The sequence below is a fragment of the Oreochromis niloticus genome, linkage group LG23 (genome assembly GCF_001858045.2).
Source record: "Oreochromis niloticus isolate F11D_XX linkage group LG23, O_niloticus_UMD_NMBU, whole genome shotgun sequence".
Lineage (NCBI taxonomy): Eukaryota > Metazoa > Chordata > Actinopteri > Cichliformes > Cichlidae > Oreochromis > Oreochromis niloticus.
The window spans coordinates 4,629,150-4,701,238 of record NC_031986.2 but is presented as its reverse complement, the minus strand read 5'-3'; the positions used below and the strand labels follow the sequence as shown (position 1 = coordinate 4,701,238).

The following is a 72,089-nucleotide window of genomic DNA, read 5'->3' as shown; positions in this document are numbered from 1 at the left end:
TCTGCTGTCACTCAAAAACACAATGTCCAATCTCTCCCAAAATTCACAGGTACGATGAGATTCGAGCTCGGAAATGTTTGTTATGCCATTTGTCATAATGGTTAGAGCGCCACCTAGTGGGACATATAATAGATGAATGAGATGAATGTTAGCTGGTGGTTATGCATGAATTCCATCAATGTGACATCAGATCGGACGTGCTGGTTGTAGGTGTGGGCGTGGCCGACCGCCGGGGTGCGAGGGCCCTCATAACGCTGCTTGCAGCTTTAATTAGGGCCCGAGCACAAAAGTGCGAAGGCCCTATTGTATCTGCTCTGTTTCTTTTCTTTTATTATTATTATTATTATTAGGGCCCGAGCACAAAAGTGCGAAGGCCCTATTGTATCTGCTCTGTTTCTTATTATTATTATTATTATTATCATTATAATTATTATTATTATTATTATTATTATTATTATTATTTCGGCAAATGAATCGGCCTTTGAGGCCTAAACATGCTCGAAAACTCATGAAATTTTGCAGACGCGTCAGGTCTGGTGAAAATTTACGTATTTTAATGTCCGTAGACATGTCCAGGGAAAATTGGCTCAGTAGCGCCACCTAGAAAAATGAGAAACGCGAGCCCCCGAGATGGGTATGACCTACATGTATAAAACTCGGAACACATATCTAACTTCGGAGACGCACATAAAAGTCTATTATGGCCATGTCCTAAACCCAACAGGAAGTCCGCCATTTGGAAGTGAAGGTGACATTTTGGCTCTAATTTTGCCATTTCCATGCCTCGAACTTTTGCGAACTCCTCATTGGAATTTCATCGTACAAGCTTCATATTTGGTCAGTGTCAACTACACACCTGGGCCATGTTAAATTGCGGAGCTTTTGAGTTTTCGGGTTACTGTGAGGCCGTGGCGCCACGGCGAATTTCGATGACTCGCCATGAAAATCTTATTGCCTCTCGTTCTGTCATACATTGTCCGACCTTGACCAAAGTGGACACATATGATAAGGCTCCACCCCTGAACATATTTCAACTGCCATATTTGACACCAGGGACAGCGCCACCTAGTGGGAACAGGAAATGTCATGTTTTACACTTTGGGGTACAGTATTGTAATGGGAGACATCTGCAGCCTCAAATTTCTCCAGGAAAGCCTTAAGGAGTTGGTCTTGGGTTACAGAGAAAACTGTGAGTTTTCGCTGAAGGGTGTGACCCCAGCAGCATGGCGAACATTGAGGTCTCGCCATGAAGAAACAAATTAGTGTAACTCAATGAAATCCAATGTGATCAGTACCAGATTTTACAGGGATGATGTCAGACCCGCCCTGAACAGATTGATATGCCCATTGTCAGGAATACGTAGAGCGCCACCTAGTGGCACCAGGAAATGTCATGTCTTTCATTTTGTTGTACTGATTTTCACAGGTTCATCGTGGCCACCTCAAAAGCGGTGAATATCACCATCAGTCCCTCTTGATGCTTCAGTGAGAAAATTGTGACTATAAACTGAACGGCGCACCCTGGTGGCAGCGCAGTTCACCATGAAAGATGAAGTGGCTTTTGAGGGGCTTGAAAAGTTTAAAAAGTCTTGAAATTTGGCGCACACCTCTAATGTGATGAGGGATTTCTTTTTATATGTTCATTTTCCTTGAAGAGCGCAAAATGGCTCCACAGCGCCCCCTACAAAATTTCAAAACAACAGCCCCTGCTCTGTGTTTTATGTATGAGTTTGAAACCTGGCAAGCTTATTGGCGATATCAAGATGTACAAAAAAGTCTCTTGGAGCAATATCCCAAATCCAACAGGAAGTCAGCCATTTTAAAATTAATGTGTAAATTTGGCGACATTTTCCCCTCTTTTCAGGCCTCATACTTTGACGAACTCCTCCAAGGGATTTCATTAGATTTACGCGATCTCCTGTGTGTGGAATCTAAAGACCTTTGTGATGTTAAATTGCGAAGCTTTTTACGTTCAGGGAAACGGGGTGGTCATGGCGGCACGTGGAGTTTCAATCCCTCGCCAAAAAGCAGTAACCTGCTGTCGCTCAAAAACACAATGTCCAATCTCTCCCAAAGGTCGCAGGCGTGATGAGACTCGAGCTCGGAAATGTTTGTTATGCCATTTGTCAGTAATGGTTAGAGCGCCACCTAGTGGGACGACTATAATAATGGTTGAATGAGATGAAATGTTAGCTGGTGGTTAAATGCATGAATTCCATCAATGTGACATCAGATCGGAAGCGCTGGTTTTAGGTGTTGGGCTTGGCTCGACGCGCCGGGGGTGCGAGGGCCCTCATATCGCTGCTTGCAGCTTTAATTATTATTATTATTATTATTTCGGCAAATGAATCGGCCTTTTGAGGGCCTAAACATGCTCGAAAACTCATGAAATTTTGCACACGCGTCAGGTCTGGTGAAAATTTACGTATTTTAATGTCCGTAGACATGTCCAGGGAAAATTGGCTCAGTAGCGCCACCTAGAAAAATGAGAAACGCGAGCCCCCGAGATGGGTATGACCTACATGTATAAAACTCGGAACACATATCTAACGTTCGGAGACGCACATAAAAGTCTATTATGGCCATGTCCTAAACCCAACAGGAAGTCCGCCATTTGGAAGTGAAGGTGACATTTTGGCTCTAATTTTGCCATTTCCATGCCTCGAACTTTTTCGAACTCCTCATTGGAATTTCATCGTACAAGCTTCATATTTGGTCAGTGTCAACTACACACCTGGGCCATGTTAAATTGCGGAGCTTTTGAGTTTTCGGGTTACTGTGAGGCCGTGGCGCCACGGCGAATTTCGATGACTCGCCATGAAAATCTTATTGCCTCTCGTTCTGTCATACATTGTCCGACCTTGACCAAAGTGGACACATATGATAAGGCTCCAACCCTGAACATATTTCAACTGCCATATTTGACACCAGGGACAGCGCCACCTAGTGGGAACAGGAAATGTCATGTTTTACACTTTGGGGTACAGTATTGTAATGGGTGACATCTGCAGCCTCAAATTTCTCCAGGAAAGCCTTAAGGAGTTGGTCTTGGGTTACAGAGAAAACTGTGAGTTTTCGCTGAAGGGTGTGACCCCAGCAGCATGGCGAACATTGAGGTCTCGCCATGAAGAAACAAATTAGTGTAACTCAATGAAATCCAATCTGATCAGTACCAGATTTTACAGGGATGATGTCAGACCCGCCCTGAACAGATTGATATGCCCATTGTCAGGAATACGTAGAGCGCCACCTAGTGGCACCAGGAAATGTCATGTCTTTCATTTTGTTGTACTGATTTTCACAGGTTCATCGTGGCCACCTCAAAAGCGGTGAATATCACCATCAGTCCCTCTTGATGCTTCAGTGAGAAAATTGTGACTATAAACTGAACGGCGCACCCTGGTGGCAGCGCAGTTCACCATGAAAGATGAAGTGGCTTTTGAGGGGCTTGAAAAGTTTAAAAAGTCTTGAAATTTGGCGCACACCTCTAATGTGATGAGGGATTTCTTTTTATATGTTCATTTTCCTTGAACAGCGCAAAATGGCTCCACAGCGCCCCCTACAAAATTTCAAAACAACAGCCCCTGCTCTGTGTTTTATGTATGAGTTTGAAACCTGGCAAGCTTATTGGAGATATCAAGATGTACAAAAAAGTCTCTTGGAGCAATATCCCAAATCCAACAGGAAGTCAGCCATTTTAAAATTAATGTGTAAATTTGGCGACATTTTCCCCTCTTTTCAGGCCTCATACTTTGACGAACTCCTCCAAGGGATTTCATTAGATTTACGCGATCTCCTGTGTGTGGAATCTAAAGACCTTTGTGATGTTAAATTGCGAAGCTTTTTACGTTCAGGGAAACGGGGTGGTCATGGCGGCACGTGGAGTTTCACTCACTCGCCAAAAAGCAGTAACCTGCTGTCGCTCAAAAACACAATGTCCAATCTCTCCCAAAGTTCGCAGGCGTGATGAGACTCGAGCTCGGAAATGTTTGTTATGCCATTTGTCAGCAATGGTTAGAGCGCCACCTAGTGGGACGACTATAATAATGGTTGAATGAGATGAAATTTTAGCTGGTGGTTAAATGCATGAATTCCATCAATGTGACATCAGATCGGAAGCGCTGGTTTTAGGTGTTGGGCTTGGCTCGACGCGCCGGGGGTGCTCGGGCCCTCATATCGCTGCTTGCAGCTTTAATTATTATTATTATTATTATTCAGGCAAAAGAAGGGCCTTTTTGAGGGCTTTAACATGCTCGAAAACTCTTGGAATTTTGCACACATGCCAGGTCTGGTGAAAAATTTTGTATTTTAATGGTTTTACATATGAACACTGGGAAATGGCTCTGTAGCACCACCTATGCCTTGTTAAATGCAGCCCTACGAACACATCGTTTTAGCTACATGTATGAAATTTGGCACACATGTGTATCATGCCAAGACGAACAAAAAAGTCAATTGGACCATTGACCCAAACCCAACAGGAAGTCCGCCATTTGGAAGTGAAAGTGACATTTTGGCTCTAATTTTGCCATTTCCATGCCTCGAACTTTTGCGAACTCCTCATTGGAATTTCATCGTACAAGCTTCATATTTGGTCAGTGTCAACTACACACCTGGGCCATGTTAAATTGCGGAGCTTTTGAGTTTTCGGGATACGGTGAGGCCGTGGCGCCACGGCGAATTTCGATGACTCGCCATGAAAATCTTATTGCCTCTCGTTCTGTCATACATTGTCCGACCTTGACCAAAGTGGACACATATGATAAGGCTCCACTCCTGAACATATTTCAACTGCCATATTTGACATCAGGGACAGCGCCACCTAGTGGGAACAGGAAATGTCATGTTTTACACTTTGGGGTACAGTATTGTAATGGGTGACATCTGCAGCCTCAAATTTCTCCAGGAAAGCCTTAAGGAGTTGGTCTTGGGTTACAGAGAAAACTGTGAGTTTTCGCTGAAGGGTGTGACCCCAGCAGCATGGCGAACATTGAGGTCTCGCCATGAAGAAACAAATTAGTGTAACTCAATGAAATCCAATGTGATCAGTACCAGATTTTACAGGGATGATGTCAGACCCGCCCTGAACAGATTGATATGCCCATTGTCAGGAATACGTAGAGCGCCACCTAGTGGCACCAGGAAATGTCATGTCTTTCATTTTGTTGTACTGATTTTCACAGGTTCATCGTGGCCACCTCAAAAGCGGTGAGTATCACCATCAGTCCTTCATGATGCTTCAGTGAGAAAATTGTGAGTTTAAACTGAACGGCGCACCCTGGTGGCAACGCAGTTCACCATGAAAGATGAAGTGGCTTTTGAGGGGCTTGAAAAGTTTAAAAAGTGTTGAAATTTGGCGCACACCTCCAATGTGATGAAGGCTTTGTTGTTATGTGATCATTTTCGTTGAATAGCGCAAAATGGCTCCACAGCGCCCCCTACAAAATTTCAAAACAACAGCCCCTGCTCTGTGTTTTATGTATGAGTTTGAAACTTGGCAAGCTTATTGGAGATATCAAGATGTACAAAAAAGTCTCTTGGAGCAATATCCCAAATCCAACAGGAAGTCAGCCATTTTGAAATTAATGTGTAAATTTGGCGACATTTTCCCGTCTTTTCAGGCCTCATACTTTGACGAACTCCTCCAAGGGATTTCATTAGATTTACGCGATCTCCTGTGTGTGGAATCTAAAGACCTTTGTGATGTTAAATTGCGTAGCTTTTTACGTTCAGGGAAACAGGGTGGTCATGGCGGCACGTGGAGTTTCAATCACTCGCCAAAAAGCAGTAATCTGCTGTCGCTCAAAAACACAATGTCCAGTCTCTCCCAAATGTCGCAGGCGTGATGAGACTCGAGCTCGGAACTGTTTGTTATGCCATTTGTCAGTAATGGTTAGAGCGCCACCTAGTGGGACGACTATAATAATGGTTGAATGAGATGAAATTTTAGCTGGTGGTTAAATGCATGAATTCCATCAATGTGACATCAGATCGGAAGCGCTGGTTTTAGGTGTTGGGCTTGGCTCGACGCGCCGGGGGTGCTCGGGCCCTCATATCGCTGCTTGCAGCTTTAATTATTATTATTATTATTATTCAGGCAAAACAAGGGCCTTTTTGAGGGCCTGAACATGCTCAAAAACTCTTGAAATTTTGCACACATGCCAGGTCTGGTGAAAAATTTTGTATTTTAATGGTTTTAAATATGAGCACTGGGAAATGGCTCTAGAGCGCCACCTATGCCTTGTTAAATGCAGCCCTACGAACACATCGTTTGAGCTACATGTATGAAATCTGGCACACATGTGTATCATGCCAAGACGAACAAAAAAGTCTGTGGGCCCATTGTCGCAAACCCAACAGGAAGTCCGCCATTAGCAAGTGAAGGTGACATTTTGTCTCTAATTTTGCCATTTCCATGCCTCGAACTTTTTCGAACTCCTCTTTGGGATTTGGTCGTATAAGCTTCATCTTTGGTCAGTGTCAACTACACACCTGGGCCATGTTAAATTGCGGAGCTTTTGAGTTTTCGCGATACGGTGAGCCCATGGCGCCACGGCGAATTTCGATGACTCCGCATGAAAATCGTATTGCCTCTCGTTCTGTCATTCATGGTCCGACGTGGACCAAAGAGCACACATATGATAAGGCTCCAGCCCTGAACATATTTCAACTGCCATATTTGACATGAGGGACAGCGCCACCTAGTGGCAACAGGAAATGTCATGTTTTACACTTTGGTGTACAGTATTGTGATCGATGACATCTGCAGCCTCAAATTTCTCCAGGAAAGCCTTAAGGAGTTGGTCTTGGGTTACAGTGAAAACTGTGAGTTTTCGCAAAAGGGTGTGAGCCCTGCAGCATGGCGAACTTTGAGGTCTCGCCATAAACAAACAAATTAGTATAACTCAATGAAATCCAGTCTGATCAGTACCAGACTTTACAGGCATGATGTCAGACCCGCCCTGAACAGATTGATGTGCCCATTGTCAGGAATAGGTAGAGCGCCACCTAGTAGCAACAGGAAATGCCATGGCTTTCATTTTCTTCTACTGATTTTCACAGGTTCATCGTGGCCACCTCAAAAGCGGTGAATATCACCATCAGTCCCTCATGATGCTTCAGTGAGAAAATTGTGACTTTAAACTGAACGGCGCACCCTAGTGGCAATGCTGTTCACCATGAACAATGAAGTGGCTTTTGAGGGGCTTGGAAAGTTTAAAAAGTCTTGAAATTTGGCGCACACCTCCAATGTGATGAGGGCTTTCTTGTTATGTGATCATTTTCATTAAATGGCGCAAAATGGCTCCACAGCGCCCCCTACAAAATTTCAAAACAACAGCCCCTGCTCTGTGTTTTATCTATGAGTCTGAAACCTGGCAAGCTTATGTAAGATATCAAGATGTACAAAAAAGTCTCTTGGAGCAATATCCCAAATCCAACAGGAAGTCAGCCATTTTAAAATGAATGTGTAATTTTGGCGACATTTTCCCCTCTTTTCAGGCACGGTTCTGTGACGAACTCCTCCGAGGGATTTCATCAGATTGACACGATCTCCTGTGTGTGGAATCTAAAGACCTTTGTGGTGTTAAATTGCGAAGCTTTTTACGTTCAGGGAATCGGGGTGGTCATGGCGGCACGTGGAGTTTCAATCACTCGCCAAAAAGCAGTAACCTGCTGTCGCTCAAAAACACAATGTCCAATCTCTCCCAAAGGTCGCAGGCGTGATGAGACTCGAGCTCGGAAATGTTTGTTATGCCATTTGTCAGTAATGGTTAGAGCGCCACCTAGTGGGACGACTATAATAATGGTTGAATGAGATGAAATTTTAGCTGGTGGTTAAATGCATGAATTCCATCAATGTGACATCAGATCGGAAGCGCTGGTTTTAGGTGTTGGGCTTGGCTCGACGCGCCGGGGGTGCGAGGGCCCTCATATCGCTGCTTGCAGCTTTAATTATTATTATTATTATTATTCAGGCAAAAGAAGGGCCTTTTTGAGGGCATTAACATGCTCGAAAACTCTTGGAATTTTGCACACATGCCAGGTCTGGTGAAAAATTTTGTATTTTAATGGTTTTACGTATGAGCACTGGGAAATGGCTCTAGAGCGCCACCTATGCCTTGTTAAATGCAGCCCTACGAACACATCGTTTTAGCTACATGTATGAAATTTGGCACACATGTGTATCATGCCAAGACGAACAAAAAAGTCAATGAGACCATTGATGCAAACCCAACAGGAAGTCCGCCATTTGGAAGTGAAGGTGACATTTTGGCTCTAATTTTGCCATTTCCATGCCTCGAACTTTTTCGAACTCCTCCTTGGAATTTCATCGTACAAGCTTCATATTTGGTCAGTGTCAACTACACACCTGGGCCATGTTAAATTGCGGAGCTTTTGAGTTTTCGGGATACGGTGACGCCGTGGCGCCGTGGCGAATTTCGATGACTCGCCATGAAAATCTTATTGCCTCTCGTTCTGTCATACATTGTCCGACCTTGACCAAAGTGGACACATATGATAAGGCTCCACCCCTGAACATATTTCAACTGCCATATTTGACATCAGGGACAGCGCCACCTAGTGGGAACAGGAAATGTCATGTTTTACACTTTGGGGTACAGTATTGTAATGGGTGACATCTGCAGCCTCAAATTTCTCCAGGAAAGCCTTAAGGAGTTGGTCTTGGGTTACAGAGAAAACTGTGAGTTTTCGCTGAAGGGTGTGACCCCAGCAGCATGGCGAACATTGAGGTCTCGCCATGAAGAAACAAATTAGTGTAACTCAATGAAATCCAATGTGATCAGAACCAGATTTTACAGGGATGATGTCAGACCCGCCCTGAACAGATTGATATGCCCATTGTCAGGAATACGTAGAGCGCCACCTAGTGGCACCAGGAAATGTCATGTCTTTCATTTTGTTGTACTGATTTTCACAGGTTCATCGTGGCCACCTCAAAAGCGGTGAATATCACCATCAGTCGCTCTTGATGCTTCAGTGAGAAAATTGTGACTATAAACTGAACGGCGCACCCTGGTGGCAACGCAGTTCACCATGAAAGATGAAGTGGCTTTTGAGGGGCTTGAAAAGTTTAAAAAGTCTTGAAATTTGGCGCACACCTCTAATGTGATGAGGGATTTCTTTTTATATGTTCATTTTCCTTGAACAGCGCAAAATGGCTCCACAGCGCCCCCTACAAAATTTCAAAACAACAGCCCCTGCTCTGTGTTTTATGTATGAGTTTGAAACCTGGCAAGCTTATTGGAGATATCAAGATGTACAAAAAAGTCTCTTGGAGCAATATCCCAAATCCAACAGGAAGTCAGCCATTTTAAAATTAATGTGTAAATTTGGCGACATTTTCCCCTCTTTTCAGGCCTCATACTTTGACGAACTCCTCCAAGGGATTTCATTAGATTTACGCGATCTCCTGTGTGTGGAATCTAAAGACCTTTGTGATGTTAAATTGCGAAGCTTTTTAAGTTCAGGGAAACGGGGTGGTCATGGCGCCACGTGGAGTTTCAATCACTCGCCAAAAAGCAGTAACCTGCTGTCGCTCAAAAACACAATGTCCAATCTCTCCCAAAGGTCGCAGGCGTGATGAGACTCGAGCTCGGAAATGTTTGTTATGCCATTTGTCAGTAATGGTTAGAGCGCCACCTAGTGGGACGACTATAATAATGGTTGAATGAGATGAAATTTTAGCTGGTGGTTAAATGCATGAATTCCATCAATGTGACATCAGATCGGAAGCGCTGGTTTTAGGTGTTGGGCTTGGCTCGACGCGCCGGGGGTGCGAGGGCCCTCATATCGCTGCTTGCAGCTTTAATTATTATTATTATTATTATTATTATTATTATTTCGGCAAATGAATCGGCCTTTTGAGGGCCTAAACATGCTCGAAAACTCATGAAATTTTGCAGACGCGTCAGGTCTGGTGAAAATTTACGTATTTTAATGTCCGTAGACATGTCCAGGGAAAATTGGCTCAGTAGCGCCACCTAGAAAAATGAGAAACGCGAGCCCCCGAGATGGGTATGACCTACATGTATAAAACTCGGAACACACATCTAACATTCGGAGACACACAAAAAAGTCTATTATGGCCATGTCCTAAACCCAACAGGAAGTCCGCCATTTGGAAGTGAACGTGACATTTTGGCTCTAATTTTGCCATTTCCATGCCTCGAACTTTTGCGAACTCCTCATTGGAATTTCATCGTACAAGCTTCATATTTGGTCAGTGTCAACTACACACCTGGGCCATGTTAAATTGTGGAGCTTTTGAGTTTTCGGGTTACTGTGAGGCCGTGGCGCCACAGCGAATTTCGATGACTCGCCATGAAAATCTTATTGCCTCTCGTTCTGTCATACATTGTCCGACCTTGACCAAAGTGGACACATATGATAAGGCTCCACCCCTGAACATATTTCAACTGCCATATTTGACACCAGGGACAGCGCCACCTAGTGGGAACAGGAAATGTCATGTTTTACACTTTGGGGTACAGTATTGTAATGGGTGACATCTGCAGCCTCAAATTTCTCCAGGAAAGCCTTAAGGAGTTGGTCTTGGGTTACAGAGAAAACTGTGAGTTTTCGCTGAAGGGTGTGACCCCAGCAGCATGGCGAACATTGAGGTCTCGCCATGAAGAAACAAATTAGTGTAACTCAATGAAATCCAATCTGATCAGTACCAGATTTTACAGGGATGATGTCAGACCCGCCCTGAACAGATTGATATGCCCATTGTCAGGAATACGTAGAGCGCCACCTAGTGGCACCAGGAAATGTCATGTCTTTCATTTTGTTGTACTGATTTTCACAGGTTCATCGTGGCCACCTCAAAAGCGGTGAATATCACCATCAGTCCCTCTTGATGCTTCAGTGAGAAAATTGTGACTATAAACTGAACGGCGCACCCTGGTGGCAGCGCAGTTCACCATGAAAGATGAAGTGGCTTTTGAGGGGCTTGAAAATTTTAAAAAGTCTTGAAATTTGGCGCACACCTCTAATGTGATGAGGGATTTCTTTTTATATGTTCATTTTCCTTGAAGAGCGCAAAATGGCTCCACAGCGCCCCCTACAAAATTTCAAAACAACAGACCCTGCTCTGTGTTTTATGTATGAGTTTGAAACCTGGCAAGCTTATTGGAGATATCAAGATGTACAAAAAAGTCTCTTGGAGCAATATCCCAAATCCAACAGGAAGTCAGCCATTTTTAAATTAATGTGTAAATTTGGCGACATTTTCCCCTCTTTTCAGGCCTCATACTTTGACGAACTCCTCCAAGGGATTTCATTAGATTTACGCGATCTCCTGTGTGTGGAATCTAAAGACCTTTGTGATGTTAAATTGCGAAGCTTTTTACGTTCAGGGAAACGGGGTGGTCATGGCGGCACGTGGAGTTTCAATCACTCGCCAAAAAGCAGTAACCTGCTGTCGCTCAAAAACACAATGTCCAATCTCTCCCAAAGGTCGCAGGCGTGATGAGACTCGAGCTCGGAAATGTTTGTTATGCCATTTGTCAGTAATGGTTAGAGCGCCACCTAGTGGGACGATTATAATAATGATTGAATGAGATGAATCGTTAGCTGGTGGTTCTAGGCATGAATTCCATCAATGTGACATCAGATCGGACGTGCTGGTTGTAGGTGTTGGGCGTGGCCCGACGTGCCGGGGTGCGAGGGCCCTCATAACGCTGCTTGCAGCTTTAATTATTATTATTATTCAGGCAAAACAAGGGCCTTTTTGAGGGCCTAAACATGCTCAAAAACTCATGAAATTTTGCACACATCCCAGGTCTGGTGAAAAATTTTGTGTTTTAATGGTTTTACACATGAGCATTTGGAAATGGCTCTGTAGCGCCACCTATGCGTTGTTAAATGCAGCCCTACGAACACATCGTAGGAGCTACATGTGTGAAATTTGGCACACATGTGTATCATGCCAAGACGAACAAAAAAGTCTGTGGGCCCATTGACCCAAACCCAACAGGAAGTCCGCCATTTGCAAGTGAAGGTGACATTTTGGCTCTAATTTTGCCATTTCCATGCCTCGAACTTTTTCGAACTCCTCCTTGGGATTTGGTCGTATAAGCTTCATCTTTGGTCAGTTTCAACTACACACCTGGGCCATGTTAAATTGTGGAGCTTTTGAGTTTTTGCGATACTGTGAGGCCGTGGCGCCACGGCGAATTTCGATGACTCGCCATGAAAATCTTATTGTCTCTCTTTCTGTCATACATGGTCCGACGTGGACCAAAGAGCACACATATGATAGGGCTCCACCCCTGAACATATTTCAACTGCCATATTTGACACCAGGGACAGCGCCACCTAGTGGGAACAGGAAATGTCATGTTTTACACTTTGGTGTACAGTATTGTGATGGGTGACATCTGCAGCCTCAAATTTTTCCAGAAAAGCCTTAAGGAGTTGGTCTTGGGTTACAGTGAAAACTGTGAGTTTTCGCGAAAGGGTGTGACCCCAGCAGCATGGCGAACATTGATGTCTCGCCATGAAGAAACAAATTAGTGTAACTCAATGAAATCCAGTCTGATCAGAACCAGACTTTACAGGCATGATGTCAAACCGGCCCTGAACAGATTGATGTGCCCATTGTCAGGAATACGAGGAGCGCCACCTAGTGACAGCAGGAAATGTCATGTCTTTCATTTTGTTGTACTGATTTTCACAGGTCCATCGTGGCCACCTGAAAATCGGTGAATATCACCATCAGTCCCTCATGATGCTTCAGTGCGAAAATTGTGACTTTAAACTGAACGGCGCACCCTGGTGGGAAGGCGGTTCACCATGAGCAATGAAGTGGATTTTGAGGGGCTTGGAAAGTTTAAAAAGTGTTGAAATTTGGCGCACACCTCCAATGTCATGAGGGCTTTCTTGTTATGTGATCACTTTCCTTGAATAGTGCAAACTGGCTCCACAGCGCCCCCTACAAAATTTCAAAACATCAGCCCCTGCTCTGTTTTATCTATGAGTCTGAAATCTGGCAAGCTTATGTAAGATATCAAGATGTGCAAAAAAGTCTCTTGGAGCAATATCCCAAATCCAACATCAAGTCAGCCATTTTAAAATGAATGTGTAATTTTGGCACCATTTTCCCCTCTTTTCAGGCACCGTTCTTTGACGAACTCCTCCAACGGATTTCATCAGATTAACACGATCTCCAGTGCATGGAATCTAAACACCTTTGTGATGTTAAATTGCGAAGCATTTTACGTTCAGGGAAACGGGGGGGTCATGGCGCCACGTAGAGTTTCAATCGCTCGCCAAAAAGCAGTAATCTGCTGTCACTCAAAAACACAATGTCCAATCTCTCCGGAAAATTCACAGGTACGATGAGATTCGAGCTCGGAAATGTTTGTTATGCCATTTGTCAATAATGGTTAGAGCGCCACCTAGTGGGACGACTATAATCATGATTGAATGAGATGAAATGTTTGCTGGTGGTTAAATGCATGAATTCCATCAATGTGATATCAGATCGGATGCGCTGGTTTTAGGTGTTGAGCGTGGCTCGACGCGCCGGGGTGCGAGGGCCCTCATAACGCTGCTTGCAGCTTTAATTATTATTATTATTATTATTATTAATATTATATTATTATTATATTATTCATAGTGGTACTTGGGAGAGCTCGACATTTTTCTCAGGTGGTACACACTGTAAAACGTTTGAGAAACACTAATAACTGTTTCTCTGCCGCATAAGTCTGTATGCGGCAGTCATACAGACAACTGGACAGTCCAAAAGTTGGCCTACCTATTACTGGCTGAGGTTTTAGTAGAGTTGTGGCTGAACCACATAAAATTATATCATTAATTTTAATCTCCTCAATCAATGATAATGTTATGTTGGAATGTTGTTAAAGAGGGTCAAAAATGTTTCAACCCAGTTTGTTTTGCAGATTCTGTATAGCAGCTTTAATATAGGGAGAGAACAACTTCCAGACTGTATGAGTAAAATCAGGTTTTTTCTCTTCGTCAGTTTAACAGTTTCTGTTTTGCCTGTCACTGTTCCCTGTCTGTTTTCTTACCTGGTTCTTCCTGACCTTGTACTTTCTCCTCACGTTCCCCTCTTTCCTCTCTCCCTCTTTGGACTGACAATCATACACAAATAGATTGTATTCAATTAGATGAAAAAATTACATTAATATGAAAAAAAAATATTAAGATCACTAACGAAAAGTCCTCTCTCAGTGTACTTTCAACAAAAGGCAAATAACCAAACCACATGAACATCTAATAAAAGATATAAATATTGAAACACTGATCCAACATTATCCTTTATTGATGGATCATTTGTTCTTACACTTTTACCTGAATGTGGCTCCTGTTTTTGAAAAAACTTCCTTATATCCATTATGAACCTGGCTGTCTCTCTCTCTACACACACACACACACACACACACACACACACAACAAGAGTTATAAGGTTAATGGGCATTCAGTCAGTTAGCTAGTTAGTATCCATTTCAAACAGGACAGTGGTAACAACAGCAGGCTACGGACAATTTTAAGTTTAAGATTTTAAATAGGCTGTATACATTTCAGTGGGAGCAACAGGACGGTCAAATGTCGCTGAATTTACTACAGAGCAGGACGGATTGTAGGGTAGCAAACATCGCCGGAAAACACGTTTTCAACACTGCAGGTTACCTGGTGTAAGGTTTTTCAGCTAAAAAGAAACATGACTCCTATCTAACTGCATAAAGAGTAACTGAAGGTTAAATGCTGCTAATATGTCCTGTTTTAATCCAGGCACTCCACCTCCGCTCCGCTGCATCTCAGCTACCATCGCACTGGCAGCAACGACTCTAGAGCCAGCGACCCCACTCTGCCTCTAGTATCCTCGCTGCCGGAGCGATGATGTCTGAGATGCAGCGGAGTGGAGGTGGAAGTGCCTGCCTTAAAACAGGACATATTAGCTGCATTTAACCTTCAGTTACTCTTTATATAGTTGGTAGGAGTCAGGCCATGTTTCTTTTTAGCTGAAAATCATTACACCAGGTAACCTGCAGTGTGGAAAACTTGTTTTCCGGCGATGTTTGCTGCCCTACAATCCGTCCTGCTCTGTTGTAAAATCAGTGACATTTGACCGTCCTGTTGCTCCCATTGAAATGTATACAGCCTATTTAAAATCTAAAACTTAAAATTGTCCGTAGCCTGCTGTTGTTACCACTGTCCTGTTTGAACTAACTAGCTAGCTGACTGAATGCCCATTAACCTTATAACTCCTGTTGTGTGTGTGTGTGTGTGTGTGTGTGTGTGTGTGTGTGTGTGTGTGTGTGTGTATTTGTGTACAGAGAGACAGCCAGGTCCATAATGGATATTAGGAAGTTGGGGTTTTTTTTCTTTAAAAAAAAGGAGCCACATTCAGGTAAAAGTATAAAATCAAATGATCCGTCAATCAAGAATAATGTTGGATCAGTGTTTCAATATTTATATCTTTTATTAGATGTACATGTGGTTTAGTTGTTTGCCTTTTGGTTGAAAGTACACTGAGAGAGGACTTTTCGTTAGTGATCTTAATAATATTTTTTCGTCTAATTGAATACAGTCTATTTGTGTATGATTGTCAGTCCAAAGAGGGAGAGAGGAAAGAGGGGAGAAAGAACAAGGTCAGGAAGAACCAGGTAAGAAAACAGACGGAACAGTGACAGGCAAAACAGAAACTGTTAAACTGACAAAGAAAAAAAACCTGATTTTACTCATACAGTCTGGAAGTTGTGTCCTCCCTATATTAAAGCTGCTATACAGAATCTGCAAAACAAACTGGGTTGAAACATTTTTGACCTCTTTAACAACATTCCAACATAACATTATCATTGATTGGGGAGATTAAAATTAATGATATATTTTTATGTGGTTCAGCCACAACTCTACTAAAACCTCAGCCAGTAATAGGTAGGCCAACTTTTGGATCGTCCAGTTGTCTGTATGACTGCCGCAGTACATGCACAACATTTGCGCACTGAACCAGAAAGAGCCAAACTGTGCCCTGGTGGAGTGAGGAGCTGTAAAGAGAAGCAGATGCTCTGTTTATGTTCTAAAAATGTTTTAAGCTGGTTTCAAAGATTCTGTACTGCAGCTTTTAATGTTTTCTAAAAGCAGACATACACTTACCTTATCAATGTTTCTCAAACTTTTTACAGTGTGAGAAAATGTCAAGCTCTCAAGTACCACGATGAAAGCATGAAACTCATAAATCTTACAACACAAAATTAGTCTTATTGAATTAGTAAAATTAGTGTCTGCAGTAAAGATGCATTCTACCACAGGCAGAGTTGCCTCAATTTTTATAGCTTTTTTATTAATATTTTGTAATAATTTATTCTGTTTTGGGGTCATTTTTTTATGTATCTGTATTATATTATACATTCACATTAAAAGTGAATCTCTGTCCATAAATTGCACTCAGTTTACTTTTTACTCACTGTGAGCAACATTCATTATCCTAGCCCAGTAATCAAGGTTAGGATATGTATTTTTTAAAATTCCAATCCATTCTTCTTTTGCAGCGTTTAAATAACCTTTATCAGATTTGATGGTTTTGTTACAGACTTTTCAAAAAAGTGTTTTGTTTTTCTTTCACAAATGTGGGGATTAAATGTACAAAATGTACAAAAATACTGATGTCATGTTTTGCAACGAGGACCCAGGCACAGAGAGACCTGATGAATTTAAGAATCTTATGATTTTATAAAGAAATTTGCAGACTTGCACAGAGATGGTAAAATTTTGATGACTGATAACAGAGACGAGGACAGGGAGGAACAGGGGTTTAAATGCACCAAGGAGACAGACAGAGAGAACTCAGGACAACTGGAGACATTTAAGGATGCAGGGACTGACAGAGACGGGAAAGAAGTCTCATCTTGACGAATAAAGTGTATCTTGCCTGACTGGGCAGCTCTCTGGGTGCTCAGCACCCCCAAAGCTCTTATCCTAGAATCGCCCCTGATACATACAATTTTTCATAACGGATGAGTTTTTGTTTGTTTGTTTGTTTGTTTGGGTGTGTTTGTTTTTTTTATTCCCACCTATGCTTCTAATTTCTATGTTTAAAAAAAAACAACAGGAGTTATGCAGGTTTACTATGATGAAAACTCCAGACTCACAGTGAAACATCATGCTGTGTAACACTATTGTCAAGTGTTCTCTGTCTGTGAGGTGCCCACACTTGAAAAAGACCAGACTTTGAATTTCACTCAATTTATTTTTTGACCAGTTTCTTAGGTAGCTGTTTTGCTGGATAGATAGGTAGGTAGGTAGGTAGGTGAAAAACCGATAGCCCGTCTAGCTCAAAGTCTTCCTCACAGTGGAAAGTGGATTGTGCTTTGTTTGCTGTCCTCTCAGTATGTCGCACCCAGGTCAAATGGCTGCTGCATGCATTTTAAGGTCTACTAGGCACGCCTGCCCTTGATTGCTCTAATTCAGCTCACCTGGCGGAGCGGTGCACACCAGGCCGCGCTTAGTTATAGATTACACACAAGGTCTAATCAGCAGCAGCACAGAGCAGATAGTGGGCAGGAGGAGGAAGAGAAGAGTAACAGCACCAGTGTAAAGTTCAGGAAAGTTTCTTCATGGTTCAGAGGCTGCTCGGCAGAGGATGATTTAAAGATGTGTGTGAAATGGGCTGTTATGATTGGTCAGAAAATGTGATGGCGGTTGCCTTTTTATAAAGAGTAGCCTTTCCTTTTCACCAGCGGTCATGGCCGCTAAAGAGCGTTTCCCTGAGCCTTAAAACTGCCAAGACGGCACGGCGCTGTCACGCTGATGGTAAAAACACAGCCCAGATGCAGGGGCAGAGCTAGAAGGGTGGCATGGGTTGGCAAGTGCCACCCTAAAATGATCCCTTGCCACCCTAGTTTTGCATATAAGACAGCATTAACACTTTGAGCGTAGTTACCATCAACAGTGAATACAAATACTAAAACTGAATATATTGCATAGTGTTAACCCCCCCCCCCCACGATTAACAAATGGTTCAGCCCATAGCTCAGACCAGCTTTTTTCTTGTTTTCAGTAGCAGGAGATGCTTATGATTGTGCCAGAGCACATTTTGAAAAACACCGTTATGCTTAGTAGCGGTCAGCAGCTATATGCTCCATAAAACAACAAAGTACCTATCCACAGGACAAACTTTGTTTCAAACCTTGTTCCCTCATCAACCAGGTGCTAAGGAACTGCTTTTATCTCAGGATTACAGCTTAATAGCCGTTCTTTTACCCATTCCCGTTCATTAACCATAGAGCACACCTTCTCTCTGTGCATTAAAACTCGCGCTTCTGCTATATAGTTTACGCCACTTGATTTACGGCACCTTGTCGCTCTGTGACTTTCAAAATTAAAGCATCCGCTGGGTCCAAGCTCCAACAATATAATAGCCACTCATAAGTTTACAAAACACTTTACAAAAGAGGTGTATTGGCTTCATTTTTAGATAACTAGTTGTATATGTCATGGCCTGGGTCTAGGGACCCAGGGCTCATATATTTTAGTGTATGTTTATGTTTATATTTTCCGTGTGGTGTTTTGGTTTTCTCTCCTTTTTCTCCATGTCTCTCCGTGTGAGCTTCCAGAGGTTTTGGTTCGCTGAGGAGACTGCAAACCCAGAAGTGTTTCTGCTCTAGAGACAGCCACACCTGCCACTCGTTGTCCTCTGCCAGCTGCAGCAGATTACGCTCGTCAAGGGAGCGGCATTTAAGACTGTAGCTGACCTGATGCTGACGCTGGATCCTTGAGTAAGAACTCGTCAGTACAGCCGTAGACTTGATATAAACCTTCAAGAACGTAGATTCCCTGCTAACCTGAATGTGTTTGTGTTACCAGGAATCTGGAGCGGAGTGTGTTTTTGGAAGTCACGGTGTGGGAGTTTTTGGAGTCGCCACTTTTCACCGTTCACAAACATCTGCACTGTGTGGGATTCAGGGAGAATCGCCACGGGACCACAGTGCCGGGATTTTGTGTATAGTTGTGTGTTTTCCACCCCCTGTAAATAAATCCACTGTCCTTCACTAAGAGTCTCGCGTTTGGGCCTTACTTTCACTGCCACTCCACGGTCTGCCATCGCAGCCCGTGACAGAAGGATCCAGCCATTATGGACCCAGCGGACTCAATGGAGAAGCTCAAGAGGGAGGTAACTGGCAAAGTTAATAAGCTGTGTGACCTATGGATAAATACACCCAGAGAGGAGTTTCATCGCGCTGTGGAGAAGCGATTGCAGGAGATGCTTCTTTGCTTCCCCTGGGTTATAGACTCTCTCTACCCGATCGTGGCGGATTTTTTGCTTAACACTCTCCACCTCTATTCTCCTAAACAGGCTGCTTTTCAGCCCGACCAGCTGGTGGAACCTCAGCCTGACACGCCGGCCCTGGCATCGTCAAAGAAGCGACGCTCGCGCCGCGGGCGCTCCTCACCGCAAGCTGGATTCCCGGACTTTTCATCAGTCGGCTGCGGTGAGTCATATGGACAGTTCATCATCACTCCCCTTGGGTATACATCATCTGTATACCCAACCATGGGCTGTGTGAGTGCTAACCTTGTAGCACAGCCGGTAGCCGTAGCACAGCCTGCTGCCCAGCTAGTAGCACAGCCTGCTGCCCAGCTAGTAAGTCACTCTTTAGTCCAGTCAGCCTCTCATCTTCATCCTCAGTTGGAGGTCGATACACCTGCTGGACCTACTCTGCCGTCAGTTCACCCGCCTGTTGTTCCTGCATCACGGTCCAGTCTACCGCAAGTAGCTGCCACAGCATCATCACCTCCGCTCTCTGCAGCTGCTTCTCCACCAGCGTCCCATCACACTGCAGCGACCGCAGCACTCTCAGCTTCACCATCCACATCACCTACTCTACCATCATCTCCACCACCTGCAGCTGCCGTATCACCATCTTCACCTTCGGATCAACCATCTGTAGCTGCAGCGCAGCCGGAGGAGCCCGCGCCACAGCCCGCGCCGCCTGCAGAGGAGCTCGGTGAGCGGGAGGAGCCCGTGCTGCAGCCCGCGCCACCTGCGGAGGAGCTTGGCGAGCGGGAGGAGCCCGCGCCGCAGCCCGCGCCGCCAACGGAGGAGCTCAAAGAGCCGGAGGGACCGGTGCCGCCAGCGGAGGAGCTCAAAGAGCCGGAGGGACCGGCGCCACCAGCGGAGGAGCTCAGCGAGCGGGAGAAGCGCGCATTGTCACCGGAAGACCTCGGCGTGCCATCGCAGCCCGTGACAGTATAGGTTTACAAAATGTACATTTTATATTTGCATTTCAAGTTATAAAAATTGACTCAACATGTCTGTGGCTTTTTTACAGTAAAAAAATATTACTAGGATTTAAAGTTCTTTTTGTGATTTCAGATCAGTAATACTAATGCAGTATGTCAGCGCAAAAAAAAAAAAAAAAAAAAAACTAAATTCAGTTGCGCTGAAAATGGTAAATGACCTGTATTTGTATAGCGCTTTACTAGTCACTAAGGACCCCAAAGTGCTTTACACAACCAGTCATTCACCCATTCACACACACGTTCACACACTGGTGATGGCAAGCTACATTGTAGCCACAGCCACCCTGGGGCGCACTGACAGAGGCGCCCCAGGGTGATACCAAACAAGGCAAGGGGAAAATAATGAAATGAAACAATCTGAGGGTGAAATACAAACATAAACTCAAAAGGAGTCAAAAATGGCCGGTTGTATTTCGGACCTCAGAAGGTTAATCCAACAAATCATGAAAAATTAGGTTTAAATTTTCATTTATGACCGTGCAGATTTCTGACATTTTGTGTAATTTAAGCATGTAACAATGTGATTGTTTTCTAACAAAAAACAGTGTGAAACTTAAGTTTGACTTGTGTTTGTAAATAAACCGCACGTTGTTGTGTAATTTTCTGGATTCTATACTGATTGGGCTACATATTTATTATACAGGCTATACAGTACATAAAATAGAAACGTGTTTTATGTAACTAAAGTGTTTAATTATGTGGGCTACAGACAATAATTAAGTTAGAGACTATATTTATATGAAAAACGTGTGTACTTACTGCATTTGAATCATTATAACCATATGTAACCACCTGCATATGTGTTTGGAAAAAAAAGGCTTTGATTTTGCCACCCCATTTGATTTCTTTGCCACCCTCATGCCACCCCAAGAAAATTTCTCTAGATCCGCCCCTGGTTATTAGTGATTTCTCTGAGGCATCTGGTTTATGTCTAAATCTAAAAAATGTCAATTACTAGCAATTAAAGGCTGCACTGCAAATACTATGTGTAACATTTCTGTTAAACAAGAAGTCACATACCCAGGACTGTTAATATCCAAAGACCAAAAGTCAAGATGCTCGTCAAACTTAAAAAAAAAAAGAAAAAAAAAAAAGTACGTTCTAAATGAAACTTCAGACGTCACTAATCACGTGACTCTGGCCAAACGAATCAAGCCTCGACACAGTGCTTCTGAAGCAGCGTGTTGATCTTTCTGACACACGCACCGGAGCGTCAGCTTCAAGCGGACCATCACTACCTCTCACATCTAAAGGTAAGTGCCAAGGTAACTTTGAACTGAGTTCAGTCAACCTCGAGTTTTTCGAAGTTTTCTGAATGAAGTTTTCTGTTGCTCTCTGTGAGAGAAGACCGTTAAAGGCGAGGCTCTCCAGAGTGTAGCAAAACAGGAAACAGCAGCTGTGTGTGTGTAAGTGTGCAAACGAATAGATTAGAAGTGCAAGTGAGCCACGAGTAAAGAAAGGTCAAGTTTCGTGAGTTGTTTTTCTCACCACTGATCACGCGCTCAACACTCTACACATACTTGTATCACACGCGCGCTCTCAAGCAGTAGCGGTTTTAGGTTGCCCGGGGCGGCATCGTGGTGGGGAGCGGCACCACGGGCATCGGCAAAAAAAAACAAAAAAACAATGCTCGTACTCATGCTGCCCCAACGTCAGCTAGCGCATATTGGGAATGTCGTAGGCACCGATCGGTTTTCTATCGCCCATTTGCTGGGAGTAAGGGCGCCCTCGTTTGCGAGGTGCGCCTGCTGCTTGCTGCACTGGGAGGAGAGGGCGGGGCGGCGGGGGATTCTCTGGCTGGCTGGAGCAGCGTCTAATAACCAACTCGCAAAATAAAACAAAATAAAAACAAACCAACAAACACGAAAACACCAGACATCATGATACAGACTTATAATCTGCACCGATGTTTTTTAGAAATTCTAAAAAACACTTTCCAAAAAACCGCCCTCGGTGCGCCTGCTCACTGCTGAAGTCAAAGTAAACTTTATTGTCATCTCCGCTACATACAGTCCAGTATATAGAGAGACGAGACGACGAGGCTCCAGTTACAGCAGTGCAAGTAAACAAACAATATATATAAGAAGAGAAAGAAAATAAATATACACTTTAGGACTCGGGGTAAAGGGATCAATAACAATTTAAAATTTAAAATTTACAGTTTGATTTAAAGTCTCACACACAACCCGTCGAAAGGGGAGGGGGGGCTGCTGCTTCCAAATAGAGCACATTTCATTCATAATGTTGTAAATCTAAGCTCATTATGTATTCATGATTTGAATCCTGGGTTGTGTGAAATCTCAGAAATGCACCCTAGACAAAGTGAATCTGTGAACTAAGGTGTAGGTCTATTAGGTTATGTTGTGGTGATCCTCGGGTTGAGGGATGGGTGTTCACACTGGAGTGCAAAATTAAACCAATGGAAGATGGACAAGAAAAGTTGAAAGCCATCAGGTGCTCAGTTTAGAAAACTAGAGAAAATAAGAGGAGGAGAAATGAGCAAAAGATACAGGAAGCAGATGTGTCATTGGGAGTGTTCGCCCAGGGCGCCAAACAGGCTAGGACCGCCACTGAGGGGATCTCTCAAGCATCAGTATTGTACAATTCTGGGCGTCACGTGAGTTGCAGGTGTTACCATATAACGGAAATCTCCATTGTTCTGCAGCAGTGGTTCTCAAACGTTTCACAATGAGTTTCACCCTTACGAGCGACATCACAGCACAGTAGTGTAGGCCTATTTAACACCACATACACATACTTGCCAACATTTAAAAGGGCTCTCTCTCTCTTTCTATCTATCTATCTATCGATCGATATATATACTGCACTGCCAATACTCATGGACAATACACCTTATTTATAAATCGTATTTCTGTTCCGGATGCATGTATGTATATATACATATATGTATGTGCATGTATGTTTGCATGTTTGCAGGTGTATGTATAACTTGTACATATCTTTCTTGTGTAAATGTAAATTTGTCTGCTATTGTGTACTCCACACACATGGAGAGATGCCAAACTGCCTTTCACTGTTCTTGTAACAGTGACAATAAAAAGCTATTCTAATATATGTATATCTATATATATATATATATATATATATATATATATATATATATATATATATATATATATGTAATGTATATATGTGTGTGTGTGTGTGTGTGTATATATATCTATATATATAGATATATAGAGATATATATATATATATATATGTATATATGTGTGTGTATATATATATATGTATATATGTGTGTGTGTGTGTGTGTGTGTGTGTGTATAAATTGTAGAATTACAGGGATTATTTCGCATAACCATCATCTTTATTATTGCATTAATTATCATTTCATCCAAGCATTTATTGAAGTTCCTGGCATTATGTTATAATTTGTATTACAGGGGTTATCATAATCAAATATTAACATGTTTATTACAGGTGCAGTTATAACCACTTTAAATCGTTGAGTTAAATCTATAATCTTAAAAGCTTATACGCTGAGTATATTGTTACAGTAAAATAGTAGCTGAGCAAAGGCCTGAATGTATTCAGCTTCTTGTTGCATTTGAGTTTGCCTAGTAACAGGTGACAGAAGGAGGACAAGTCTATGGGGACCTCAAAGGCCTGACCTCATCACCATATTTGGAAGAGGATGCCAGAAAGGGGAACTTCTGTGTCTGCATTTATCTCTTAGAATAGATCATTATCTGTAGAAGAGGCAAACAATGTTCTTAAGATGCAAATTATGTGCTTGTAAACGCAAGAGGGGGCGTTATAATACCCTGATGGTATAAAAGCAATCTGAAGTGTATTTTTGAACGGGGATTTACAACTGATGTGTTGCAGTTTACATCTCCCCACGCTGCGCGTATTCATTAAAATCAATTGTTTGACCAACCTCTTCTGGACCATCGTTGTTCTACTCTCGTCCTCAATTTCGGACCCATAACAATACATATATATATAAATATATAAATATATATATATATATATATATATATATATATATATATATATATATATATATATATGTGTATATATATATATGTATATGTGTGTATATATATATATATATATATATATATATATATATATATATATATACACACTACGGCAGCAGTGATCAGTGAGATGCTTGGCTACAAGTTGAACAGCCACAAGGGGCAGTACCCTCCCTGGAGAAGGAGGCTAGAGGGCAAGATCAAAGTAGCACGGAGCGAGGTTAGCCAACTAACGGAGTTGCAGAAAGGCGCGACAAAGAAGGTGCATAAGAAATACAGCAAGCTGTCCATACCTGAGGCCTTGGAAACTGCCAAGCAAAGACTCACAGCCTTGGCCAGCCGCTTGAGGAGGTACACCAGAGAGATAGAAGGCAGGAGAATAAACCAGCTGTTCTCCACAGAACCAGCAAAGGTGTACTCTCAGTGGCAAGGGAACAATAACAGAACATGGTTCACGCCTACTGGCTGAAGAAGCTGACTGCACTCCACGAGCGTCTGGCAGCACAAATGAACCAGCTGCTAGCTAACGAGAGACACCCGGAATGGCTAACCGAAGGTCGGACGGTCCTGATCCCCAAGGACCCCCAGAAGGGACCGGTCCCATCCAACTACCGACCAATAACCTGCCTCAGTACTACATGGAAGCTCCTGTCAGGCATCATATCGGCTAAGATGAACGGGCACATGGGTCAATACATGAGCGGGGCACAGAAAGGGATTGGCAAGAATACCAGAGGCGCAAAACACCAGCTACTGGTAGACAGAACAGTCAGCCGAGACTGCAAGACCAGACTGACCAACCTGTGCACAGCCTGGATTGATTACAAGAAGGCCTATGACTCAATGCCCCACAGCTGGATACTGGAATGCCTAGAATTGTACAAGATCAACAGGACCCTAAGAGCCTTCATCAGGAACTCAATGGGGATGTGGCACACAACACTAGAGGCCAACTCCAAGCCCATAGCACAAGTCACCATCAAGTGCGGGATCTACCAAGGAGATGCTCTGTCCCCACTGCTGTTCTGCATAGGCCTGAACCCCCTCAGTGAGATCATTAACAAGACTGGCTACGGATACCGACTACGAAACGGAGCGGTTGTCAGCCACCTCCTGTACATGGATGACATCAAGCTGTATGCCAAGAGTGAACGAGACATCGATTCACTGATACACACTACCAGGATATACAGCAATGACATTGGAATGTCATTCGGACTGGAGAAGTGTAGTCGGATGGTAACAAAGAGAGGGAAGGTAGTCAGAACTGAGGGGATTGAACTACCAAAGGCAACATTGCAGACATAGAGGACAGTTACAAGTACCTGGGGATCCCACAGGCGAATGGGAACCATGAAGAGGCCGCTAGGAAAGCTGCAACCACCAAGTACCTGCAGAGGGTCAGGCAAGTCCTGAGGAGTCAGCTGAACGGTAAGAACAAGATCCGGGCCATCAACACCTACGCCCTGCCCGTGATCAGGTACCCTGCTGGGGTAATAGGCTGGCCAAAGGAGGAGATAGAAGCCACTGACATAAAGACAAGAAAGCTCCTTACCATGCATGGAGGGTTTCACCCCAAGTCCAGCACCCTGAGGTTGTACGCTAAGCGGAAGGAAGGGGGCCGGGGACTGGTGAGTGTCAGCACCGCAGTCCAGGATGAGACAAGAAACATCCACGAATACATCACGAAGATGGCCCCAACTGACAGCGTGCTCAGTGAATACCTCAGGCAGCAGAAACCCAAGAAAGAGGAGGAAGGCGAGGAACCATCATGGAAGGACAGGCCCCTGCACGGTATGTACCACCGGCAGATAGAGGAGGTGGCTACCAGTGGCTGGACAAAGCTGGACTGAAAGACAGCACAGAGGCACTAATCATGGCAGCACAAGAACAAGCTCTGAGTACAAGATCCATAGAGGCTGGGGTCTATCACACCAGGCAAGACCCCAGGTGCAGGCTGTGTAAAGATGCCCCAGAGACAATCCAGCACATAACAGCAGGGTGCAAGATGCTAGCAGGCAAGGCATACATGGAACGCCATAACCAAGTGGCCGGCATAGTGTACAGGAACATCTGTGCCGAGTATAACCTGGAAGTCCCGAGGTCAAAATGGGAGATGCCCCCAAGGGTGATGGAGAATGACCGAGCTAAGATCCTGTGGGACTTCCAGATGCAGATGGACAAAATGGTGGTGGCTAACCAACCGGACATAGTGGTGGTAGACAAACAGGAGAAGACGGCCGTAGTGATCGATGTAGCGGTTCCGAATGACAGCAATATCAGGAAGAAGGAACACGAGAAGCTGGAGAAATACCAAGGGCTCAGAGAAGAGCTCGAGAGGATGTGGAGGGTGAAGGTAACGGTGGTCCCCGTGGTAATCGGAGCACTAGGTGCGGTGACTCCCAAGCTAGGCGAGTGGCTCCAGCAGATCCCGGGAACAACATCGGAGATCTCTGTCCAGAAGAGCGCAGTCCTGGGAACAGCTAAGATACTGCGCAGGACCCTCAAGCTCCCAGGCCTCTGGTAGAGGACCCGAGCTTGAAGGATAAACCGTGCTGGGTGTTTTTTTTTATGTATGTATATATATATGTATGTGTGTGTGTGTGTGTGTGTGTGTGTATAAATATATATATATATATATATATATATATATATATATATATATATATATATATATACATATATTTATATATATATATATATGTGTGTGTGTGTGTGTGTGTGTGTGTGTATATTGGTGTGTCGGCCCACTGGGCATTTGATTCTAATAACAGGCCTCAGTCTCTCCTGCTGCACTGCTAAATTTTGTATCGGTGCTCAAACCTTTTGTGTTTGTTTCCAATAAGTTGCCCACCTCGGGAAGCAAAAATGTGTTCTTTTACTTGTCAGATGAACATATGAGACACTTTGACTCTTCAGTGCAGTGTGGAGCCTAACAAAGATCTGCTTTGTGTCCCAGCTGATCAGCAGGAGGAGAAGAGTCTGACGGAGCAGCAGAGGAACATTTTCAGCTACTTGGACTCAGCTCAGCCACTACAGAGAAAACAATGAGCTCAACACAGAAGGTGACAGACAGAGCAGGGCGATATGACCAGAAATATTTATCACGATATACATTTGAAAATTTGCGATAATGATGTAACTGATGATATAATTGACACGAGACAAAATACTTTACAACTCCACAACTTTATTAAAAATCCCATCAATGTATTTTCACTTAAACAAACAGCTGTTTTTTATGTGTATTGAAGTTATATAAAATTTAACCGTGCAAATGCAAATTCCTTGCTGACAGTTTAACCAAAAGGCATTTCCAGTGGAAATTGGCCGACATTTGCTCCGAGGAATTTGCATTTGCTCTGTTAATATTTTTGGTCATATCGCCCTGCTCTACTTTCATGTGTTACTGTTTAGGCTTAAATTGGTTTGATGTTTGGTGCCTTTTTCTTAATGTAAAAAACCCCTCAGGTTACAATCAGACATTTTTCTTTACTGAACCTGTTGGGTCTAAACTCAGACCCTGCTGTCTCCAGGACTTATTCCCATGAAAGAAAAACAAGGCAACAGCGATCGATCGAGTTACTTGCCCCCCCCCCCCCCCCAGAACCTCGAGAGTCTGGGAAGGGGGACAAATAAATTCCTTTCACCACAGAGTTAAAACAATGTAGAGATGGTAGCATAAAAATGACAACATTTAACAATTCACTTTAACAGAACCAAGCAGGTCATTTTACCAGCTCAGATCTAATTCATATGACAGATAATATATGGTATAAACATCTAGATGATGGGAAAGTGGTATTCTTGGACTTTAGTGCTGCATTTGATTTGATAAATTTTGATCTTTTGATTGATAAACTAAAATGTTGTTGATTTTCACCAGCTGCTATGTGCTCGATAAAAAGCTGCCTCACTTCTCTATTCAGTTTTCACTAATGATCAGCAATATGTCTTGGCTTAATCTTGGGTATGCCAATGATTCCACCATGTTTTATTCAGCCAGTGACAACTCTGAATTGACCAGCATGTCACAACAAAATTTGCTGAATGTCTTTGACTGGATAAGTAAAAACAACATGATTTTAAATGTATCTAAATCCAAATCTATGTTAATTAGAAACAGATTAGTCAACAACCCACAACTGAGTCTTTCCATAGCCAGTGTTAGAACACGTCACCCAGATTAAACTACTTGGCGTTACCATAAATCACCACCTTTCATGGTCTCAGCACATCGACTGTTTTTAAGAAAATGGGACAAGGCATAGCTATGGCTATGAAATGCTCTTTCTGTATCACTTCTTCAATTATGAAAGATGTCATTAATGCACTAGTAATGTCTCATCTGGAGTATTGTTCAATCATTTGGTCAGCAGCTAATAAGACAGATCTTAACAGACTTCAGTTAGTCCAGAATAAGGCGTCCAGATTAGATGTTCATACTATACTAATTAAAAATGGACCGATCCTCGCCTCACAAAACGCGCTACTTGGCGTAACCCAGCTTTGCTTATCAGAGAAGTATGTGTCACTCGATAGAGCGGCTGTTGTCTGCGAGACCTGTCGGCGAACTGGTGGAGCATTTGGAGCCTCACTACATGCTTCCAAACCGCAGCATTTTTAATCTTAATCTCTTCCATACTGAGGCGAAAAGGAATCGATTTGTCCCGTACTTCAGCTAGAATGGAGGAAAAAAGACTGGAGTTAGTCTGTGTCCTTAAGCTGCAGCTGCCTCTTCTTCTCTCATGTTTTCTAAGTAGCTGACAGCTGGTAACTGTGCAGGGGCGGCTCTAGCAAAGCTTTGCCAGGGGGCAGGTAGGGCATTAACAAGAAAAGGGAGGCACAAAAAATACTTTTCTTTGTTATTTCAGTTGTCCATTGTGTGTGTGTGTGTAGGTGGTTGTGGGTGTGTGTATGTTCAGTCCATGAGTTTAACGTGGATCAGATGTCAGGAGGCAGAGTTCAGGAGTCTGACAGCTGTGGGGAAGAAGCTGTTCCGGTACCTGGTGGTCTTAGTCCGGAGGCTCCTGTAGCGCCTCCCAGAGGGCAGGAGGGTGAAGAGTCCATGTGATGGGTGACTGGGGTCTTTGATGATTTTCCCAGCCCTTTTCAGACACCGCTTCCTGTAGATGTCCTTTATGGCAGGAAGTGGTGCTCCGGCGATGCGCTGGGCAGTTTTCACAACCCTCTGCAACGCCTTCCGGTCCGAGGCGGAGCAGTTCCTGTACCAGACTGTTATACAGTTGGTCAGGATGCTCTTGATGGTGCAGCGATAGAAGTTCACCAGGATGTCTGAGGACAGGTGGTTCTTCCTCAGAGTCCTCAGGAAGAAGAGGCGCTGGTGAGGCTTCTTGACCAGCTTGGAGCAGTTGGTCGTCCAGATGAGATCCTCGGAGATGTGGACTCCAAGGAACTTGAAGCTGCTCACACGCTCCACAGCCGTCCCCTTAATGTAGACGGGTGGATGTGGGTCAAATTTAATGATGGTGTTAGAACCATCGGCAGGTCTGCAGTCGTGGGTGAAGAGGGAGTAGAGGAAAGGGCTCATTTGGTATAACGGAATAGCTTTAGTGTCTTGTTTTTAAAACTTGAGTATGAACTTATACAAAATGCAGCAAGATATTTATTTAAAAAACTGTTTTATTGATTACAAAAAACGCTATATCGGATTCATATCGGTATCAGCAGATATCCATATGATATCGGAATCGGTATTGGACATTAAAAAGTGGCATCGTGCCATCTCTAATACTAATATCGATAAAATGCATTATCAACTTTCTTGGCTTCCTGTACAGGCTCAAATATTCTATGGCTTACTTGTAGTTATAAAGAACGCAATTCTGTTAAACACACCACATTTATTTCTGCTCAGCTGCAGTATCCAGATGAAATACATAATGATATTACACGATTTTCAACAAACTGCAATTTAGTAAATCCTCGAGTTAAAAGTAACTTTTTGTAAAACTGTTATATTTAGAGCAACTTTCAAGTGGAATAAATTGCCTTATAAAATTAGAGAATTAGTAACTATTCAAAACTTCAGTGAACATTTAAAAGTCGATTTACAGAACTTTTAGTTGTTGTAATATTGTAAGAGATGATTTGTTTTTGATATTTGTGTAATGTGCCTCAATGTTATTGATATTATTATTATTGTTATTATTGTTTTTTTTGATTGTTTATATTTTAATTGTGAAACCTCACTGTGGATGTAAGAGCCAAATTATGTGGATATCTTGAATCCACTTTATTGTATAATATTTTATGTGATTGTATTTGACGGAAGACGAGCAAAATCTGTTGTGGAAGCTAATGGGGTTCCTTTTGAATAAACAAATAAACAAATATAGGATTTATTATCACTGAATAATTATGTATAAATCTATAAAAAATTATAGAAATATGTAATAAAAACAACAACTACACACACACACACACACACACACACACACACACACACACACACACACACACACACACACAATCAGGAGGGATGGGCATGATTTTAGTGTTTAAACAGTCATGAGTTATTTTTAACACCAGGTTGGATGTAATGTGTTAGAACTACCAGCAGGTGGGGATAAGAGACCTTTAAGGTGTTTGGTGCCACACTCCACCTTCAGGTTTAAAACTAGTGTTAATGGAGGGAGTTTGAAGGTTCAGTTTGTTCCACGACTGCATTTCACTCACTGCCTCTGTTTGTATCTCTGTCACTGCAGGACCAACATGGAGCGAGAAGTCAGCGCTCTCAGGAGGCCGACAAACCTCACAGAAGAAAGAGAGAGAAAACATACAGCTGTGACGAGTGTGGGAAGGATTTTACTGGGAAGGCTGAACTAAAACATCATCAGGTCATCCACACTGGAGAGAGACCGTTCAGCTGTGACTTGTGTGGAAAGTCTTTTTCCAGGAAGGATTACCTAAAAACACACCAACTCATCCACAGTGGAGTTAAAGCGTACAGCTGTGATCAGTGTGGCAGAGCTTTTACTCAAAGTAGCTACTTACAGAGTCATCTAGTTACCCACTCTGGAATTAAGGCATACAGCTGTGACATCTGTGGAAAGACTTTCAGCCGGACAGGGCACCGAAATAGACACCTACGCATTCACACCAGACATGATGTGTACTGCTGTGAACAGTGTGGCAAAGAGTTTATAACAGACGCACAGTTACAAGAACACATGTTTACCCACACTGAGGGACGACCTTATAAATGTGGCCTGTGTGAGAAGACTTTTAAAGCTCCACGTCACCTGAGACGACACCAACAGATCCACACCAGAAAGAGACTCTACAAGTGCAGTTACTGTGAGGTTTGTATTTATATTGTTATCTTGTCATTTTAGCCTGACTGTTTGGAACAACTCTGCTCATTAAACTGTGTTAGCATGTTAGCAATTCTACTGCATGGAAAAGCAGCTCTGAGTGATTATTCAGATTTTCATGTCAGTTATGATTTTAGTATTACTGTAGTTTTATGGTGGTAGTATTGTAGTTATTGCAGCCCAGTAAACTGAGTGTGTTAACTGAAACAGTAAAATGTAATTGGACGTCTGCAGAGATGCTCTTTATTTCAGGCGACGTTCAGGATAAAAGTGTTGAAGGACTGACTTACACTGTCTTTGTGTCTTTGTTTAGAAGCAGAGCGACACAGATGGATCCAGTTCTCAACCCTGTCATCACTGTGGTGGTGGGAAAGACTTTCGTTGTGACCTCTGTGGAAAAACTTTCAGTCGGCAAGACAGCCTAAAAACACATCAACGTAGACACACTGGAGACAAACTGAAAAACTGCAAAGAATGTGGGAGAAGCTTCACCACATCACGTAACTTAAAACGCCATGAACTGATTCACAGTGGGGTTAAAAAGCACCTCTGTGATCAGTGTGGGTCATCCTTCACCACTGCAGGTGAGCTTAAAACACACAAACGAGTCCACACAGGAGAGAAACCATACAAGTGCAGACACTGTGACAAAAGTTTCTCATGTTCAGGTCATCGTAACAAGCATGAACATACACACATGGAAGGAAACTACAGCTGTGACCAGTGTGACAAGAGCTTCAGGAATCTCAGTTCATACTCCAAACACAAACGATCCCACGTTACTAATAAACTGTTTCACTGTTACCAATGTGCCCAAACATTCACCTCATTGTCTGCTCTGTGCAAACATCAGCGTGATCACTAAGGGCTGAAATCACTCCCATCACTGGATCACAGTGAATCTGAAGAGACAGAAAGATCCTCTGGTTTCAGTGTCAGACTCAAAAAGCTTGAGATCAGGCTCCACAGAGTTCAGATAGAATCATTTAAACTTGTGTTGAACTGAACTGGTTGCTGGGCTGAACTTCTACATAATACAGATTTACATGGGATCTTATTTTCTGTCGTTTTACTGAGTCAGTTTTGTCCTTTTTTCTCTGTCCTGGTTTTGCTCGTCTGTAAATAATTGAAATTCAGTCAAATAGTTCATTGTTCTCCAGCAAAACGTTTTGGAAACTCATGTTTAACCTTTAAAACTCTGACATGTTTTAGCACACAAGGCTTCATCGGGGAGTTCACTCATGATTGGACCATGAGAATAAAGGTTTTTAGTTCTTTCAAAGAGAGTCTTGGAGATGTTTGATGTTTTTGTTTTTTCTGAAACCACCTGAAAGAAAAACTATTTTTCTTGCTTTATGTAGTGTGGAAGTTTTTAATGTTTCTTTCATCTGTGATGTTCTTGAATGTGTTGACATGAAGATGGTACAAATAAACTGTCCTTTTAGCTTTAGCTCCTAATTTATTCATTATTTATGGATGTAGCACAGCAGCAGTTTCTTGATTAACACATGGAGGGCTCGGGATCTGATGGTAAATAATGTTTGTGTCCTTGTACACATCATACAGCTCAGCTGTTCCACAGATGTCAGGTTTACACAGTGGGATGGTTTGTAAGAACGCAGCTCTCCTGTGGATAAATCCTTACTCTTAGCCTCAGGACCTCACACAGTCCCAGCAGGTTCGGTCAGAAGATTTATCCCTTTTTCATTTCTATATGATTCTTCTTGCATCTAAACAAAGGTGATTATGATGATGATGAGTCATTTATTAAAAAAGAAGCAAAAAACAATATTGTTGTATGAGGATGTTTATGGCAGATTTTGTGCATCAACATTTTTGTACATGAAAATGTTGAAAGGATGCAAAGGAGGAGGAGGGCACAAGAGCTCAGCACGTGATACTGACTGGAAGCAACACAGCTGCTGTTGACAAAGCAGCAGAGTCAGATATGAATGTGTATTGAATTCATCGTGTAAATATACCAGATTTATCCACATACGCTAGTTTTCACCGTTTTTTTAAACTTTCAGTAAGTTTACTTTTAGTTTATTTTTACTTTCTTAAGACGCAGGAGAATCTGATTCATCATGATTGAGCATTTCATTAAAGTAATGTTTAAAAGACATTTCTCGTTTGTTCTTTCAGCTGCAGCCTCGCTGGTGTTTAACTGTCTGACAGTAAAGAAGATAAAAGATACATGCAAACACAAACACATGAACAGTATTTGCAGAAAAGCTTAAAGCTCTTGTTTGTCTGTTTTTCTGTTCCAGTCATCGCCAACATGGCGAAGATGTGAAGCTGCCTTTCTGCTACAGTATCTCCTTACATACATTTGCTCATATCGTGGGACTTCTTATAGAGAGTCTTTCTTTGACCATGTCTCACTGTGTTTTATTCTTGATGTTGCATTTGAATCTTGCATGACTTTATTTTAATAATGTTAAAATGGATGGATGGCTAGACAGACCCCCTGAATTAATCATCTGAAATCTTTTTATTCCTTTATTCCACTGCTTTCAGGCATTTCTGTGCATCCAAATTTATATATAGATATCAAAACACTCATGTCTTTACAGTTTGTTAATATCTTCATAATCTCCAATAATGTTACACCCCAGTGCTTTCATTTGAACCCCAAGTGTCATTGTCTTTGAAAAAGCACAGAGTATAATGCATCTATTTTGCAAAAATAAATAATACAATAAATGTTTAAAGACTTTCAAAAGGGTGCCCTGTTTTTCCCTTCGTCGTATCGTACAAATAGAGATAATATAATTATCTGAGGAACAATTGTCAATAAGCAGAGAAGTTATTTAAATATTAATGCAAGACATGGAAGCAGCTGGTGTTGTTCCTAAATTAGGAAGAATATTTTAAAATTACTTCACAATTCTTCTTGCACTTCAGATTGTTACAAACTATCAGAATATAAAGAAAGTCAGAAAATGGAAAACCTCAGCTTATAAAACTGCTATTTTTTTAACCACAAACCACTGGATCAATTTCAAGGGTTTTGCGCTTGATTTTTATTTAATCATAAAACACTGCAGAGACGCAAAGAAATAATCATTATAACAGTGTGCAAATACTATGTGTCCAAGCTATAGACGTCTCTGAAGCGACACTTTAAGAAACTCCTGCATAGCTGCGGGGTGCACAGTCCACATTTCACAGTGACAGCACAAAGACCCACACAGCTGGATTTGGATATTTAACATTCTTTCAGTAAAAATTAAACCCTGCATGAGTCCATGAATATCTGGCATTAATCATATGAAAGCCTCTGCTGTAGCACCCTGTCATCCATTCATCCAAGAGATGTAACCAAGATACTGCCTCTATTAGATAATTATTAGATAATCATTTTTGAAAATAATCTTTAACATCTGAGTAATTTCAGATTTTACACGGTCAGGTGTATCAGAGTTTAACTCAGAAAATTAAATTTTAACTCAAAACGTATTTTAAATAAATTTCAAACGAGCCATCATGATAAAGGGAATGTGTGCAGTTTTGGTGCTCCGTAAGTTCTGTGCTGAACAGCGTGGCTGACTCTTTGTATCTACTATTGCCTCCACAGTCTGAGTCCACACAGGTAATGAGCCATTATGACCAATTATGGAGTCCACTGCCAGCTCATGCTTTTTTGAGGTTATGTCAAAAGGTTTCTTGGAAATAAACACGGACTATTTGTTTAGGCAGTCTGTGTCAGTGGGCTCAGTCAGTGGTCACGTTGTCTTACTACAATGAACACATGCAGTGTAGTTTATTTTTGAGTTAATCCAGCCTTCTACCTGCAAGAAATCTTTAGTGCAGTATGTAATCTGCTTCTGAAAATAGCTCCCAGCAAGAAGAATTTCTTCTTTCAGCTCTAATCCGTGAAAAACAGACAAAAAAAACCACTTGGTTGGTCTGTTCATTGTCACCGCTCTGATGTCAGGTGTACATGATTGGAGGATTTGGGGTTGGGTTCTCTGCTCATTCATCACTGCAGATTTTAGTTAGATTTGTTTGTCCGTGGGAACTGTGGGAACCTTAAATTAAATTTTGGATGTAAACAAAAAGAAGAGCGTGAAGGGGTGTGAAGAAAAACAGATTTTAAACTTTGTTTTTTTACCTGGACTCTGGTGCCATCCTGTGGCTGCTATGAAACAAAAGTGAAGTAATGGAAATAAAAATGTTCTCAGTTTTCCTTGTTTGCCAAACTTCTCTCTAAAAACCAAGTCTGGTCCCTGTGTTTTTATTACAGTCTCTACAGTGTGAGATAATAAAAGGAGGATGTTGAAGGCAGCACCGCTCCACCTGCACTATACACACTATACAATTTTTTCATAACAGATGAGTTTTGTTTTTTTGGCTTTTTTTTGGGGGGGGGTCTTTTTTTTATTCCCACCTATGCTTCTATTTTCTATATTAAAAAACACAACAGGAGTTATGCAGGTTTACTATGATGAAAACTCCAGACTCACAGTGAAACATCGTGCTGTGTAACACTATACACCAGTGTAAAGTTCAGGAAAGTTTCTTCATGGTTCAGAGGCTGCTCGGCAGAGGATGATTTAAAGATGCGTGTGAAATGGGCTGTTATGATTGGTCAGAAAATGTGATGACGGTTGCCTTTTTATAAAGAGTAGCCTTTCCTTTTTGCCAGCGGTCGTGGCCGCTAAAGAGCGTTTCCCTGAGCCTTAAAACTGCAAAGACGGCACGGCGCTGTCACGCTGATGGCCCGGGAGATACCGTTGGTGAGTTGGAAACTATTGCCTGGATGCCGAAACTCCCAGTAGCCAGGAGAATGCCAGGAGGGGTTTGTTCATATGAAATAGGAAAAAAAATACAAAGCATTAAACCATGTTAAAAACACAACAGCCTTTATAAATGTAGTTTGGACCACTTTGCAGTTATTTATTTGTAAAAAACAAATGTTTGGAATCATGTATGATTTTCGTTCCACTTCTCACGTGTACACCACTTTGTATCAGTCTTTCACGTGGAATTCCAATAAAATTGATTCATGTTTGTGGCTGTAATGTGACAAAATGTGAGAAAGGTCAAGGGGGCCGAATACTTTTGCAAACCACTGTAAAATAGAACAAAATACAAAGCATTAAAAAATGTTAAAAACACAACAGCCTTTATAAATGTAGTTTGGACCCAGAAGCAAGTTTCATCAGGTCATCACTTAAAGTCTGGATATCCCACCTGCTGTGGAGTTTTAATGCAGTACAGGTGTTATTATTAAACTCCTGTCACATTCTGACCATTAAAATGAATAACATTCATGTAAGAAATAAAATTCTTTCAAGTAAACTGTATATGGTGTTAAATAGGCCTAAACTACTGTACTTTAATGTCGGCAATAAGGGCAGTACTTCAAGAGCCATATATTTTATGAGGTGGTACTCATTGTGATATATAGAGGACAGCAGGAGCAGAACAGACACACAGCAACAACCAACAACAACCCTGCAAGTGGACCTATTTTGGGGGGACTTGTGTATCATGTAAAGCACTGTGCAATGCTCTATGTGACAAATATTAAAAAATAAATTTCATTCAATCATTCAACAAATATTTTGTTCTCTATGAATGCCCAGCAGCCCTGAAACCCTCTGAACTCTAATGTTCACAATCCAATAAATCGATAGACTTTGAGGAGCATGAATTAGACTGGATAAGAATTTTTATGGAACTTCTTTTATCCTGGACCTGGAAGAACCCTTGACCCCAAGCAAGCTCATGCCATCCCCCTGTACCCAGCTCCACTTGTTTGTGAAACAAAGCTGTGTCCCTTTGGTTCTCCTGTTTGGTCTACCTTAGTAATTTGGACATCCTCAACAAAACGAACAGTAAGTATGGAAAATTCAAGTCCATGTCAAGTTCTTGTCAACGGGAAGAGAAAAAGTGTCTCATCAGTTTGATACCTGCTACGTGAAGGTGTTAGAAAAGATTTGCATCAATAAGATTTCTTTTTCTGGTCTATTATGGTTACTTGTGAGTTTAGGCTATTCAGACATCTATGAGGGCTGTGATAAGAGAAGGAGAAGGTTTTAGAGATGTTAAAAGTTTGCCTATACTTTCACATTTTAAAACACTCTAAACACAGTTACTCCTGCTACAGAACCTGCTGCCTTCTGGTGGTGTCTAATAATCTTAGGCCCCCTCCTCGATTCAGAGATGGTCTTTCCCTTTTCACTTAAATGGCCTCCTTGACTCCGCCCTCAAGCCAGCGTTCCTCCCTGTCCAGGATGTGAACATCCTCATCATTGAAAGAGTGTCCACTGGCCTGTAGGTGTGAATAGACTGCAGAGTCCTGGCCTGACGAGGCAGCTCTTCTGTGTTGTGCCATCCACTTCGCCAGAGGTTGTTTGGTTTCCCCGATGTATAAATCCTGGCAATCCTCCTGGCACAACAGCGTACACTATGTTACTCTGTTTGTGTCGGGGGACCCCATCCTTAGGGTGGACCACTTTTTGGTGCAGCATGTTTTGGGGTTTAAAAGCCACAGAGACCCGGTGTTTAGAAAAAGTGCGTCTCAACTGCTCCGATACTCCTGACACATATGGGATCACTACAGGTTTTCGCTTGGGCAGCGGTTGTCCTTCTCTCCTGGATCGGCTGGAGCTTTCTTTAGGTGCCTTTCCCGCTTTGACAAAAGTCCAGCTGGGATAACCACATTTACTCAGGGCCTTCTTTATGTGCTGTTCTTCTGCCTCCCTGGCAGCTGTGTCAGTGGGGATGGTGTTCGCTCTGTGTTGTAGCGTCCTGATGACACCCAGTTTGTGCTCCAGTGGATGATGAGAGTCAAACCTTAGATACTGATCCGTATGTGTAGGTTTACGGTACATGTCAGCCTTTAGATGTCCCCCATTACTGATGGAAATCTCACAGTCTAAGAAGGCTAACCTGCCACTTTTCATATCCTCCCTGGTGAATTTGATGTGTCGGTCCACCGAGTTAATGTGATCCGTGAAGTGTAGTACATCCTCAGATTTGATTTTCACCCAGGTGTCATCCACATATCTGGCGGTGTTCCAGGGTAGGATAGCAAAGCCCTCTTTTCCTCTTCTTCCATGTACAAATTGGCCACGATGGGTGAAACTGGGGAGCCCATGGCACACCCATGTTTCTGCCTGTAGAACTGATCCTTGTATGTGAAGTAGGTGGAATGAAGACACAGTTCCAAAAGCAAACACACTTGGTGGATGCTGAGAGTGGTCCTGCTGCTGAGGTTGGTGTCATCCTGTAATCTCTTATGGACTACCTCCAACGCTTCCTTGACTGGGATGCAAGTGAAGAGAGATGTAACGTCGTACGAGACCATGGTTTCATCTGCCTCCGCAATGACATCTCTCACCTTCTCAACAAAATCCAGGGTGTTCTGGATGTGGTGTTCAGAGCTGCCCACCAGCGGGTTGAGGATCGAAGCCAGAAACTTGGAGATGTTATAGGTGACAGAGTTGATCATGCAGACAATCGGTCTTAAAGGTGCCCCCTGTTTATGTATTTTCGGTAAACCATACAGACTTGGTGTAGACCCCCCTGGGTACAGCCTGTGGTATGAGGTCTGGTCGATATCGATAATAAAAAAATGGGGAACTGACTGACTGGTTAAAGCTGACAAAAGCTGTCAAGACTGACTGACTTAACACCATTGTGTGAAGTTAACCCCCACCTGACAAAGGTGTGGATGTATCTCTGTGTGTGTCTCTTGTTGCAGGAACAGAAGGAGACCACAGGAGGAATCTTGGGTCACATGACTATATGAACTCTGCAAATTTAACCTTTTTAGTTTAAAATTTTGTGTGTCTGTGAATTTACCACGGGTGTGTTATTCACTACCTTGTGTTGCTCACAGAGATCACTGTGAGAAAGAGTGTATACACCTGTGCAGCGCTAACATTTACATTTCTTTTCTACAACAGATGGTTAATCATGTGATTTGATCATGTGATTTACAGCAGGACACAACTTAATGTTTTTCTACCACAGGATTACTGAGATTTTGTGTGAAGAAAACTGTGGTTACAGGCTATATGTTGGTGATGAAATTACACTGTGTTGTTGAGAAAATGTTGGACAAAATGTGAATGTTACAGGGGAGAAGTGAATACAGTGTGATACTGTGTTTAAAACCATTGTTGCTTCTTTTACTTAACTTTATGACCTTTCACAGCACCACTGGAATCGGGATGGCCGATGCCTGACCACCAGGATGATCCGTGTGTTTGGCTGATGTTTGTTTTTCTTTAAGAGTGTTTGTAAAGGATTCAGCACAGACAGACAAGTGACAATCGAACAGATGTGCAGTGGTTGCAAAATAGTTACATGGGGTTCATTATCTGACCACTATTGGGCTCATGGTGAGTGACAAACTTAAGGAAAGTCACTGATTACAATGTGGAATGACGTTGAGATGTTCAATGATTTGGAGCAAATTATGGAAAAAGTAGGAGTTTAATGAGTTTAGAATAAACCTGCAATGATCCTTGTGGTTCTGTGAACAGCACAAATGCCAGGTGACTGTTAAATAACTAACAGCACTTTTTCCACAACTGAAGCCAGTAACTTACTATCCTAAAAAGATTAGCTCTAGTTTCTTGTGCTTTACCTCCATGCATGAGATCAGTATGTGCAGCAGCTTAAGCTGTGCAATGTTTCAGGAAATAGTTTATTTCACCTTTTGACACTGTTAGTTCCACACGAGGTAGATGTCTACTACTGCAGACTAAAATTACATTTCTGTCAGCTGCAAGACATTTGTCTTTAATGTTACTGTTACTCTTACAACCACACATAACCATAAAATGGTGCACAATTCTGAATCCATCAACTCTTTTGCCAACGAAAGAAGAGGGCACTTCTCATGAGTGTAGAGAGCACGTGGAGAAGGAGTGTAAGCCAAGGGATGACTTAACAGATGTGCCACTTGATGAGGGAATGGTTTGGTTTGTTGATAGTTCGAGTTTTACAACAGCAGAGGGACAGGCTAAAACAGGTTTTACTGTAGTAGATAGTGAGAAAATTATCTGTGCAAGACAACTAGCATGTTTCATATTTGCTTAAGCAGCAGAGATGCTAGCTCTAAGGGTGTAAAGCTGCAGAGAGACAATATACACTGATAGCCAATATGCATTTGCTACATTACATTTCTTTTTAGTGCAGTGGGTGAGACGAGGTGTGACAGCCTCTACAGGGAAGCCTGTACAACACATCAAACTCCTGCAAAATCTGCTGGAAGCAATAATATTGCCCAGTAGAATTGCCATTTGTAATTGTGCAACACATGTGAGGGAAAGATCCAGTTGCATTAGGGAATGCTTTTGCAGATCGCAAAAGAGGCAGCTTTAGGAGCACATGGTGTTCACATTTTAGCAGTGCAACATCAACAGACATCGCCTATTATACAAGATGCACTGGCAGACATGCACACAGACATATACACACATGCAGATATACACTCATCCCCCCTCCAAACGCCTTCAACGCTTATTCCCTTCCGATGCTGACGGTGAATCAAGGAGACCAGCGCATAGGCTGCAGGCCCGGATGTACTGTCTACACTGACTGTCTCTCACCCTTTACCCACCCCTGTTGCTTCTCATGTGTTTCTTTTGTGTATTAAGAGTTTTTTCATGTGCTATGTGCTGAGGTGTTTTTGTCTGTTCTCAAACTGATCTCCCTGTTGGAGTTCAGTCTGGGGGGAATTATTTTTTTCTCCTTATCCTTCCTCATGTGGTGCTTTTTCCATTGTTATACCTCTCTGACCTGTCTTCACCATGTGATGTTTTTGTGTAATGTATGTATGGTTGGAGGGTAAGACGGCGCCGCCATTGCGTGCAATAGGTCGGCAGCCTTAACATGAAATTTCCCCTTGTGGGACTAATAAAGGTATATCAATCAATCAATCAATCAAGTAGGGAAGCAGATGCCATTTCGGTTGCCAAAGCAATATGTAAGAATATCATCCCGGAACACGGGATTCTGGAGACTATTTATAGTGATGATGGTCCACACTTTGTAAATGAAGTGATTGGATTAATGGCACAGCATCTAGGGATAACACTAAAACATCATTGTTCATATCACCCACAAAGTGCAGGGTTGGTAGAGAGAACTAACGGCACAGTAAAGCTAAGACTTAGGAAGTCAATGGAAGAGACAGGCAGGACATGGTTAGACTGTATAGAACTAGTTAAGATGTACATGAGGATTACTCCAACAGAGAACGGTCTGACTCTTTGAGATTATATATGGTAGAGTATTTAGAGTTTTAGTCTTCTGTAGTGATGATAGAAACGCAGAAGAGAGAGCACATTAGCAGATTGGATGCTCAAAATGTTTAAAAGTACACAAGTCATGAGAACAAATGATCTGCCAGATGATTCTGTTTCTCCTCAGGAGCAGAGTCTGAAGTCTGGAGATTGGATGTTGATAAGGCCATGGAGAGGAAGTGCTCCGTTCTTACTGCAGGTTTTCATAGAAAGTATAGAGAATAACACCCTCCCTCCTACTCTTACTCAGGGTCTCATAACACTTATTCCAAAGCCAAACAAAGACTTATTTCTTATGGCTAATTGGAGACCCATCTGTCTGCTCAATAATGACTATGAGATTATGGCTTTAGTACTTGCTAACAGAATTAAAGAGTTCTTGGACACAATTATCGATGAGACACAATCAGGCTTAATGAGAAATAGACACATTTCTAATAACATTAGACTGGTTTTAGATCTACTTAATTACTCTGATTTGGTATCTGACAATAGCTTCATTCTCTTCCTGGATTTTTAAAAGGCCTTTGATACAATTGAACATCAATTTATTTTCCACTCTTTGGAAAAATTTGGCTTTGGATCATTTTTCTGTAAAGCTTCAAAACCTTGTACACGAATGGCAATAGCTCAATTAAAATGATTAAGACTCCACCCCAAGATTTGACCTGTTTTACAAGGAATCACCATAGCTGATAAAGAGCTCATCATCAGCCAGCTAGCTGATGACACCACTCTTCTCGAAGAATGCAAACCAAATCCCTCCAGTCCTTTGTGTCATTAGTGATTTCTCTGAGACATCTGGTTTATGTCTAAATCTAAAAAATATGAATTACTAGCAATTAAAGGCTGCTCTGCAAATGCTATCTGTATCATTTCTGTTAAACAAGAAGTCACATACCCAGGACTGTTAATATCCAAAGACCAGTCAAGATGCTCGTCAAACCTAAAAAAAACAAACAAAAAACAGTACGTTCTAAATGAAGCTTCAGACGTCACTAATCACGTGACTCTGGCCAAACGAATCAAGCCTCGACACAGTGCTTCTGAAGCAGTTGATCTTTCTGACACACGCACCGGAGCGTCAGCTTCAAGCGGACCATCACTACCTCTCACATCTAAAGGTAAGTGCCAAGGTAACTTTGAACTGAGTTCAGTCAATCTTGAGTTTTTCGAAGTTTTCTGTTGCTGTCTGTGAGAGAAGACTGTTAAAGGCGAGGCTCTCCAGAGTGTAGCAAAACAGGAAACCACAGTTGTGTGTTTGTAAGTGTGCAAACGAATAGATTAGAAGTGCAAGGGAGCCACGAGTACAGAAAGGTCAATTTTCGTGAGTTGTTTTTCTCACCACTGATCACGCGCTCAACACTCTACACATACTTGCATCACACGCGCGCTCTCAAGCATCAGTATGCGGTTGTTAAAGTCTGACGTCACTAGCCGTGTCTGGGCCTAAACTCCGCTGGAGGTCCATATATCAAACGATCACTATGGCATTACTGAGAGTTGGAAAAACTGTCTAAAGTCATTCATCTTTAATAAAATGATCAGCGTTCTGCTCTACCAGCAGGGTTCGTACGGGTCCTTGAATATCCTTGAATATGCTTGAATTCTAATGTCGTCTTTTCAAGGTTTGAAAAGTGCTTGAATTTCAGATGTGGTGCTTAAAAGTGCTTGAAAATGTAACTGTATTTCATTCACAATAAATAGCTATCTGATTGAATTGTTTTCTTATCAGACAGAGAAATAAAATGAGACGCAAAAGCAAAATTTCCCCGCCTGGGCTGCCTTGCGTCTGTTTCAATATGTGACCCCGCCCCTCCCTCGGACAGTCGGGGATGAGTGCGCTAACATATCTGTAGGTTGCTGTTTTAATGAGTGTTTGGTGGAAAACAACAATGGCAGAGTTTGTGTTCTCCAGTCGCATGATAGGTGAGTCCTAGTAAATAATTTTCCAGTACGCGTACGTTACACATGCTATTTTTTTAAAATTATGGTTATTATTTTGCTAGCTATCAAACTCGCTGGAGAAATGATTGAAATGCACTGAGTGTGATGCAGTATGGCAGCGCTATTACGGAATATGCTGTGAACTTAGCTAACATTACTTAGCAGTAATATGAGTTAATTTACTCAAGTCAAAGCTTTAAACATTAGCCCGATACATAACTAGCCAACTTAAGGCTTTCTGATTAACCCTCTGGGGTCGACGGACCCAGAGTCTCCATTTCAACTTGGGTCGAACGTGCGGACTTCAAGCTATATACCAGTTTTTAAATTGTGTTGATAGGTCATGTGGGGGGGTGGTTTCTGAATAAAACAGTGGCGTTTACTCCGGGAAGAAACGGTAAAAACTGCGTTTTTTTATGGAGAGCCCTAGCAAACACGCTTTGCTTGTGGGTGAAAAAAGAAAAAAACACTCCTTCCCTATTGGTGGAAAAATGTACCATGTCGACCAATCAAAAAATGATACGGCAACATGTGGTATTTGGTTGTTGGGAAGAGAGAGAGCGAGTGAGCGAAAAAGAGAGAGAGAGTTTTACGTGAGAGATTTGTGACGTTTATCATGTTTGGAGTCTCAAGTTAGTGTGTTTTCTTGTGTACAGTGGCGTGCCTAGAAAATTTTTGTTGGGGGGGCCAGGTAGGGGCACAGATTTGGTGAAGGGCAGATGTAATTGGCAGATAATGTTAAAAAAAATTCTACCAACAGTTAACCATCATTCAATAACCCTATAAACCTAATAACTGAATTTGCTTTTGACTCTTATTAGAATGACGTTTTAACCACTACGGTGCAAAGTTTTTAGATACTGCGTTGATGAAGTACAAGAGATACAATCAGTGCTTTGTCAGTGTTTACTCAGCATTCAAGGACAGCAATATTTGCATAGTATTTTTACTGACATATAGTGCACATATGTTTTGGGCACAAACATTTTTGAATATTAAAATACAAACATTTTTAACATACAACTGGCAAATTAGCCAATGCCAATGCAAAACTTTATCTTTTTTTTTTAATAGGCAGATAATCTTCTCACAAACTGGTGTTTGATTTTGAAACAGGAAAAAAGTGGGGAAACAAATGAAAAGACTAACATTTGAATGAAACCTGAAAGCAAGTAAATACTTTTTATGCTGCCTTATGGTAAACTTTGGTAATATTGATGTATAAAGAACAACACTGGCTGATGATGAAATACAGTCAGCTGGCATGGTGACACTGCCAGTATTAACCTGCAGGGTTGGACTGGGACAAAAAATTGGGCAATTTGACCAGAGACCGGCCCACCAGGTATTAAAGCCATAAAGCCTTTGAATGAAAACAAACGCTGTTGTGACAGTGATGTACACGGTCTTGTTGGTATATGTATGATTTCCATCAATTTTACGTCAGATAAAAACTTTGTTCGCAAGATTCAGATAATTATTTAATAAAAGCTAGATATTTTAAATGAGAATAAGCAAGAAAAGTATTTCTTTGTGCCCCCCTTTCCCTGTTAATGCCCTACCTGGCCCCCTGGCATAACTTTGCTAGATCCGCCCCTGCACAGTTACCAGCTGTCAGCTGCTCAGAAAAGGATCCTGGTGTTATTTGTCTCTCAGAAACAGTTCATAACTTCCCTTCAACTCATTCATGTCACCTAAAAGGTAAACCTGTGCAGCAAAGACACAGAATAACTCCAGCTTTGTGTCTTTTTCATTCTAGCTTAAGTCCGGGACAAACTGTGTTCCTTCTCAGCTCAATACGAAATGTGTAATATTTTCTCTGAATGAGGGACCATTCCATTTTTTAAGGAGCCGTTGGCAACTCTACTAACTAACCTTATGAATAAAATAAAGTTCACCATCAGTAACATCATAGCACCCACCCAGCTGTATAGAAACTCCGTCATGCTAGCTAGTACGCAGTAAGAGTTATTGTAACTGACGGTAAAAAGTCAGCACAACGAAAATAAACTCCACCTAAACTTGGTTTATATCTGACCCAGATAGACTGCAGGTCATAACTTCTTACCTGAAGTTCAGTTCACCTGACACTCGGACCAGCAGCCGCCTCGGGTCTCTCCTCCTCCTGCCTACCCTTCCCTCATCCACCTGCTAGCCGCCGTGGAAGCTCCGCCATGCTCGATGGCCAGTCCAGCTATGTTAAACTGTTAATCTTTCGCCGAAAAACTGTTTTCTGTGATGCTGTCTTTCGTGCTTGGCTCTCCTACCTTTGCTAACATGATACTCATAGCGCAGAAGCCGATGCTGCATTCACTTACACTCGGATATCTGAGCTTCACTGTGAAAACATAATCGTACATTTGATATTTCATTGGATTTTATTGTTTTGGCTTCGGGGTGGCACCTGGGGTGGCCAGTCTGGTTAGGGGGGTGGCCTGTGCCCCCCAGGCCACCCCGCTGGACACGCCACAGCTTGTGTAGTTAGTGTGTGGTGTAGTCGTTTTGTTTTGTGTGTCAGTTCTACTAGTGAACGTCACAGTTGCTGCAACTGTGTGCTGGAAAAGCTTAAAAAGGGACCTTGAAAGTGCTTAAAAAGTGCTTGAATTTGACCCTGAAAAAAGCGTACGAACCCTGTACCAGGTGTAACAATTGAGTTTAACATCCAGGCATCCATGAAAACGGAATTTATGACATTTAACGGAGTTAGAAGTTAGCAGGAAGTTAGCTCGCTAGCTTCCATCTAAATACAATACAGCATGTCCTGACTGCGAGGTTTTGGAAACAAATTAAAACGTACAGCTCTGTTATCACTTCCAACATAAATGAAGACAGAAAACTAAACAGCCGTGACGTTTGTAGGGTTACTGAAGTTTGGCTAGCTGGTATATAATGATGTGCTACGTGACCGCTAGCGACACAGCTATGTTAGCATAATATAAACAAGCTAACTTTTTTTTCTCCAAAAGTTGAATCTGTTCATCTGGACGTAGCGTTTTGTGGGAGAAACGTTTCGTCACTCATCCAAGTGACTTCTTCAGTCTCAGCTGACTGCAGGTTTCCCCAAACCTTATAAACAGTACATTTGCATAATGACTGAAACCAGCCCACTGAAGGAACAAAGGGCTGTGAGGTCAGTTCCTTAATCATAATTATGCAAATTCTCATGACCATTGATCAACAATAACTGACCAAAACCCACTGATCAAAGAACACTGATCAATGGCCATGAGTACCATTCACAGAGAGTTGGGGAATGGCTGCAATCACAGCGTTGTAAGATGGCGAAAGATATACCCTTAGGCCGCCTCCTCGATTCAGAGATGGTCTTTCCCTCTTCACGTAAATGGCCTCCTTGACTCCGCACTCAAACCAGCGTTCCTCCCTGTCCAGGATGTGTACATCCTCATCATTGAAAGAGTGTCCACTGGCCTGTAGGTGTAAATAGATTGCAGAGTCCTGGCCTGATGAGGTTGCTCTTCTGTGTTGTGCCATCCACTTCGCTAGAGGTTGTTTGGTTTCCCCGATGTATAAATCCTGGCAATCCTCCTGGCACTTAACAGCGTACACTATGTTACTCTGTTTGTGTCGGGGGACCCGATCCTTGGGGTGGACCAGTTTTTGGCGCAGCGTGTTTTGGGGTTTAAAAGCCACAGAGACCCGGTGTTTAGAAAAAATGCGTCTCAACTGTTCTATACTCCTGACACACATGATTCTAATAACAGGCCTCAGTCTCTCCTGCTATACTGCTAAATTTTGTATCGGTGCTCAAACCTTTTGTGTTTGTTTCCAATAAGTTTCCCACCTCGGGAAGCAAAAATTTGTTCTTTTTCTTGTCAGATGAACATATGAGACACTTTGACTCTTCAGTGCAGTGTGGAGCTTAACAAAGATCTGCTTTGTGTCCCAACTGATCAGCAGGAGGAGAAGAGTCTGACGGAGCAGCAGAGGAACATTTTCAGCTACTTGGACTCAGCTCAGCCACTACAGAGAAAACAATGAGTTCAACACAGAAGGTGACAGACAGAGCAGGGCGATATGACCAAAAATATATATCACGACATACATTTGAAAATTTGCGATAACAATATAACTGATGATATAATTGACGCGAGATAAAATACTTTACAACTCCACAACTTTATTAAAAGACCCATCAATGTATTTTCACTTAAACAGCTTTTTTTTATGTGTATTGAAGTTATATAAAAATTTAACAGTGCAAATGCAAATTCCTTGCTGACAGTTTAACCAAAAGGCATTTCCAGTGGAAATTGGCCGACATTTGCACTGTTAATATTTTTGGTCATATCGCCCTGCTCTACTTTCACGTGTTACTGTTTAGGCTTAAATTGGTTTGATGTTTGGTGCCTTTTTCTTAATGTAAAAAAACCCCTCAGGTTACAATCAGACATTTTTCTTCACTGAACCTGTTGGGTCTAAACTCAGACCCCGCTGTCTCCAGGGCCCTGTTTCAGAAAGCCGGTTTAGTGCAAACTCTGAGTAAGTATGCCCTGAGTTAACGAAAACTCTGGGTTTTCGGTTTCACAAAGCGAGTTCAGATTAATTCTGAGTGAGTTACTATGATGACACACTCCGTGAAGCTAACCTGCCCCCTAGCAGGTTTACTCCGATGCGTTCATCGGAGTATGAATGTGTGTGAATGTAGTTTACTTTGCACTTGAGTTTAGAAGTGCTTCTATGAGTGGGTGTGAATGGATGAATGAGGCATGTTGTATAGAGCGCTTTGAGTACTCCGGGAGAGTAGAAAAGCGCTATATAAGAATCAGTCCATTTACTTCAACTAGCCCTGACTTTCTCCGCCTCTTTGTCGGAAACCTGACTGTAGGAAGTGTCAGACATGGCGTGCCCCTTCCTTGAAGAGCCAGTAGACGTTGAAGCCCAAATTCTCCGCAGAGCTCTCCGCCGGGAGAGAGTGATTAGAGCGCGTTTGGACATTTTATCATTTCCTGATGATTTTCTGGGTGAACGTTACAGTTTTTCAGCACAATCTATAATTTATTTGAATAACATCCTCAGGCCTTATATTGCTCATGTGACACATCGCGGACATTCTCTCAGTTCTGTACATATTATTTGTATTGCACTTCGTTTTTTTGCAAACGGGAGCTTTCTGTATAATATTGGTGACGCTGAGCACGTTTCCAAGGCTACCGTCTGTCGGGCAGTCAGGAATGTTACAGTTGCACTGAAACGTCTCCTGTACTCATTTGTGGTGTTCCCCGGTCATAGACCCACAAGATTTATCAAAGAGGGATTCCACAAAATTGCAGGTATCAGGATGAACAAAACTTAATTCATGATGTGGTGATACTTGAACTACTACTTAAATTTTACATTTATTTTCAGGGTTCCCAGGCGTGGTTGGCTGTATAGATGGCGCTCACATTCCAATCATTGCTTGATTGGAATGTGATTGGAACTGGCTTTATTGGTCGCCTGTATTTCCTGTACACAAAGTATTAATAAGTATATTATTATGTTGTTCAAACACTGAAATAATTCGTCCATCTCTGACCACTTCACCCACCCTTAACTGATGTTCCAGCAGTAAAATCTCAATCTTGGTCTTTTGGATCTGCTGCTTGAAGTGTTCCATTTCCAAGTCGCATTTTTTATTTTCTTGATCAAATAGGTCTTGTACAGCTGCTTTACAGGGAGCTATTGAAACACAGAAAATAGCATTGACATTCATAGTACATGCCTACTTAGGTTGGTTGTAAATCAGTGCTGAACATCTTACTGAGGAAAGGTTTGTTGGAGAAGTGGCTGGACCCTCTTCCTCTGCATTTCCATCATCACTCTGTTAGAGACATAGAAAGTCCATGGTTTTATTATAGTACCACATTTTATTCAATTGTTATATTTTCCATTGTAAGATGTAAACCTCATAAGGTGTCTGTTGCTTCCTCCTCTGTAACAGCTGTCAATGTTTCTTCATTATTTTCCTGTAGTAAAGAAATTAACAACATTGCTGTTCTACTGTAAACTCATATGATCTGTGGAGTATTAAGAGTACTCACAACTGCATGTTGGTCTGGCTCAACAGGAGGCTGCACCAGATGCAGTACACCATCACCATCTGATAGAATATGAGGTTTATACAGGTCACTTATAACTTACAAGGGACCAAATGGCAATTAACAAACATACCAATCACCTTACACTTCATTGTCATTATGCTCTCAAAGACAACCAAGACTGAGGGAAGGCAAAATCATTAGGGAAATAACTTCACTACAAAATAATTCATTATGGTAAAGAGTTTATCAAATGAATGAGTAGCACTGCAAAGGTGACTGTGAAGAAAGGATGTATGCACATCATGTATTATTTTGAATTTGCCTCTTATGTAGGCACTTGTGTCTTGCGGGGTTATTGACTCAGAGGATGTCCCCGCAGAGATGCCTTCAGGTGGAGGACCCCCACCTGTTTTTCGGGCCTCCGCTTTTTTTCTGTTGGCTATAACGGGTCACATTTGAGCATACAGAGTAAGCAAATATGTACTTGTAATGTGCTCAGATAATTTCAATAAGTGCTTACAGAAAGAAAATTAATGTAGCCTTTAACTGCAATTGATTTACATAGGACAAACAGACCAAGCACTATGGCTCATAATACAATTACACCTTACCTGTTTGGACTATATTTTTATATTTCATTTTTACTTGCTGCCAGGAACGTTTGGGACCTGTTGGGTTGCACCTGCGCTCACGTCACATCAAAAAATAAAACGTATAAAATAAGAAATAAAATGAAATATAATAAAATAACGTGTTAAATGGGTGGAAATCCCTAGATCAATGTTTAAATTAACACTCACGCATTGACTCTGTCGGCTATGTTTTGCCATGCATGCTCCCTTTCTTTTGCAGCTGAGGCTGTGTTACTTTTTTCCCGCAAAATTTGCATGTTATCGGCATATGCTGCCATCAGAATTTCGGCCTCAAGCGCTGTAAAATACATTGACCGCGCCTTCTTTCCCTCCGTCTCCATGGTGACTCGCTTAATCTGTGCTCCACTAATCAGGGCTTTATGTATCCTCGTGCGCGCGCTTAACTTGGGGTTAAAGCAACTCCGCGTTGATTGAACTAATTGTTATCAGCCTTTCTGAAACCGAATATTCCGAGTTGGACAGTTCGGGGTTACTCAAACCTGAGTATCATTTTTAACTCTGAGTTTTCTAAACCCGCTTTCTGAAACAGACCCCAGGACTTATTCCCATGAAAGAAAAACAAGGCAACAGCGATCGATTTACTTGCAAGGGAGGCCTCGTCGGTATCTCAGAAACGCACTTCGAATCTCGTGTGTTTGACTGGATAAGTAAAAACAACATGATTTTAAATGTATCTAAATCCAAATCTATGTTAATTGGAAGCAGATTAGTCAGCAGCCCACAACTGAGTCTTTCCATAGCCAGTGTTAGAACACGTCACCCAGATTAAACTACTCGGCGTTACCATAAATCACCACCTTTCATGGTCTCAGCACATCGACTGTTTTTAAGAAAACGGGACAAGGCATAGCTATGGCTATGAAATGCTCTTTCTGTATCACTTCTTCAATTATGAAAGATGTCATTAATGCACTAGTAATGCCTCATCTGGAGTACTGTTCAATCATTTGGTCAGCAGCTAATAAGACAGATCTTAACAGACTTCAGTTAGTCCAGAATAAGGCGTCCAGATTAGATCTTCATACTATACTAATTAAAAATGGACCGATCCTCGCCTCACAAAACGCGCTACTTGGCGTAACCCAGCTTTGCTTATCAGAGAAGTATGTGTCACTCGATAGGTCTCGCAGACAACAGCCGCTCTGTCGGCGAACTGGTGGAGCATTTGGAGCCTCACTACATGCTTCCAAACCGCAGCGTTTTTAATCTTAATCTCTTCCATACTGAGGCGAAAAGGAAGCGATTTGTCCCGTACTTCAGCTAGAATGGAGGAAAAAAAGACTGGAGTTAGTCTGTGTCCTTAAGCTGCAGCTGCCTCTTCTTCTCTCATGTTTTCTAAGTAGCTGACAGCTGGTAACTGTGCAGGGGCGGCTCTAGCAAAGCTTTGCCAGGGGGCAGGTAGGGCATTAACAAGAAAAGGGAGGCACAAAAAATACTTTTCTTTGTTATTTCATTTAAAGGACTAACTTTTAATAAATAATTATCTGAATCTTACAACCAAAGTGGTCATCTGATTAAATGTATAGAAATCCATTACTGTATATGGTAACTATTAAGTCTAATTTACACCCTGGTAAGCTATAGTCCTTTTTCCTTTGGGAAAGTACCATCTGTGCAGTCTGCAATTCTGTTGAAGAAAGATGGTGAATGTATTTAATTATTGTAGAAACATAATCGATTACTTCTGTGCATTTGATGTACACGTGCATTAAATTAAAGTTGATTATGTCGATTAAGCATCATGAGGTGGAGGGCGGGGGTGGTTCTGGGAGATTTTTGCTGGGAGTTGGCAACTCTATTAGTTAGGTTGTTTAATATTTCTGATAAGTACTCTTTAAAATACCAGAATAGGAAGGATGGTGCAGGTTTAAGTTTATTAGATTGATGTGTGTTGCTGAACTATAAAATATTTGAATAGAATAGAATTCAACTTTATTGTCATTGCACATGTCACAGGTACAGGGCAACGACATGCAGTGTGCTTCCATCCAGAAGTGCTTTAGCCATGATATAGATATATTACAATATATATTAGCAATAATATAGATATGTAAGTATATTACAGAAATGGGTCTATTATGGTATGTTATAATGTACACGTTATAAAGTATGTTATGAATATGCTATAACTATAAGTATGTACAGCCTGTAGTGAGTACAAGCTATGAACAGGATATAAATATGAAAAACTATACAGAATATGAAATAAAAAAACTATACAGAAATATGAGATATACAGCTATACAGAAATGGGAAATATGCAAGTTTTAAACAGTTGTAGAATTAAAAATTATCGTATTATACAGAATGATTATTTATACAGAATTATACAGTGGTGCAGTTAAGATAAGTGAGATATGTGGATAATTTCTACAGAGGCTATATAAAGTGCTAGTGGTTGTGAGTGGTGGTTCAGTCCATGTTATTATTGTGTGTTTGAGGGTACAGTTGTCCATTGTGTGTGTGTGTGTAGGTGGTTGTGGGTGTGTGTATGTTCAGTCCATGAGTTTAACGTGGGTCAGATGTCAGGAGGCAGAGTTCAGGAGTCTGACAGCTGTGGGGAAGAAGCTGTTCCGGTACCTGGTGGTCTTAGTCCGGAGGATCCTGTAGCGCCTCCCAGAGGGCAGGAGGGTGAAGAGTCCATGTGATGGGTGACTGGGGTCTTTGATGATTTTCCCAGCCCTTTTCAGACACCGCTTCCTGTAGATGTCCTTTATGGCAGGAAGTGGTGCTCCGGCGTTGCGCTGGGCAGTTTTCACAACCCTCTGCAACGCCTTCCGGTCCGAGGCGGAGCAGTTCCCGTACCAGACTGTTATACAATTGGTCAGGATGCTCTCGATGGTGCAGCGATAGAAGTTCACCAGGATGTCTGAGGACAGGTGGTTCTTCCTCAGAGTCCTCAAGAAGAAGAGGCGCTGGTGAGCCTTCTTGACCAGCTTGGAGCAGTTGGTCATCCAGATGAGATCCTCGGAGATGTGGACTCCAAGGAACTGAAGCTGCTCACACGCTCCACAGCCGTCCCCTTAATGTAGATGAGTGGATGTGGGTCAGCCTTCCTCCTGTAGTCCACGATGAGCTCCTTGGTCTTCTTGGTGTTAAGCAGCAGGTTGTTTGTGTCACACCACTCAGGCAGACGATCCACCTCCTCCCTGTAGGCGGTCTCATCGTTGTCACTGATGAGGCCAATCACTGTGGTGTCATCTGCAAACTTAATGATGGTGTCAGAACCATCAGCAGGTCTGCAGTCGTGGGTGAAGAGGGAGTAGAGGAAAGGGCTCATTTGGTATAACGGAATAGCTTTAGTGTCTTGTTTTTAAAACTTGAGTATGAACTTATACAAAATGCAGCAAGATATTTATTTAAAAAACTGTTTTATTGATTACAAAAAACGCTATATCGGATTCATATCGGTATCGGCAGATATCCATATGATATCGGAATCGGTATTGGACATTAAAAAGTGGCATCGTGCCATCTCTAATACTAATATCGATAAAATGCATTATCAACTTTCTTGGCTTCCTGTACAGGCTCAAATATTCTATGGCTTACTTGTAGTTATAAAGAAAGCAATTCTGTTAAACACACCACATTTATTTCTGCTCAGCTGCAGTATCCAGATGAAATACATAATGATATTACACGATTTTCAACAAACTGCAATTTAGTAAATGCTCGAGTTAAAAGTAACTTTTTGTAAAACTGTTATATTTAGAGCAACTTTCAAGTGGAATAAATTGCCTCATTAAATTAGAAAATTAGCAACTATTCAAAACTTCAATGAACATTTAAAAGCCGATTTACAGAACTTTTAGTTGTTGTAATATTGTAAGAGATGATTTGTTTTTGATATTTGTGTAATGTGCCTCAATGTTATTGATATCATCATTATTATTATTATTATTATTATTATTATTATTATTGATTGCTTATATTTTAATTGTGAAACCTCACTGTGGATGTAAGAGCCAAATTATGTGGATATCTTGAATCCACTTTATTGTGTAATATTTTATGTGATTGTATTTGACGGATGATGAGCAACATCTGTTGTGGAAGCTAATGGGGTTCCTTTTGAATAAACAAATAAACAAACATAGGATTTAATATCACTGAATAATTATGTATAAATCTATACAAGAAACATAGAAATATAAAAATTATAGAAATATGTAATAGAAACAACAAGTGTGTGTGTGTGTGTGTGTGTGTGTGTAATCAGGAGGGATGGGCATGATTTTAGTGTTTAAACAGTCATGAATTATTTTTAACACCAGGTTGGATGTAATGTGTTAGAACTACCAGCAGGTGGGGATAAGAGACCTTTAAGGTGTTTGGTGCCACACTCCACCTTCAGGTTTAAAACTAGTGTTAATGGAGGGAGTTTGAAGGTTGAGTTTGTTCCACGACTGCATTTCACTCACTGCCTCTGTTTGTATCTCTGTCACTGCAGGACCAACATGGAGCGAGAAGTCAGCGCTCTCAGGAGGCCGACAAACCTCACAGAAGAAAGAGAGAGAAAAAACACACCTGTGACGAGTGTGGGAAGGATTTTACTGTGAAGACTTCACTAAAACGTCATCAGGTCATCCACACTGGAGAGAGACCGTTCAGCTGTGACTTGTGTGGAAAGTCTTTTTCCTTGAAGGGTTCCCTAAAAAGACACCAACTCATCCACAGTGGAGTTAAAGCGTACAGCTGTGATCAGTGTGGCAGAGCTTTTACTCGCAGTAGCCACTTACAGAGTCATCTAGTTACCCACTCTGGAATTAAGGCATACAGCTGTGACATTTGTGGAAAAACTTTCAGCCGGAGAGGGGACCGAAATATACACCTACGCATTCACACCAGACATGATGTGTACTGCTGTGAACAGTGTGGCAAAGAGTTTACAACAGATGCACAGTTACAACGACACACGTTTACCCACGCTGAGGGACGACCTTATAAATGTGACCTGTGTGAGAAGACTTTTAAATCTCCACTTAACCTGAGACGACACCAACAGATCCACACCAGAAAGAGACTCTACAAGTGCAGTTACTGTGAGGTATGTATTTATATTGTTATCTTGTCATTTTAGCCTGACTGTTTGGAACAACTCTGCTCATTAAACTGTGTTAGCATGTTAGCAATTCTACTGCATGGAAAAGCAGCTCTGAGTGATTATTCAGATTTTCATGTCCGTTATGATTTTAGTATTACTGCAGTATTATGGTGGTAGTATTGTAGTTATTGAAGCGCAGTAAACTGAGTGTGTTAACTGAAACAGTAAAATGTAATTGGACGTCTGCAGAGATGCTCTTTATTTCAGGCGACGTTCAGGATAAAATGTTGAAGGACTGACTTACACTGTCTTTGTGTCTTTGTTTAGAAGCAGAGCGACACAGATGGATCCAGTTCTCAACCCTGTCATCACTGTGGTGGTGGGAAAGACTTTCATTGTGACCTCTGTGGAAAAACTTTCAGTTGGCAAGACACCCTAAGAGAACATCAACATAGACACACTGGAGACAAACTGAAATATTGCAAAGAATGTGGGAGAAGCTTCACCACATCATATAAATTAAAACGCCATGAACTGATTCACAGTGGGGTTAAAAAGCACCTCTGTTATCAGTGTGGGTCATCCTTCACCACTGCAAGGGAGCTTAAAACACACAAACGAGTCCACACAGGAGAGAAACCATACAAGTGCAGACACTGTGACAAAAGCTTCTCACAATCAGCTAATCGTAACAATCATGAACGTACACACATGGAAGGAAACTACAGCTGTGACCAGTGTGACAAGAGCTTCAGGAATCTCAGTTCATACTCCAAACACAAACAATCCCACGTTACTAATAAACTGTTTCACTGTTACCAATGTGCCCAAACATTCACCTCATTGTCTGCTCTGTGCAAACATCAGCGTGATCACTCAGGGCTGAAATCACTCCCATCACTGGATCACAGTGAATCTGAAGAGACAGAAAGATCCTCTGGTTTCAGTGTCAGACTCAAAAAGCTTGAGATCAGGCTCCACAGAGTTCAGATAGAATCATTTAAACTTGTGTTGAACTGAACTGGTTGCTGGGCTGAACTTCTACATAATACAGATTTACATGGGATCTTATTTTCTGTCGTTTTACTGAGTCAGTTTTGTCCTTTTTCTCTGTCCTGGTTTTGCTCGTCTGTAAATAATTGAAACTCAGTCAAATAGTTCATTGTTCTCCAGCAAAACGTTTTGGAAACTCATGTTTAACCTTTAAAACTCTGACATGTTTTAGCACACAAGGCTTCATCGGGGAGTTCACTCATGATTGGACCATGAGAATAAAGGTTTTTAGTTCTTTCAAAGAGAGTCTTGGAGCTGTTTGATGTTTCTGTTTTTTCTGAAACCACCTGAAAGAAAAACTATTTTTCTTGCTTTATGTAGTGTGGAAGTTTTTAATGTTTCTTTCATCTGTGATGTTCTTGAATGTGTTCACATGAAGATGGTACAAATAAACTGTCCTTTTAGCTTTAGCTCCTAATTTATTCATTATTTATGGATGTAGCACAGCAGCAGTTTCTTCATTAACACATGGAGGGCTCGGGATCTGATGGTAAATAATGTTTTGTGCTTGTACACATCATACAGCTCAGCTGTTCCACAGATGTCAGGTTTACACAGTGGGATGGTTTGTAAGAACGCAGCTCTCCTGTGGATAAATCCTTACTCTTAGCCTCAGGACCTCACACAGTCCCAGCAGGTTCGGTCTGAAGATTTATCCCTTTTTCATTTCTATATGATTCTTCTTGCATCTAAACAAAGATGATTATGATGATGATGAGTCATTTATGAAAAAAGAAGCAAAAAACAATATTGTTGTATGAGGATTTTTATGGCAGATTTTGTGCATCAACATTTTTGTACATGAAAATGTTGAAAAGATGCAAAGGAGGAGGAGGGCACAAGAGCTCAGCACGTGATACTGACTGGAAGCAACACAGCTGCTGTTGACAAAGCAGCAGAGTCAGATATGAATGTGTATTGAATTCATCGTGTAAATATACCAGATTTATCCACATTCGCTAGTTTTCACCCTTTTTTTTTACTTTCAGTAAGTTTACTTTTAGTTTATTTTTACTTTCTTAAGACGCAGGAGAATCTGATTCATCATGATTGAGCATTTCATTAAAGTAATGTTTAAAAGACATTTCTCGTTCTTTCAGCTGCAGCCTCGCTGGTGTTTAACTGTCTGACAGTAAAGAAGATAAAAGATACGTGCAAACACAAACACATGAAAAGTATTTGCAGAAAAGCTTAAAGCTCTTGTTTGTCTGTTTTTCTGTTCCAGTCATCGCCAACATGGCGAAGATGTGAAGCTGCCTTTCTGCTACAGTATCTCCTCATATACATTTGCTCATATCGTGGGACTTCTTATAGAGTGTCTTTCTTTGACCATGTCTCACTGTGTTTTATTCTTGACGTTGCATTTGAGTCTTGCATGACTTTATTTTAATAATGTTAAAATGGATGGATGGCTAGACAGACCCCCTGAATTTATCATCTGAAATCTTTTTATTCCTTTATTCCACTGCTTTCAGCCATTTCTGTGCATCTAAATTTATATATAGATATCGAAACACTCATATCTTTACAGTTTGTTAATATCTTCATAATGTCCAATAATGTTACACCCCAGTGCTTTCATTTGAACCCCAAGTGTCATTGTCTTTGAAAAAGCACAGAGTATAATGCATCTATTTTGCAAAAATAAATAATACAATAAATGTTAAAAGACTTTCCAAAGGTACCCTGTTTTTCCCTTCGTTGTATCGTACAAATAGAGATAATATAATTATCTGAGGAACAATTGTCAATAAGCAGAGAAGTTATTAAAATATTAATGCAAGACATGGAAGCAGCTGGTGTTGTTCCTAAATTAGGAACAATATTTTAAAATTACTTCACAATTCTTCTTGCACTTCAGATTGTTACAAACTATCAGAATATAAAGAAAGTCAGAAAATGGACAACCTCAGCTTATAAAACTGCTATTTTTTAACCACAAACCACTGGATCAATTTCAAGGGTTTTGCACTTGATTTTTATTTAACCATAAAACACTGCAGAGATGCAAAGAAATAATCATTATAACAGTGTGCAAATACTATGTGTCCAAGCTATAGACGTCTCTGAAGCGACACTTTAAGAAACTCCTGCATAGCTGCGGGGTGCACAGTCCACATTTCACAGTGACAGCACAAAGACCCACACAGCTGGATTTGGATATTTAACATTCTTTCAGTAAAAATTAAACCCTGCATGAGTCCATGAATATCTGCCATTAATCATATGAAAGCCTCTGCTGTAGCACCCTGTCATCCATTCATCCAAGAGATGTAACCAAGATGCTGCCTCTATTAGATAATCATTTTTGAAAAATAATCTTTAACATCTGAGTAATTTCAAATTTTTAATGTCAGATTTTACACAGTCAGGTGTATCAGAGTTTGATGATAAGGGGAATGTGTGCAGTTTTGGTGCTCCGTAAGTTCTGTGCTGAACAGCGTGGCTGACTCTTTGTATCTACTATTGCCTCCACAGTCTGAGTCCACACAGGTAATGAGCCATTATGACCAATTATGGAGTCCACTGCCAGCTCGCGCTTTTTTGAGGTTATGTCAAAAGATTTCTTGGAAATAAACACGGACTATTTGTTTAGGCAGTCTGTGTCAGTGGGCTCAGTCAGTGGTCACATTGTCTTATTACAATGAACACATGCAGTGTAGTTTATTTAGAGTTAATCCAGCCTTCTACCTGCAAGAAATCTTTAGTGCAGTATGTAATCTGCTTCTGAAAATAGCTCCCAGCAAGAAGAATTTCTTCTTTCAGCTCTAATCTGTGAAAAAAGACGAAAAAAAAACTTGGTTGGTCTGTTCATTGTCACCGCTCTGATGTCAGGTGTACATGATTGGAGGATTTGGGGTTGGGTTCTCTGCTCATTCATCACTGCAGATTTTAGTTAGATTTGTTTGTCCGTGGGAACTGTGGGAACCTTAAATTACATTTTGGATGTAAACAAAAAGAAGAGCGTGAAGGGGTGTGAAGAAAAACAGATTTTAAACTTTGTTTTTTTACCTGGACTCTGGTGCCATCCTGTGGCTGCTATGAAACAAAAGTGAAGTAATGAAAATAAAAAGTGTTCTCAGTTTTCCTTGTTTGCCAAACTTCTCTCTAAAAACCAAGTCTGGTCCCTGTGTTTTTATTACAGTCTCTACAGTGTGAGATAATAAAAGGAGGATGTTGAAGGCAGCACCGCTCCACCTGCACTATACACACTATACAATTTTTTCATAACAGATGAGTTTTGTTTTGTGTTTGTTTTTTTGTTGTTGTTTGTTGTTTTGTTTGGGGTTCTTTTTTGGGGGGGGGGGGGTTATTCCCACGTATGCTTCTATTTTCTATATTAAAAACACAACAGGAGTTATGCAGGTTTACTGTGATGAAAACTCCAGACTCACAGTGAAACATCATGCTGTGTAACACTATACACCAGTGTAAAGTTCAGGAAAGTTTCTTCATGGTTCAGAGGCTGCTCGGCAGAGGATGATTTAAAGATGTGTGTGAAATGGGCTGTTGTGATTGGTCAGAAAATGTGATGACGGTTGCCTTTTTATAAAGAGTAGCCTTTCCTTTTTGCCAGCAGTCGTGGCCGCTAAAGAGACTTAAAACTGCAAATCCGGCACAGCGCTGTCACACTGACGGCCCAGGAGATACCGTTGGTGAGTTGGAAACTATTGCCTGGATGCCGAAACTCCCAGTAGCCAGGAGAATGCCACGAGGGGTTTGTTCATATGAAATAGAAAAAAAATACAAAGCATTAAACCATTTTAAAAACACAACAGCCTTTATAAATGCAGTTTGGACCACTTTGCAGTTATTTATTTGTGAAAAATGTTTGGAATCATGTATGATTTCGTTCCACTTCTCACGTGTACACCACTTTGTGTTTGTCTTTCACGTGGAATTCCAATAAAATTGATTCATGTTTGTGGCTGTAATGTGACAAAATGTGGGAAAGTTCAAGGAGGCCGAATACTTTTGTAAACCACTGTAAAATAGAACAAAATACAAAGCATTAAAAAATAAACACACAACAGTCTTTATAAATGTAGTTTGGACCCGGAAGCAAGTTTCATCAGGTCATCACTTAAAGACTGGATATCCCACCTGCTGTGGAGTTTTAATGCAGTACAGGTGTTATTATTAAACTCCTGTCACATTCTGACTGTTAAAATGAATAACATTCATATATGAAATGAAATTGTTTCAAGTAAACTGTATATGGTGTTAAATAGGCCTAAACTACTGTACTTTAATGTCGGCAATAAGGGCGGTACTTCAAGAGCCATATATTTTATGAGGTGGTACTCATTGTGATATATAGAGGACAGCAGGAGCAGAACAGACACACAGCAACAACCAACAACAACCCTGCAAGTGGACCTATTTTGGGGGGACTTGTGTATCATGTAAAGCACTGTGCAATGCTCTATGTGACAAATATTAAAAAATAAATTTCATTAGTATAGATGAAATATTTTGTTCTCTACGAATGCCCAGCAGCCCTGAAACCCTCTGAACTCTAATGTTCACAACCCAATAAATCGATAGACTTTGAGGAGCATGAATTAGACTGGATAAGAATTTTTATGGAACTTCTTTTATCCTGGACCTGGAAGAACCCTTGACCCCAAGCAAGCTCATGCCATCCCCCTGTACCCAGCTCCACTTGTTTGTGAAACAAAGCTGTGTCCCATTGGTTCTCCTGTTTGGTCTACCTTAGTAATTTGGACACCCTCAACAAAACGAACAGTAAGTATGGAAAATTCAAGTCCATGTCAAGTTCTTGTCAACAGGAAGAGAAAAAGTGTCTCATCAGTTTGATACCTGCTACGTGAAGGTGCTAGAGAAGATTTGCATCAATAAGATTTCTTTTTCTGGTCTATTATGGTTACTTGTGAGTTTAGACTATTCAGACATCTATGAGGGCTGTGATAAGAGAAGGAGAAGGTTTTAGAGATGTTAAAAGTTTGCCTATACTTTCACATTTTAAAACACTCTAAACACAGTTACTCCTGCTACAGAACCTGCTGCCTTCTGGTGGTGTCTAATAATCTTAGGCCCCCTCCTCGATTCAGAGATGGTCTTTCCCTTTTCACGTAAATGGCCTCCTTGACTCCGCCCTCAAACCAGCGTTCCTCCCTGTCCAGGATGTGAACATCCTCATCATTGAAAGAGTGTCCACTGGCCTGTAGGTGTGAATAGACTGCAGAGTCCTGGCCTGACGAGGTAGCTCTTCTGTGTTGTGCCATCCGCTTCGCCAGAGGTTGTTTGGTTTCCCCGATGTATAAATCCTGGCAATCCTCCTGGCACTTAACAGCGTACACTATGTTACTCTGTTTGTGTCGGGGGACCCGATCCTTAGGGTGGACCACTTTTTGGTGCAGCATGTTTTAGGGTTTAAAAGCCACAGAGACCCGGTGTTTAGAAAAAATGCATCTCAACTGCTCCGATACTCCTGACACATACGGGATCACTACAGGTTTTCGCTTGGGCAGCGGTTGTCCTTCTCTCCTGGATCGGCTGGAGCTTTCTTTAGGTGCCTTTCCCGCTTTGACAAAAGTCCAGCTGGGATAACCACATTTACTCAGGGCCTTCTTGATGTGCTGTTCTTCTGCCTCCCTGGTCGCTGTGTCAGTGGGGATGGTGTTCGCTCTGTGTTGTAGCGTCCTGATGACACCCAGTTTGTGCTCCAGTGGATGATGAGAGTCAAACCTTAGATACTGATCCGTATGTGTAGGTTTACGGTACACGTCAGCTTTTAGATGTCCCCCATTACTGATGGAAATCTCACAGTCTAAGAAGGCTAACCTGCCACTTTTCATATCCTCCCTGGTAAATTTGATGTGTCTCCTTATCTTTCCTCATGTGGTGCATTTTCCATTGTTATACCTCTCTGACCTGTCTTCACCATGTGATGTTTTTTGTAATTCAATTCAATTCAATTTTATTTATATAGCGCCAAATCACAACAAAAGTCACTTTATATTGTACAGTAGATCGCACAATAATAAATACAGAGAAAAACCCAACAATCATATGACCCCCTATGAGCAAGCACTTTGGCGACAGTGGGAAGGAAAAACTGCCTTTTAACAGGATGAAACCTCCAGTAGAACCAGGCTCAGGGAGAGGCGGGGCTATCTGCTGCGACCGGTTGGGGTGAAAGAAGGAAAACAGTCAGAGCGGACACACTCCGTTTTGTGCAACTACTTTTAAATCCCTGTAGAACTGCAACCAGGTAACCCAGCTCAATAATTTTTTTTGCATATGAAACCGGAGGAGTTGTACTTACATCTCATACCATCAGCTTGTCCTAGGCCACAGTTTCCTTCCACATACAGCTTTGCAAAAACTGCATAAAAAGTGCTTGCCGCAACAAAAACATAATATTCCAGAAACACGCTTTGCTGATCCGATCAGCTGTTCTTAACACTTCCTACGTTGGAATAGACATCAGCGTGAACTATCGCATGTCTGCCATTACCTGCCCGAAACCGGAAGTGATGTATGTCATTTTCGCGGAAATGTAGTTTTTTACCATCAGGGCCTCATGAGCCTATACTTCTGTTTTTAAAAGTTATGCTTGACTTTATGACTTTTAAAAATTGGTGTATTTCAAAAATAAAACTATGAAGACACTCAAAATAAATTTCCTGTGGTGGGAAACTATTTTGTGCAACTTTTTTGTATTTACAGTTTTGAGGGATAAGCCTCTTAAATTTCTCTAACTAGAAATATATGTTAAAAAAAAACAAAAACGATTTTCAATTTTTTTGTACTTTATTGCACTTTTTTTTTTTTTTGCAATTTATGTAATTACTATGCACTTAATGCATACATATTATTAAAATTTGGGGTGCAATGGTTGTATTGATGTATAGCAACTTGAAATGCTCCCAAAAATGGCACTACAGCATATACAAATATAATATAAGCTCTGGCGGACTTGGTTCTATGGTAGGTCTTAAAGGGTTAACACATAGTGAGTGAGAAAGGTGACTGGTAAGGAAAAACTCAATGCATCATGGGAATAGATAAAAATGTGATTAAAGTAAAAGTTCAGCTCTGTACTTTCAGTTTTAAAATTACCTGCTTTGCCTACTTCTCTTTCTCCACATGAACTGGTATGCAAATTATATGCAAAATCAGAAAAGCCCTGCACCCACACATCTCTCACTAACTCCACAGTCTCAGTAAGTTCAAGAGTGGCCAGAGCTCTGCTCCAGAAAGCAGATTTACTGAATTTGTCAATCCTGGAGTTTGGAAAATTCAGACAGAAAGCTCATTTAACCTCTGAGCAAGTTACTGGAATAACAGACTCCGAACCTAACCTATTGACAGGAAGCATCTTTACAATAGTTCCCCTCCTGCTCCATCCACAGGCCTTTTACTTCCTCATTCAAAGAGTCAACATGAGTTACAGCAGTTAGATGTTAGTCATCATATTTACAGCACAGTGACAAAAGTTACTGGACATTGTTGGTCACTGATGTATTATCATCCTTATTGTGAAGTTTTAAAATGTAAAGTTTGTATCTTGACATCTTTTCCTCTGTGCTGCAACATTTACTGTACATTATTGTCTTAATCATTATTTAAATGAAAAACAAGGCAGGAACAAACTCACCTACTCTGCCAGGAATGATCATCCACAGAAAAGAAAATCAAAAACACGGCACAGTTGTTACGGGTCATCCTCCAGCTGCAAGTCACACATCAGCATAAACAGTTGCTAAAAGAGGAACTGACATTATTAGCAAGGTCCTTGGAAAGTTTGTTAATGAATCCAGAGCTTTAATCTCACGAAGAGGAACAGAGTCTCCTCCAGAGCTCTCTCACACATTTCTCCCTCACATGGGAAAATGGCAGGACTCCTGCACAGAGGAGAGGAACAGGTAAGTCAGCAGGCAGCTACAGGAACACAGACTTAACGATGGGATATGGTTTCCCTGACGTGGTTGATTCAACACTCAGGCAAAGACTGAACGTTTGCTCCCAGAATAAGCAGTTTCCAACTGATCAGCAGATGATAAACAGGAGAAGTTGACTGTTTCAGGTGTGCTAGAGACGAGGGTGGAAATCCTGGAAGAGAGAGAGAGAGTAGAGACTCACAGGAGGACTGTAGGATTGAAACAAGGTTGCCTCTTTCCTTGTTTGCTTAGCTGAAAAAACAAACACCTGCTAGGAGCCTACCATAGATAAGGGAGGGACAGGAGGAGGAGCTTTTTCTACCTTATCTATAAGCTGAGGCTGATGGAAAAAATCTAATTGCAAGGCTCAGTACAATAATTGGTGAAGTCTAGGTGAATTGTAAACATTTAATGAATAAATTGCGATAATGAGTTCTCACATTAAACTGAGATGTCGTAAGATGCGTCTTTATGAGGAGCAGCACAGGAAGCTGCTCCTCATAAGGATAGTTCATGCATTTATTACTTCCAGGCTGGACTACTGCAATTCATTATTATCAGGATGTCCAAAAAAAACCCCACTGAAAAGCCTTCAGCTGATCCAAAATGCTGCAGCAAGAGTACTGACAGGGACTAGAAAGAGAGAGCAGATTTCTCCTGTATTGGCTTCCCTTCATTGGCTTCCTGTTAAATCCAGAATTAAATTCGAAATCCTGCTCCTCACATACAAGGTCTTAAATAATCAGGCTCCATCTTATCTTAATGACCTTGTAGTACCATATCACCCTATTAGAGCACTTCGCTCTGGCACTGCAGGCCTACTTGTTGTTCCTAGAGTATTTAAAAGTAGAATGGGAGGGAGAGCCTTCAGTTTTCAGGCCCCTCTTCTGTGGAACCAGCTTCCAGTTTGGATTCGGGAGACAGACACTATCTCTACTTTCAAGATTAGGCTTCAAACTTTCCGTTTTGCTAAAGAATATAGTTAGGGCTGGACCAGGTGACCCTGAATCCTCCCTTAGTTATGCTGCAATAGACGTAGGCTGCCGGGGATTCCCATGATGCATTGAGTTTTTCCCTTCCAGTCACCTTTCTCACTCACTATGTGTTAATAGACCTCTCTGCATCGAATCATATCTGTTATTAATCTCTGTCTCTCTTCCACAGCATGTCTTTATCCTGTCTTCCTTCTCTCACCCCAACCGGTCACAGCAGATGGCCCCGCCCCTCCCTGAGCCTGGTTCTGCCGGAGGTTTCTTCCTGTTAAAAGGGAGTTTTTCCTTCCCACTGTCGCCAAAGTGCTTGCTCATAGAGGGTCATATGATTGTTGGGTTTTTCTCTGTATCTATGAAGCACCTTGAGGCGACTTTTTTTTGTGATTTGGCGCTATATAAATAAAATTGAATTGAATTGAATTGAATTGAATTGAATTGAATTGAAGCAAAGAGCAGAGAGCTAACAGTCTGACAGATTGATGAGGAGTGTTACGGGTTCAAATATTGAGGATGAAGAACACAACAACACCAAGTCCAGAGGGTTGGGTCAAACGATGATTTTAATGAACACACGGCGCGTGGGGAGATGAACACTGCAAAACATCAGCTGTAGATCTCCGCCCAAAAATACACCAGCAGTTGTCTTTATAGCATCAGGGTATTATTTATGACGCCCCTCATGCGTCATCACATGCATAAGTTTCAAAACCACAAATGTTCTGCTAACGACTTTTGACACATGAGAAAAGAACATTTTCTCCGTCTTCACGGCAGGCGCTTCCTGTTCATCTTCTGACTCTCGCTTATCTCTGGAACATCAGCAGCACGTCCTATAACAACTGTCACTTATGCAGGCACAAAATGCAGTTACAGCAAAATATGTCTGAACTCTTACCTAAACCTAAGTTCACCTACTCTGTATGTGTGTATGTGTCACGACCTCAACTGCACTGTCTCACCTCTCACCAGACAGAAGCTCTCTGTAACATATGTAATAACCTAACTGAAAGTATATATGTAATATATTGAATAAATGTTTTAATCAAGAACCACCACTAACAGCTTAATAAAAAGAATATAAATGAATAAAAGATAATAATGAATAACCTGGTTATTCAAATAGCATCATCCAAACAGCTCCTCAAAATAACTTACACTTACACTCTGCTTAGTTTCATGTTGTTTCCTGTCAACCTGCAACCTAGTCTTTCACACTGAAGTCTGGGCCTCTCCCATACAAACCAACATAATCAGCATATAAACATTTAAGATTATAAAAAGCATTCAAAAGCATTTAAAATTATAAATTCAACTCAACAGTTTAAAGTGGTTATAACTGCACCTGCAATAAAGGCTAATTGGGTGCCAATATGTTTAAACATCTGAATGCAATATCAATACTGTAGATTATATTATTAATGCAATGGTAATGATGATGATCATGAACAATAGCAGCAAAAGGAGAGACCAAAGGAGCAGCTGGAAAGGAGAAAACTCAAATTGTATTTCCTGTGAAAACCAGCCTCACACCTGATGCACTGTGTCGGTGTATTAATTTAACTGGAAAATGGTTCAACTGTGGAAAAGTGTAAATATCTTCTCTTGACTTTTGGGAGCTCCTGACTGAATATTTGATCCAGCAGTTACATAAACATGACTCTATGATCGAGCTCACCTGCTGTGCCTCCGTGTTCAGCAGCCTTTCCTCTGTTTCTCTGCTTCTGGGGTTCATTATGTGTCAGTCATCATATTTGAGCTTATACATTTAAGATGTTGTGAATAAGTATTGTGGTTGTATCCTGTAGTTCTGTGTTTGGATCCTTTCTACGATCAGCCTGACTCAGCATTCATGTGTTCACATGTTGTTGTTTCACAACAGCAGAGCGCAAACACACTGTAAGTAAAACTGGTTCTATAACTGCAAACACTGAGCTGTGCTGACTGCCATAGTGGAAAGTAAAGAAGTACTAAGTTTAATCAGGTTGGTTGAATATGTATGTACATTTCTTAATACTTGAGCATTTTCTTTTATATTCATTTTTATCACTGTATACTTTTTATTGCACTAATTGACTGTTTATTACTTTTCAGATTCTTCATATACAACATTGTCAGGTGTAATGAGACATAAATTATTGGCTGGACTTAAACCATATAGATGTGATCAGAGTATGAACCATTTCACAATCAGGTTAACCCTCGTGTGACCCTAGTGAAAAATGGCCATTTGGGTCCCAAGGGCAAAGGATGGGTATAAATTTTGAGGGATGCTCAAGGGTTAAATTACTAACAGGTTTTTACTGTAGATGTGGTGTTATTGTAGTATGTGGTTTCACCACTATGTGAAGCCACTTTACTTTGTGAGGGGTTGGAGCTACAGGTGGGTTTGCAGACTGTAAAATGTCCACCATTTAATGATATTTTTGAAATAAACTCTGGTTTTAAACAAACTGCCCGCTCAAAGGGAGATTTCAGCTGTCAGCTGTTCCTGATTATTGCAACATGAAGACAAATTCCTGATAATGCATTGCTTTAAATGGAGAAAATCTTGAGGGATGGCTGTTATGAGGAAAGGCAGCCCAGAAACTACCAGCGACACACATCGTTGTGTGCCTCAACTTTTGGTCTTTTGGCCTTTTCGATAGAAAAAGTGATAAAGAGAAGTAAGACAAAAGGGACAAGAGAGGAGAGCTGGAAGGGGGGCGCCCAATCTGGCTTCCCACACCTCCCCGCCGGAACGAGCTGTTTGCTCTACCTCCCCACTGCCTCCAAGGGACGCCCCCTGATCGATCCTGGGCGTGTGTCTCGTGGTTATCTGACTGCCTTAGCTGCCCAAGTGACGTCAGCCTGCCGTTGTGCCTGTCCTCTAATCCCAATCTCTCTAAGCAGTTTTCCTGTTGTACTGGCAAAAAAAGCCCCTGCAGTCAGCTGAGGCTGAAGAAGTCACTTGGATGAGTGGCGAAACGTTTCTCCTACTGCAAAAGCTACGTCCAGATGAACTGAATCAAACTTTTAGGAATGGTGGAGGTGGTGGGACTGGGGAGCTGAAGGAGTTGAAAGTGTGGGGTGGGGGAGTAACAGGTCTGTCCCTGTTTGTGGAAACCACAGGAGGAGCTGTTCAGGCTGTTGGCTGGGTGTGAATTGTTGATGGAGTCTTTGGAGGTTTTTATCTAATACTGCAGCGGTGCAAACTCAAATAGCTGATAATGAAGAGAGAAGAAATACTGATGCAGGCAATACCAACAAGATGGATCGGCTCGTGTGGCATCAGATGGATCACTGGCCTCAGTGATTCCTTGAAAGTCAGTGTTTGTGTTAAAAGATTCACAACTTCTACAGCTCGTTGACTTTCTATGTCATCCTTAAATCAGTTTACTGTTTTATATGGATGGGGAGGAATTCACATGAGCAGAAAGGAATAATTTATTCAGTTATCAAAGTAAAGCACAGCAAGTCTACAAGATGATCGAGGAAAACTAGAAACTAGACTCATTGTACTGAGCAGGTACTTCCTTAACAACAGTGCCCCCTAGAGTAATATATGAATTACTGAAGACAGTAATGCATATATCATGTTATGTTTGATTTTTCGTTTTTGCTCATACATAACAGTTAAATATTTAGGATGTTGTGGGGATAAAACCAAACACTTCAGTCAACCCACACTTGGACCCTGAAATGTGTGAAGATCTAAGTATTTATCAAAGTCAGATTTATCATATAATGGGACAGTGAGGCTGAGGAGGTCCTGCAGGACTGCTTTGAGACAACTGACTGGCAGATATTTGGGGATGCAGCTGATGGCAACATCAATGAACTCACAGACTCTGTCATTGGATATATTGGAAAGTGCATGGATGATATCATCACAAAAACCACTGTCTGCATATATCCAAATCAGAAACCCTGGGTAAATAAAGACGTTCGTGCCAAGCTAAAAGTGCGGACCTCTGCCTTTAACTCCGGGGATGCTGATCTAAGCAGCCAGGTACAACCTCTGAAAGTCCATAAAAAAGGCCAGAAAGGACTACAGGAACAAAATGGAGTCCAGCTACCACAGCTTTGACACCAGGCGACTGTGGAATGGACTGCACTGCATCACTGACTACAAGAAGGTCAACACAGTCAGTGTTCAGCCCACTGCATCTCTCGCAGACGAGCTTAACAACTTCTATACTCATTTTGACGCAGACAACAGAGAGCAGATCCTCTACCCTCAGGAGGACAGTGAGGCTGTAACTCTAACTCTGAAAACAGAAGCTGTGAGATGGACCTTTAAAAAGGTCAATCCTCACAAAGCTTCAGGACCGGACGGCATCCCAGGCCGGCTACTCAGAGTGTGTGCAGACGAGCTGGCAGAGGTGTTCACCAACATCTTCAACCTCTCCCTGAGGCAGTCAGTGGTCCCCACGTCCCTCAAAGCATCCACCATCATTCCCGTTCCCAAAAAATCAGTGGTCTCCTGTCTGAATGACTACCATTCTGTTGCACTGACATCCGTCATCATGAAGTGCCTGGAGCGGCTGGTCAAAGGTCACATCTGCTCCTCCCTCCCTGACACACTGGACCCTCTTCAATGCACACCACCCTCACTCACCTGGAAAATGGGAATACATATGCAAGGATGCTCTTCATCGACTACAGCTCGGCATTTAACACCATCATCCCCTCAAAACTTGCCACGAAGCTCGTCGACCTTGGGCTGGGAACACCAATCTGCAGATGGATTCTAAACTTCCTCACAAACTGGCCCCAGGTGGGGAGAGTTGGTAAGCACACCTCCTCATCACTCATCCTAAACACAGGAACGCCACAGTGTGTGTGCTTTGCCCCCTCCTATATTCCCTGTTCACACACGACTGTGTTGCTAAACACGAGTCCAACATCATCATCAAGTTTGCGGATGACACAACCATCATAGGCCTCATCACAGACAACGACGAGACGGCCTATAGAGAGGAGGTGATGGCACTGTACGAGTGGTGTCTGGAAAATAACCTGACTCTCAACATCAGCAAAACTAGAGAAATGATAGTGGACTACCGGAAACGACCAGTCGGGGAACACCAGCCCATCCACATCAACGGTGTCAAGGTCGAAAGGGTCAGCAGCTTCAAATTCCTTGGAGTCAACATCACCGAGGACTTCTCCTGGACCCTTCACACAGACACTGCTTTCGGGAAAGCTCGCCAGCGACTCTACTTCCTGAGGAGGCTGAGGAAGTTTGGCATGAACGCCAACATCACCTCGAATTTCTACAGGTGTGCGATCGAGAACTTGCTGACGAGCTGCATTACAGTTTGGTACGGAAGCTGCTCTGCCAGCAGCCGTAAACTCCTATTGTGATTAAGTGCTATATATAAAAGGAAATACATAAATACATTAATAAAAAATCATCTAAAATCAACTAATCAAACTCAGCCAGCACAATAACATGCACTGAAATTGATCAAAAACTGAATTGACAAATTCCTATTTAGAGATTCATTTCAGTTCAGTGATGGTGGATTATAACCTCCTTTCAAATCATTCAAAAAAGAGAAGAGGAAACTATAGAACATGTTATATTACACTGTGAGAAGGTAACTGATGCAAAACCTCAGTAACATAAAAATGAAACTGGATCTCATTGATTTACTGCAAAAGGACTCAAGAAGTTATCAGGCCTTATTCCAGTTTTTAATAGAGAATAAATGTTGCTGGTCGACGTTCCAGTTCACACTCCACACCAGTTGGTGGCGGTAATGCATCATTTTGTTGTTTGACAACCACAAATACAATTTCTAAGAAGAAGAAGAAGAAGGGGGCGGAACAAAGGTAGGAGGCTCCAAGAGAAGACGTGTTTCCACACAGAGCTGCTTTTTCATTCAAAGAGACTAAAGTAGTACCAACGTTTGGATCGATATCTGCATCGATCTGCCCACCCTTGTCTCCTGGATCGTAGCTGAGATCAGCGTGAACCACGTGGGTCTCTGCTCCCTGATCTGTTTCCTGTGTTTGGAAAGAGTTCCAGCTTCATCACGGAGTTTCTCTCGGTTTGTGGGCTCATCTAAAGGTAAGCACCGAGCTAACTTTACTGTGAGTTCAGTTCATGTTGAGTTTAGCTCCTGAATGAGGTCTTCTGCTGCTCTCCTCGGTGTCTGTTCACAGTTTATTGTGAACACGTTGAGAGAAGAGTGAGAGAGTGTTTGGAGAAAAACACCAACTAATCATTAGCTCAGCATGCTGGGAGAAGTTGAGCGTTTGCTGGCAGGAAGTTGGAGCAGAAAAGTCTTTTCATTGTCCCTGCAGCTGTTTTTCTGCCTGCACCAAACCTCTACAGCCTCATTTCTATTTGAAGTGATAACAGGAAATGGATGAGAGCGATCTGCTGCAGTATCAGGGTCACAATAAACTTTATTGTCCAGCTGCTGTGGATGAACACATGAGAGGAAGTGAACTCCTACAAAGTCTCATTTTAATGAGTCTGGCTGCTGTAAAGTGATGCACAGGAAGATGTTAACAAAAACTAATGAAACAGAGATGAAAGTAAACAG

The 72,089-nt window shown here is 41.8% G+C and overlaps 1 protein-coding gene and 1 long non-coding RNA gene across 3 annotated transcripts; one reads left to right on the top strand and one right to left on the bottom strand.

The window, feature by feature from the left end:
• The first annotated feature begins 21,406 nt into the window (after positions 1–21,406).
• On the top strand, positions 21,407–34,146 carry LOC112843834 (zinc finger protein 675). 2 transcript variants are annotated; one of them, XM_025902990.1, is made up of 4 exons: positions 27,346–27,367; positions 31,031–31,627; positions 31,953–32,223; positions 33,910–34,146. In XM_025902990.1, the coding sequence occupies exons 1-4, from the start codon at positions 27,350–27,352 to the stop codon at positions 33,933–33,935; spliced, it is 912 nt and encodes a 303-aa protein (XP_025758775.1). In that variant the 5' UTR covers positions 27,346–27,349; the 3' UTR covers positions 33,936–34,146. The 2 variants fall into 2 exon arrangements, 1 of the variants encoding a protein (XP_025758775.1); XR_003216368.1 differs by lacking the exons at positions 27,346–27,367; positions 33,910–34,146 and adding an exon at positions 21,407–21,548 and having other exon boundaries at positions 31,953–32,429.
• Positions 34,147–48,966: 14,820 nt separating this feature from the next.
• On the bottom strand, positions 48,967–51,694 carry LOC112843835 (uncharacterized). The gene is made up of 2 exons (XR_003216369.1): positions 49,899–51,694; positions 48,967–49,823 (listed from the first exon to the last, which is right to left on the bottom strand). It is a non-coding gene; the product is annotated as an uncharacterized LOC112843835 (long non-coding RNA).
• Positions 51,695–72,089: the final 20,395 nt, after the last annotated feature.

Excerpts from the sequence above, each read along its gene's own strand:
- LOC112843834 (XM_025902990.1), top strand. Across the intron at positions 31,628-31,952 it reads ACAAGTGCAGTTACTGTGAG|AAGCAGAGCGACACAGATGG; the intron begins GTTTGTATTTAT and ends GTCTTTGTTTAG. Across the intron at positions 32,224-33,909 it reads GTCATCCTTCACCACTGCAG|TCATCGCCAACATGGCGAAG; the intron begins GTGAGCTTAAAA and ends TTTCTGTTCCAG.